At 41.8% G+C, this 72,089-nt stretch overlaps 1 protein-coding gene across 1 annotated transcript; it reads right to left on the reverse strand.

Annotated features, from left to right (window-relative positions):
* Positions 1 to 1,861: 1,861 nt before the first annotated feature.
* gpr146 (G protein-coupled receptor 146) lies at positions 1,862 to 15,505 on the reverse strand. Its single transcript, XM_083896370.1, has 2 exons — positions 15,274 to 15,505; positions 1,862 to 3,012 (listed from the first exon to the last, which is right to left on the reverse strand). The coding sequence occupies exon 2, from the start codon at positions 2,969 to 2,971 to the stop codon at positions 1,970 to 1,972; it is 1,002 nt and encodes a 333-aa protein (XP_083752496.1). The 5' UTR covers positions 2,972 to 3,012; positions 15,274 to 15,505; the 3' UTR covers positions 1,862 to 1,969.
* Between the last annotated feature and the right edge of the window lie 56,584 nt (positions 15,506 to 72,089).

Here is a 72,089-nt window from a genome sequence, read left to right on the forward strand (position 1 = left end):
CATGGGAGGCGAGAGATGAAAACACAGAAGCGCATGTTGACTAAGGCTGGCTTTACACGGCAACACTCCCAGGTGAAACCGACAACATTTATCAGATGTGCCTTTCGTCTAGACGGCGACGGCGTTTTTGCGGCTTAAAAACGCAAAAAAATTAAGCCACCCTCCAGAGTGGAAATCTTAAAAACGCTCCGATGAGCTCTGAGCTGCTCACGCTGGCTATCCTCCTGTACGCGTTGACGTCAGATCCATGTGCAGTACAGACAAAGACGCTCGTCTAAACGCAAAATAAAAAGGGGGAACGCAACGCCACTTTTGCGGTTTGTGTTCAGATCGTTGTCGTGTAAAGCCAGCCTAACATGTGATGTGATTTCAGCGGAGATCACAAGAGGTATACTCGTTATGTCTGAACCCTGAATATGAGCTTCATTATGTGTAAGTTTCTTATAGCGCTTGGAATACAGCTTTCTATTGACATGAAATGAGAACAAGTCTTCACACCAGCACCGACTTACAGTACAGCAACATGTTAGTACTGGTATCGGTAGAGAAAATAGCTTTAAGAAGTTAAACTGCAACATCTGAAGGAGACCGTTAACTTTGTACTTCACCTTTGAAATGTCAAGAACACATATTTACTTTCACTGCATGTCTAAAAAGGGGTAAAATCCGGCTCCGTCTTCTTCATTCAAGTGATCAAGGCCTCTAGCTTCAGGGGCGTAAGCGGTGCCGTTAGCTGTCAGCAAGTGCAATGTTGACACACAAAGGAAGTTCATTAGCGGTGCTAAGTTGCCGATTAACACACAGTTTTTCCTTGAGAACACAAAATAACTTGGCGTCGCTTGATAATTAAAGTTAATAGCTTACTGGTTCTGGCTGTGTGATTGTGGGTGAAAAGCATTATGCTGAAAGGAAATGATACAGAGATTCCAAAATACAAGGCCCAGTCCAGAAAAAGTCACACACTCTACTTTTTGTTAGCACTGTGTTAAGTCTTCCTCTGCATATCCCAAAAACTCTCAGTGGGGTTAAGGTCTGGACTATGAGGTGACCAATGTGTGTAGTTTACAATACAAATGTCTTTATGGTGCAACATTACCACATTTAAATATAACAATAATAATGAAAAAAATGCAGCGGGCCACATGAAATCAATTGAACCACGGACAGCGAGTTTGAGACCTCTGTGCTAAGATACAGCGATTAACACAATTTAGATGATCCAAATATTGAGTGCTGCCCTCAAGTGTAAAAAGGTAAGCATTGCAACAGACGTGTATGATAACGGCTATGGTAACAGCTGGATAAATGCACACTACCAAAAATAGAGCAGATGAAGAAGACGTGAGCTGCTAAAATAGAGGATCATTTTGACCAGAGGGAACGGGGTTCATATGTCAAAAATGATGACTCATTCCGTCATTTTTAGATTAGTCAGCTGACCACACAACACTGCTGAACCCAGATCTGAGATCATAAAAATGCTAATATTGTAGGAACTAATCAGAATATGACAGTATGTGACTTTTTCTTTGGCTGGGTCGTGTAAATCTGATAGCATATTGAGACTTTACAGTAAAAATTCAGGCAGTTGAGCATGAGCACGACACAGTGTAACACACAACAACACCCGAGCAAAGGCGTAATGATTGGGGGGGGGGGGGGTATCCGTGTTGTGTTGTTTGCCTGATTGTGTCAAATATACTGCTCTGAAACTAGAAGCCCACAGATAAAGAACTTCACTCTGTGACAAAAATAAGAACAAAAAAAAACAGCACTTAGTGGTTTTTGTTTGTCTCACTGCAGAACAGGATAAATGTGATCAAGTCCTGGAAGGTGACAGGAAATTCCACAGTCAGCTACGTCGCTCTGAACAGAGTCAAGAGCAGCAATGGAGCCCAGGGGGGTGGATAAGTGTCGGCTAGGCCTCGAGGGGATTGGGAGGTTGCTGATCTTCCAGGATTTGGTGATCTCACGTTACTACTTGCTGCACTGTAGAGGGTTCGTGAGGGCAAGACTGGCCTCCGCAGTGCAGCCGCCGGAGCAGCCGCTGGAGCTTGTTGGAGAAGTTCTTGTTCATCTGCCTGTACATGAGAGGCATCGCAAAACTGCTGGAGAACGCCAGCAGCTTAGACACACATCCCAAAAAATAATAAGTATTTAAGTAATGTGGGTTGCTTTGGTGCCCTGGTGCACCGGCTACAGTATGCACCAAAAGAGTCATATAATATGGAGTCCAGAGGACAAACTGTACACAGACTGAGGCTAACAGCAGCCTGTGGATAGAAGGGTCCAAACGAGCAGAGTCCTGATCCAGAGGCGTGGACTCCTTCCTGATGCGCAAAATCAGCACAAAGGCGTAAAGGACGGCCACAGCCGGAACCACGTAGCCGATGAACATCATGATGGCGTCCGCCGCCTCCTTGTTCTGCATTTTCGAACACTCGACCATCTTGGTGGAGATGTGGTTGCACACGTAAAAGAGCAGCGAGGAGAAGCTGGTGAGCACCGCGCCACCCCAGATGAAACCGCACACGTGTTTGGTGTTGTACACGCTGGACATGTACGTGCGAGGCAGCGCCCGTTCGATGTAGTAGTCCAGGCTGAGCAGCGTGGTGGAATACATGATGACCAGAGAGGAGATGTTGAAGAGGATGAGCAGGGTGATGTAGACCTCGTTGTTGTACTCCCACGCATACCAGTAGGTGAAGGTGGAGCTCAGCAGCTCCACGGGAGCCACCACGTTGAGCACGATGCCCGCGATGGCCATGTTTACGAAGTACACGTCCGGCATGGTCATGGACACCTTGTTGGAGAGGTTGACCACGACCAGCAGCACATTGTAGCACAGCCCCAGTGGGAAGCACACCAGGAGGTAGATCAGGGAGGAGACTGAGAGGATGAGGCTGAAGTCCTGGCAGAGGCGGATGTCCACACTGGTCTCCGTCTCATTGTAAACCATGCAGATCCACATCGCTGGCCTCTGACACAGGTCTAGTACGCTCAACAGGTCAGCTGCAGGAGGGGAAGTGAGGAGTGGAGAGTTAGAATCTTATCAGCTGACACCAACACTTAAATTCAATAGTTCCCAAACAAGGCATGACACTAAGGTCACATTGGACACATTCAAAATTGTATAACCCATTTTCAGGGATATGGTTTTGGACATAATTTCTCTCTCAGCTGTGAGCAGTACAACTCTAACAGTAAAGAAAAGATTTTATTAAATTTTTCTGGCTCAAGGAAGAATCGACACTGGGAAACTGGGCACAGTGGATGGCATTGATTTTGCTTATAAATATTCTGCATCCTCAAGAATTCTACTGTATAAATAATTAATAATTGTCTAAATTAATGCAAATGCTGGGAGAAGTCAAAATTTAAAATTTTCATTTTTAACAAGCTCAAATTGACATCAGATTGATAATCCTGAGAAAAGGGTTAGGGATTAGGCCTAAAGTGAGTTTCACACATCCACATTACATTGTAGTTTAATCGCAATTTGCCTTGGACACCAACTAAGAAGAGAAGCGTCGCAATATCGACAGAAAATGCAAAAACTCATGAAAATGCAAAAACAAAAACTCAAACTTATCTATGCGTGTGCCTGCAGAACTCAACGCTGGCCTGAGTGAGGCCTCAACACAAAAACACGTCAGCCACGGCACAGTCCTATTATGTCCAGGGTAACACTGTTAATTTCACTTGACTGCACCTGCCTGGCTGAACGCCTCACAATGTCGACATCACAGTGTTCCAATTGCCAGCTTGGGTCTCAAAAACCCACCGTTTCTCCTTCTTTGAGAGCCCCAGCGAGAGGTGCCCTTGTTCTGATGGAGGAATACAAGACAAATTTTCCCCCCGTTCCAGTCACATACAAGGACTTTGCTGCCTGTGCAGATCCGCTCTTATACTCTGCACATGGTCGAGCAGCATGATTAAGAAAAAGCTGAGTAAAAAGCATTTGCACCTCCCATTCAGGTTACTGCCATGTTGAAGAAGGGGTGGGTGAGGGGAGTGTTGGACACATGATGATGGACAGATTTATGAAGAGTGAAATGTGACACAGGCTCTGGTGAAGGGTCAGCGACGATTGAGAGACGGGGGTTGAAGTTCAGGGCAAGGTCAAAGAAAAAATGACCACGCACATGTCAGGAGCCTTTGTGTCCCGAGACTGCTGGGGCTGCAGGTTTCAAATGAGTTATGTAATACTCCCAATGCATAATTAACTGCACTCATTTTAAAGCTGCGGTGTGTAACTTCAGGTGATTTGTTGTTATTATTCTACCTCAGTTTAGTCTTCTTGAACATATATGTTTATTATTTGTCTTTTTTTTGGCATTTGAACATACATCTGTTGAAATAATGACGTAACAATATGACAATGACAAAAGCATAATGTGACAGAGAGGAATTCCCGCTACATCTCTTGCATTTCTTATCCAAACAGCATCAAAGTCAGCATTGCACACACTGGCTGCCTCAGTAAGTCACCTGTCAAGTTTGAAGCCTGTCAAGTGCACCTTCAAACAGTAATGTGATTAACAGACAGACAGACAGACAGCAGTTCCTTGCATTTATAGTTAAAATCTGCGTCCCTCATCTGAAAACAGGCCCCGTCAAGCAACAAGGTGCGTTCCATTTGTAGTGGGAATATCCAAGGTCATGGGGCGTTCATGTGCAAGGAAGTGGATTTCAAACCCTTCAAACTCTTCACCTATAGTAACCAAACCCTACATGGGTTTCCCGGATGGCTGCCACCACACACACACACACAACAACAACAAAAAAAGTCTGTCTGTATAATGGAAAAGCACCAAAAGGGAGCGTTTCCAACCTGTTTGCAGCCGTCTCGCTTCACTGTCTGTCATCACTCAGTCACCAGCGGACATCAGATCTAAATGTGGAACTAACAAACAGTTGGAATGCAATGTGTATTTACTTAAGTGTAAAAGTTATGCACAAAAATAAATCACTGAAATTGCTTTGGTCAGGAAGTTCATGAAGGCTATGGGAGCAGTGCAAGTTCCCCGGAGTTTATTCATTTTTGTGAGAACTTTCAACGTATTTTCCCACGTTTATGGCTGCAATTCACATGAAAACAAAGATGAATGAGTGACTGAATGAGTTTCTGGACATGCCTCCAATGAAGAAAAATAAATGACCGAGATAGAACGAAGTGTAAGACGTCAGTTTTGTTTTCGGGACGATGAGTAATGATGCCAGTAAAGGGGAAACATTCCTCCCTGCGTTTACTTACATAACTCCACTACAGAGGGGCTGTTTTGGCCTTGAGCCGCAGACACAGACGCACACACACACACACGCACACACAGTCCCTCCTCTATACTACTCCAATTGGCTGCAGTGACTATAGTGGAGGCTGGAGAGCAGAGCTGTACTGGAACAGGATCAGGAGGAAGAAAAGTGTAGAGTTACTGAGTCGTTCCCAGAACAGAAGCACTGGTCAGCCCTGACATAAACACGGCTCTCTAACAACAGCAGCTTTAGTGACTCATTGACAAAAACAGACCAGGACAAAATGGCACATAATTAAGCCGCGATGATTCGATGATTACGTGTTATTCTCTGATATTTTCTCTTTCGTAGATTGGAAGTTTTCTCACCCCATCACTCCTGCGACAACCTTTGATCACTTTAAAAGAGAGGCTGGCGATTATTAAAGAGAGCGCTCATCGCTTTGTGGTTGGCTTTCCCCCCATTCATCAGCACCTGCTGTAAGCAGACATCGCTGCCACCCTTTCATTATCACGTTGGCTCAGTCTGCAGCTTCCGACAGTTTGGTGTTTTTGCTCTGCTGGTGTCTAATGACTATCAAGGATTTTATTCAAATGAAGTCTGAACAAAAAAGATATGAAACAATCAGATAGCATCTGTATCATGTGGTGCAGACACTTGATGTTCTAATTTCTAAATCTAGAATCTGAAGAAATGCTTCCTGTTTCCTGAGCCTCTGTGGACAAGATAAACCTTGTATCTGATTCAAGGCCTTGACTCTAGACATAAAACACCACAGCTTCCTTTCAAAGATGTTGCGAGTTCACCCTGCACAATCTTTTACCAGGAGTCAAGTCACGGAGTGGTATGAGATTCTGCTGGTATGATAAACCAAAAGTTAAAATATCAGGGCGTGACGGTATTGTTGTGATCACAGCTTTCAAATGTCAACACAGTCGCCTGACAGCTCACACCAATCCGGATGAAACTCGACTCTAAAGGTCATATTATCTGATCTACATGTTCTCTCATGTTTGCACTGCAGTAAAATTAGAAAAAACAATGCGCTAATCAAATATTAACCATGGTGAAAACGACCATCACAGTTGGAGTTGTTTAACAGGAGTATAGTGTGTGCATGATCTTATGTTCTCTAATATAGCATTTAAGTAGTATGAAAGCTCTACACCATTTAAATACTCGACACCAATAGCATTTTAAAAGAAGAGGGACATTTTTAACAACTTTTGTATTGCTAGTTTGTTCTTATGTAATTCCAAACTTCTTTAATCTTGACTTTTTATTGTAGTCATCCACATGATCCACCTGTTACATTCTACGCAAGTGTTGCTGGCTGGGTCTGGCCCTTTAAGAGAGGGCGTGGCTTTCTGGGTAGTTTGTGTGTGATTGAGAAATGAGAAAGTGTACAAGTCAAAACTACGTAAGCCCCAAAGGGTCACACGTATACCTTTTATTTAGTTTTCCCGTGATTACGAGATAATTAATTCAAGATCTCGAGAAAACAAAACGACTGTCTCGTCTATTCAATCATTGCAGGAAACATCATTCAATGTCGCAATGTAGCAGGAGAAACCACATCACGTATCTATTCAAGATAAGGCCTGACACAGGCAGAAATAGCAAACTGCAAAGTTCTGACTGTATCAGATATATACAACACTTTCTTGAAGGACACAAAACTATTTCAGTCCAGTGACTGTGTCAGATGGAGTCTGTGCTCCAGTCATCGAGGAAGTACTGAACAAAAATGTTTCATTTACTGATTCTAGTGATTGAGTTAAACTGAAAACAACTACAAAAGTAACAGATTACAGTAACAGCATTACTTTTTTGGGTAACAAAGTTAAGTAACGCATTACACAAAAAATATCTGTAACTACACTACTTTACTAGACTATAGTACCGTGCTTTTCTGCGTTACCCATGCCGTGTTTGCCTGTGTGTAAAGTTCTGATCCGTTTAAGTGATGTTTGTGCATGCGTGATGCTTGTGTGTGCACTGTTGTCATGGAGATCGATTTGAGTGATGTGTGGATATGGAGACGCAGGAGAACAGGCTTTTAGCCAGCAGGGGGCGTCTGGACTGAAGATAATAAAATAATAAGAAATTAGACGCCCTACTTTTAGGCATGACGCCCTAAAGACGCCCGATTTTTTTCCTCCCGTTTCCCCCGGTAACCACCGAAGCGATGTTGTGATGACGCATGCAAAACCTGCAGCCAGCATGCACCTGTCTATACCCACTTAGAGTCTGTCTAAAATCTGTTTGGAACACCAATAAAAAGATTCCAACAAGATGCGAGTACACTGTGAAACAGCATCTATGAACTGCTGGAAAGTCTCTTTGTGCAAAACTAGGCTGCAAACAGCGCAGATTATTAACTCCCTGTGACAGAACTCTCTTCTCTCTCTCTTTGAGCAGTTAACTAAAGAGATCAGCTCATCTGATGCATCCTTTATTCCCTTAATTACATCGCTAAAACGTCTTCTACACAAAGATTGAAACCACGGAGTGAAAACAATGAAAAATGCGCTTTTGAGAATCTGTCAACACGTTTTACTAAGATCTACTCTGATCCCCTGTATTTCATTGCGACTGTACTCGATCCTCGTCATAAAGATCATTATGTATGTGTCATATATGGATGTGGGTCTGTGTTGGATCATATGGTTATATGTTATACAATAAACTATGTGAGCAGGCTAAGTGATATTTGTCCATATATCTACAGGGTAAATTAAAAAACGGGAAAGTAAAGTAATAAGTAGTGAAATTACTTTTCAAACCCATTAACTAGTTAAGTCACTAGTCACTTTATGTGTGCGTCAGAAAGTCCAAAGTACAAAACATTGATTTAGTGATATGTCGTTCCTCGTGCAACATAATAATCATTACACCAGGCCAAATATTGATATTTTACTTCACAATTTAATATATAGGCGCTCTAAAGTAAACAGTTGCTAGTTGCTGCCAGTTTCACTCGTCACTACTTCATGTCTCCACATGGCAGCACTGTTCAAATCAATGAGGGAGTGGAAGAAGAGGTCAAAGAAGGAATTTACAGTGGGATAATTGTGGAGAAAGCTACGTTAAGAGTTGCTCCATCCACCTTCAATACATAGACTTTATGCACTTTGTTCTCTGTGCTGTGAAATAAATAGAGAAATCCTGCACGTTTAACTTTTCACGTTAATGTTTTGTTTTCTTCAGTTAGACAGATATTGTGATGTATAACTAAATTATTGTAGTGCCGTGTAATGATCGTCACAGAATTGTTGGTATCGTGACGTTATTGGTATCTTGGACCATGTACCTCATGAAATGATATGATAATTCAGGCGGTGTGTGTGGTACAATGTTTGCTCTGCTGTATAAAAATAAAAGGCCTCTGTTGGCACAAGAGCTGGCCCAGTCTCATTGACGACGGCCAGTTACCGGCTACGAGCTATGGGTAAGTCGAGGTGCATCAGCACGGTACCAGATTCCCAAATATAGTTCATAACCAGAACTGGTAAAGTAACACAAACATCTCAGTTGCGTGACAAAAGCCGAGAGAATAAACATGCCTCAAAGATGATTAGATTGAACAGCCAAAACGAAACCACAAAACACCTGCAGCTGTTTTTTCTCCTTTCATTTCCCCCCCTTTACTTTTGACAGAAATCCGTCATAGCACTTTAATCTGAGGTTTAACAGTGGGACAGCAAACATGTGATCAGCTGGAACCTGATTTCACTCATAAAACTTAGAGAAACAAGTCCTAGCACACTAGTCACCACACTTTAATATTTCAAATCAGGTTTTTCATGTTAATCTTCTAAACAACCAGTGCTCTCTTTGCACCGCCTGCCTCAGATCACTCTGGGCGATACGCTCTGTTGTTGTGAAAACTGCTGCACTGCACCGCTGCACATTTTCCCAGCAGCCTGTGATAATGAAATCTCTAGTTTTCCACTCAGCAGAGAGGAAAAACAGGAACCGAGGTGAAAGCAAATGTCTACTTCTCCTCACTTAGAGGCACCACCACTTTAACTCAAATAAAGACATGTTTTTTTTTTTTTTCATTCAGATGGAGTTGATTGTTAACCAGATCACAATGAAAAGTTCGATTTACATGAGCCAACTTTCACATCCACATCACCCACATTTGTTTGCTTTGCAGAACCAGAGATTACTCAGTTCTGCAAACGGCTGAAAAGACCACAAGTTTCTCCCACAAATATATTACAAAACTTACAATTACTTAAAAAAGATCGTAATGTAAAATGAGAATTTGTTATGGGCCTTTATAAATATGTATTTAAGTTTTTAACCATTGTTGACATTTGTTCTGCATTTAACCCTAGATTCCTAGAATGTATGTAAGTAGACCTCCATTCATAAAGATGAAAGTCATACAATCCACCTCCTCCATGTTATGGCGCTTTTCCACCATACAGTTCCAGCACGACTTGGCATGGCACGGCTCGACTGTACTCGGTTTGGTATCATTTTCCATTACTATAATACCTCCTCAACAATGTGGATATGGTTGTATGAAACTGCAGTGATGTCGTTTTGTATGCCACAAACACACAGTGACTTGTTAACAGTTGTTTTTCAGTGTAACTGAATCTTTAGAATCACTTAAAGGGACACTGTGTAGTATTTATGGGTTTATATAACCCATAATCCACCTTTTTATACATATTATGTGCTCCTGCATTGTCTAGTCGCTGTATAATATTATTTGTTTCATTTTCGTAGTGTTTCAAAAAGTCATGTAAAATAACATGGTCGCGGGCCGCTACTGCATTGCCACGACGCCATGTTTCTACCGGAGCCTGTATAGACAAACGCGAGAGAACAAATCAAGCGTCTCTTTACTTGTAGCGGAAGTCCCGCCTCCTCTCTCTCCGCTTCGTCTGCTACGGCCGCGGTAGCTCGCCCTCTCCCTCGCCTCACGAACCTCATCTGCTGACACGGAGAAAGACGACGAGGACGACTTTTGACCGGATGAGGATACCGTAGCGCTCAGGGAAGGGAGGGGGTGAGCAGAGGAGCAGTTCTTTGTTTGCAACTCCTCTAGATGGCACTATAAACTACTTACTTCACCTTTAATTAAAAAGATTTGTTCACAGGATTGTTCAGTACTTCCTGCATGACCAGAGAACATCTGACACATTCACTGAACTGAAATACTCCTCTGTTAAATATTGAGATTTAATATTAATATTGGAGATTAACACGTTTTCAAGATTTTAAGTATTTTTAACTGATCTACAGTTTGGCGTTGTTCGCTTTGATTCATGTGTCTGACGTCAAGCTCATGACTCCTCCAGTGACGACACTCTCTGACCAATCAGTGGCCAGCAGTCTGTCGACGTCACATTTTAGTATTGGGTCAGCTCGCTTGGTCCTAAAAAAATCGTTGAACCGTGCTGAGCTGTGTAGTGAAAAGGCACAATACCAAAATTGTTGGTAGTTGCTTCACAAGTTTGAGGCTATATAAACTTGTGTTTTTTTTTTAAAGCATTTTTCAGAAGAAAAGCATCCTCAACAGATGTCAAGTATTTAGCGTGATCTACCCTTACACTTGAACAATAACGCAGCTCTGTTAATACCGGAGTGGAACCTTAATTAAAGCGGACTTAGACCGGAAGTTCCAATTAACACTGTTTTTTAGTGTGTATCTGCGTCATTACCTTGTTTAAGAAGCCCTGAAGGTTCTAAACAAACAGTTCAGCCACTGCTGAGAACGCTGTGTTTTATTGTAATCTTGGGCTCAGCGAGATCTCTGAAAAACCCGGTCCGGTTACATAAACAGCGGTTCTCCTGAACAGCAGATCCTCCTGCTCCGGGCACTAGTCCGGGCACATCCGGTTGTGTACATTGAACCGCAGAAGAAGAATAACGTCCGTTGTGGAGGTGTTTCACGAGCGACAGTGTCTTCTGACTCTGGAACATTGTTAAAACAATGTTTTGATAATGAGTAGCAGTGCATCCACCGTTCCAGAGGGGGGAGCTGCACCTCTGAGAGCAGGTGTGCTGATTACGTCACTTCCAGGTATTGGCCAATCACAAGACAGTTGGGAAGACTCTACACCGGCTGGCCAATCACAACACAGGCTGTCTTCTCGGGGCGAGATTTCAGTCTGAAACACCGCGGCTGAGACGAGCGTCAGTGAAGAGACATTTTGATCGGCTTGCTTGCATAAAATAGCAGGTTTTGGACCATAAATCCAAGTTAATATATGTAAGTAGACCTCCATAACTAACATATATGTTTTTGTATTTAATATTTATAATATTTAATGTATCAATATTTTGTCCGACTTTCATTTCAACTTTGCGTTTCTACAATGGGAGGAAAATGCATCACCCATGTTTATTTACAGTCCCTGAAAGTCAAGAAATTTCCTGTATTTATTTTATCTTTTATGCAACATTTTAAACACATGGGGGAAAACAGGGAAACAAGGGAAGTAAAATTAAAGGTGCAGTCCTTGAAACTACACGGCCTATGTAAATAAGAGCACTCTGAGCTCTCTCACAACCATGTGAGCAAAAAGGATTTGCCGAGTTCCTCTTGCCCGTGACTTTGACTGCAGCCCGAGACTGCGGGTTAAACCCCGTCTGAACTTTTTGCACCATTTCATGTCAGATGTAGTTAAGTTGTATATTCCCAGAGGGGGAGGCCCTGCTCCAGCATGCTTCAGCAGCCCCACCAAACACGATCTCGTAACAGTGACGCCCACATGCTTTGACGTCTCAGTGTTTTGAGGCCAGATCTCGCAGCCTGATGGGAGTAGTGTGACATACTAGGCCCACACCCCTCATATATCCTTACTGGAATTTACAGGCCCTTCTCAGAAAGCACTGGAGTGATGTCACATGACTCGCTGCTGATGTCTGCAGTCCCGCACAGTGCAGCGGAAAAAAAAAAGAAAACACAATCACACGAGTCACATGTGCGAGTGTTAAGTGGAATTAAGAGGCGAGGTGGGCACTTGACAAAGTGACGTTTGTTCTGCAGAACATTCTGTCGATTCAAAGTCGACATTTTTGACTAAGTGTCTTAAACACAAATGTACAATTAGAAGACTAGAGGCCAAGTGAAGCGCTCAGCTGTCTGTTCCTGGAAAGCAACACATTAGAGCTGTGTTTTCATCATGACACAACAACGTAGGGCATCAAGCTTTCTTTGAGAATTGACTGTGGGAGTTGAAGGAAGTGACTTTTTCTGTCGCCCAAACAGCTGACTGTTGTGGGTGGAGCTACCCTGACCGTACCATTTTACTACCAAGGTGGCCCAAGGGAAGGGTACCTAAGAATGAACTGTTCCACTTGGTGGAAACACGGCTTAAATGTTCAGTACCTTAGAAATAGTGACTGTAACTAACACTTTTCCCTTTGTAGTTACCTTTTCCACACAAATTGGAAAATGATGGCGTTTGCTTCAAAATTTGAAAGGCCTTTCTATGAAGTTCCTATAAAAGGCTTATTTTAAGATAAAAAAACTCAAACAATGTGTAGTTTGAAGCAGTTACACACTTATATAAAACATACTCATGAGGACTACAAAAACATTTCTGTCAGTAAACCCTCAAACATTACACACTGGAGGTTTAATTTAGAGCAATCACAGGGGTTCTAGCTTCAGGTGTATGCTAATCCAAAAACAATTTTCTAATTAAAATACTTAAGTTCTCGGAGGTTATTAAAATACTTGCCACTGCCTCGATTTTTGTGGAGATTAGTGTCATGTTTTTTTTTTTTACCAAATCACAAAACGATCCCTAGAGGTCTGAGAAAAAGTATTTGTTTCAAGTTCACAACAGCTATTTTACTTCAAAACCGTGACTCCTTCCCAAACACGTGTTTTGGGCCAAAATGTGCAGAAGAAGTTTCTTGGTGTTAAATGAGCAAAAATATACAAAAGGTGTCATGTTTTGTCCTCACGTGAAGTTCTCGCGTCGTAAAAGTCACGGTTGGACTCCGCGGCCTCACGTGTTGAAGTGTCACAGGCATCAGTGCAGTCAGAGTTCAACGGTCAGCACAAAGAAGGCTTACTGTCACCAGGCACACACACACCCTTTGGTCACGTGGACGGAGCTGACAGCAAGTGCAAAACCCCCAGTCCAGTAGCTTTTTAAACGTGGTGAGCTGTGACACTGATCCCAGTGATTTACCGTACATGGGAGTTACTCAGCTTTCGGGTTAACATGGCAACGCGATCGGGTGGAAATGTGACAGACCAGTCGCATACGTACAATATCACCACCGCTACTGGATTAACATACTGCTGCATATGCTTGACCTTGAAAGTGCTGAAGTGTCCACTTGTGAATTATGTGAAGAAGATATTTTGCCAAAGACAGGTGACACTGCCAGAGTATTAAAACGTATTAGTTGGAAAATAAATGATTTTTTTCACTTGGGCCTTTGGCAACAGATTCTTCTAATGACCCTGTTTGCATGAAAACAATGCATAAATAATGTTTTTTTTTTGTTTTACCTTCCATCTCCCTCTCCAAAGAGTCTGCATGTCTTCCACTGTCCTGAATGGTAGTGCAGTGTATAGTATATATAGGACAAGTAGCAATATTATACATATTAAACAACTCTTGCATTAATCACGATACAAGGTGATGATACAACATAGTGTGATATGTTGGGATACTACAAGCAATTGCGATTTACGCCCCCCCGAAATAGGCTAATTTAACAAAAACTACAAGAAAATATTGTAATGTTGCATGCTTAAAAAATATAGAGATTTCTAGTATAATGGGAGGAAGTGGAAAGACGCGGATCAGGTGATAGATTTTATATATCGATATATATAGTAGGACTGAGTAGTAATTTAGTAAAAATGTGGTCAGTCAATGGCAAAAGGCTGCAGTCTGATTCTTCCACTTGTGATGTTTCTATTATTTGTGCAAAACGCACACGTTGGAAACAACAACATCCTAAAGTTCTCGTCCTTGCCACAGGACATTTAGTAGTTTACTGTATGTTTGGACTGCTGTGTCATGTCGTCATGCTCAATAACATTTTAAATCTCGAATCGACAGCAGTTTTTTTTATTTACCTTACATTTGTGAAACATTTCTCTTTTCAAGAAAACGCGTGGTTACCGGTGTCATTTTCCTGCACATAAAACAAAAACAAATACTTTCTTCCACTCAAATTTGGACGCAAACATTTATCGCAATACTTACACTACCTGATATCACAAGTATATGACTATATGTCAAGTCAGGATAGATAGATAGATAGATAGATAGATAGATAGATAGATAGATAGATAGATAGATAGATAGATAGATTGGGGGAAACCGCAGACAGCTTGAAGGTCTGACTCTTTTTTATGCAAATATTTGATGTAAACCCTCTTTAGTTTTATGGACATGTGTTGCTGTTGAGTTGTCAAAGTGTATAGACAGATAGATATACATAATAATAATGATAATATTACTGGCCTTATTTTGCTGTATATCCGTTGTAAACAAACTCTCTGTGGATTATTCAAGTAAAAAAGCATTATACTTGTATTTTTGAATCACAACAACATACATTATTGAGGCTTTTTTTTTTACTTCACAGGTCTCTGGTTGAGGTGATAGAGGAAACTGATCCCGTGAGAAACGTCTTCAGGTGTCTTTCCCCAAAGCGTCCTTAAAATACAGCGGCGATCAGAATAACAAAGAAACACTTGTCTGTGTCTATGATCGTTATTGTTGTTATTACTGTTATTGCAGACAGTGCAGGTCTCTCCATCACACTTGCCTGAGCAGATAAAAAGCGTGGAAAGCTGTCATGGCTTTATTATTCTTATTATTATTCTGGCACTATTGTTGGCACAAGTCTGGCACAGCCTCCGTCTGCGCGTAAAATCCACCTCTGCTTTGCGACCGTGAAGATGACGACTGAGAGCACATCTTTACGCTTTGCGGAGAGAAATTATACAACTACTATTACAACTGCTACAACTACTACTACTACTACTACTAAAGAGAGTAAAAAAAAACTCACCAGAAACGTTTGGCTTTGGCTCGGTGACAGACCTACGGAGGCATCGGGTTCGGGTGCAGCATTTCCACTGGCATTTCTCGGTCGTTTCATTTGACAAACTCAGGGGAAACAGACGGTGAGGGAACTAGATCACTCTGCTGCTGCTTCTGCTGCGTCCTCATGCGCTCGTGTGTGGAGCCTCGACGCACAGAATTGATCCGTTTCAGCGCTCGCTTCGCTCCACATCTATCAACTTCACGGACTGAGGCTCGATCTGAAAAAAAGGGGGCCGTCCGTCCGCAGACTTTACTACTGCTGAAGTGCTGCTGAGCCCCACACTGTGTACACACGTGACCCTCCCCCACTGTCTCCTCTCCTCTCAGCTCTCAGAGTCCTTTGACTGCTGCGCTCTGCGCTCTCTACTACGTACCGGACGCCAGGCCCCGAATGGCCGCTTCTCGGCTCTGATTGGACGAAGGGCGGAGAGGTGGGGACAGAGGGCAGACCCCCTACCCCCCCCCCCCTCTGTCTCCGCCCCCAACACACTCACATAAACACACAAACACACACACACATTGTTGTTCATCGTCCAAGTGAGGACACTAATATACCATGAATTATCCAAACCTTAACCATCACGACCATAAACAAGTCTAAACTTAATGCTAATCTGAACCCTAAAACCAAGTCTAAATCCTCACATATGTACATATGTGAACAAGTAAAAAAACCTAATTATTTTTGTGTGCACACTTGTGTTTCTAGTATTGCTTTTGTATTTCTATAGATGTTTTTGTTTGTTTTGCATACGTTCTATGCGAATGCAGTACTATTTCCAACCCTGCTGCTGTAACACGACTTTTATCCAGTGTGGGATCAATCAATTCACCTAGACCTGCAGACCTGATTCTAAGGGGCTGTACACATGAAAACAAGATCGGGAGAATCTGCAAAATATTATTATTAATTTTAGTGATGTAAATACGTTAGTCCGACTGATATCGAGCTAGTCAGTCAGACCCTGGATAATGCGATTAATAGGGCCAATTCCAATTCCTATCTTAACCCTCAATCTTAACCCTCAAGCTCAACCCTTATCTTAACTGGCCCTCAAAACCAAGTGTTGAGGGTTATTTTGTCACTTAGAAATGGGACACCCCTTAAATGCAGATACGTCTTCAGACTGTAGGGGGCAGATAACGCGAAAGCTGCGTCCAGTCTGTCAACTCCAAAAAAGAAGAAGAAGAACACATTTACGTCACGATTATTTATTTATTATTTTATTTCAGTCAAGTTATTAGGTTGTCAGTTAGTTATAAGATGATACTCATACAAATACCACAACCACGGACATATTCAGCTGACAATTACCACACACCACGGCTTATTGAAAAGTAAACCATAGCAAACGATCGCTTGGCCACACCGGCCGGCAATTGACAAAAATAAATGTTACGCAACAATGACGTCAGTAATCCATAATATGGGCCTAAACTAAGATAATACAATGGTTTTCATCATTTTTATATCTCTATTAACAAAGAAAATACTTAATTTGTAGTGTACTCGTTTTGCTGCTTTTGGCGCCATCTTTGTTATGTGAAAACACACAATGCATTCTGGGTAGCCCTTGTTCCCAAGGGTGGTCTCGGAAAATCTCAATATTATATCAATATATTTTTCTGAGAATCGGGACAGCACTTGCACTAGAGGGAGCGCACATTTTTGAGATTGAGGGTTAAGATTGAGAGTTAAGCAAGGAATTGGAATTCACCGATAGTCCGATTACTGGACTGGAGTTGGACTTGGCGTTGCATGCACCCAGATTTCCTCCTCGGTCTTCGGCTCGAAAGTACAACACCATTTGCTGCTGGTTTTCTGTGACGTAAACGTCAACAGGAAGCTGATTCCATAGGTGCTAGCTAATAGAGAGATACAGCACCAGAGGCCGAGTCAGACATGCATGGCCTAAAAATCAGATACTCGGACTCTGCATGTTGTCCTTTATGATACTTAATGATAAGTTATATTTTCTTCTCTTTAGTGAGCTGGACAGCCAGCACACATACTTCATGCACATGCTCAATGTCTCCTTCTCTGTTTTTGGTGTATTTCTGTGCCGGGTACAAAGCTGCTCCACACATGCTATATTTCTATTTTTTTAAATCCAACTTTTATAATGAAAGACACAATAACTACTGCCATGTTTCCCCCCCCTTTACAGCGTCATAGAAACAGCAATAAAATCATGTTATAAAGTGCAGTATCTTGTGCCTGATTTAGTATGAATGATTTGCTCTCCACCGTATGCATTTATTACACTTTATTACTCATACTGGGGCCCCTGGGTTGTATTTCATCGTCTCACCGGTACCTGAAACAACAACAACCCCAGCAAAGCAAAATGTCTGCTGATCATAACAGAAACGAGAGACCTTTCCTGAAATCACAGAGGGCAGTGCTGAAAAAAGAATGAGGGAGGCAAAATATTTACTCAGTGACTAAGTTTGCACCTGTTGGCTAACTTTAGAATGAACACATTGGCTTGTGACAGGGAAACCATGATGCAGAGCTGAGAGCTTTTAAAGACATAATAGGTTATATTTCTGCTATGAAATACATTAAAGCTCACAGAGAGTGGTCCTGTTGCACATGTGAGTTATGGAGGTATACTTACATACATTAACTTGTTTTTATGGTCAAAAACCTCCTAGTTGCTGTAAACGAGGCGATATAAATCCTTCTTTTCTAATGCTGTTCCTCAACCGCGATATTTCAGACATAAATCTCACCCCCAGAAGACAGAGTGTGTTGTTATTGGCCAGCCAGTAGAGTCTTCCCAACTGTCTTGTGATTGGCCAATACCCTAAAGTGACATATTCAGCACACCCGCTCTCAGAAGCGCAGCTCCCCCCTCTGGAATGGTGGATGCACTGCTACTCATTACCAAAACATTGTTTTAACAATGTTTAAAAAGACCCAGAGTCAGAAGACACTGTCGCTCGTGAAACACCTCCACAACAGACGTTATTCTTCTTCTGTGGTTCAATGTACGCAACCGGATGTGCCGGACTAGTGCCCGGAGCAGGACGATCTGCTGTTCAGGAGAACCGGTGTTTACGTAACCGGACCGGGTTTTTTCAGAGATCTCGCTGAGCCCGAGATTACAATAAAACACAGCGTTCTCAGCAGTGGCTGAACTGTTTGTTTTGAACCTTCAGGGCTTCTTAAACAAGGTAAGGACGCAGATACACACTAAAAAACAGTGTTAATTTGAACTTCCGGTCTAGGTCCGCTTTAAAAACATTGGATTAATTTTACTTACATTAAAGGGATACTTCACCGATTTGAATGTGGCTTTGTATTGCTAGAATAGCAGTAGTATTTTTTAGAAAATCTTCCCTCCCTCAGTTTTTCTCTGACTTCCCTGAAAAATCTGTTTTCCCTTATCCAAATGTGCCCTACTGTGAGTCAAATGATGCGTTTTGCTCAGTGAAAAACTGAGGGAGGGAAGCACATTTTCTAAAGAAATACTACTGCTATTCTAGCAATACAAAGCCACATTCAAATCGGTGAAGTATCCCTTTAAGGAAAAGACACTTATTAGCCACATTCATTCAGTAGAAAGGACGGATCAAAATTTAGATTCGGAAAATTGCATGTCTTCAAGCGTCACTTGATATTGTTACTAACTAGATTTCGACTCTCCCTCTAGACTCTAGACAAGACAGGGAATCAGACCTTGCCTCCGTAGGTGGCGTGGTATCTCTCGAAAAGCTAGTGCCTATTGAATCAGTTTCCTGTCGAGATGGGCGGTGAGATGGATCGTGCTCTGGTTCTGTATGTTTTGTACCTTGTTGTACATGTTATATCCTGATACGAATTAGATCAAGTATGACTCCTGTGGTTGCTGTGTTGTCCGAAGAATTGTACATGTGTGAGTGCTGGTAGATTTCCTCCGACAAAAGTTTCCATGGTTACCGTCCTCTTCATTGTCACTTTTATCCAAAACATACTGGACTAGAAAGTGTTGTGCTACAGGAAGACTGCACAGTCAGCAAGTATGGTCCATGTGGAATCAAATTGTGTGTGCTGATAGGAGCTCGGCGGCCTGAAGTCGAAATGAGCAGATAAAAAAAATATACCATACATCACGTGGACCCAAGCAAACCTCGGAAAGTGTGACCTGTCCTTTGGATGTTCCTTCAGACGAAAAACTACTGAAGTAACATGCAACTTCAGCAATGGCTACAAAGCAACCTAAAGAATTATAAAATAGTCGGACAAAGCAGAGTTGGACAAACGAGAGTTGGACATAAATACAATGAACAGTGTCAAAATTGTCCTCGGTCATTTTGTGTGTGAAGTGCATTAAACTGTCCATGCTTATCAGATAGGACGATATATGGACCAGCATTTAATGGAGTGGAGATAAGATTCAACAATCAATCCTGCCGACCACAATTTTAAGACTTTACTACTATCCCGTTAATTCTCCCCAGGACAAGAAACATCTGGAGAACTGGAACAGAGTGCAGAAGCTGATGCACATGTCTCTGCTGTGCTGGAGGGCAAATCTGTGTGCGTAGAGTTCGACTCTGACACAGTTGGCACAGATGTTCCTCTTCACTGTGGTCCCACCTGCAAAAGTTCAACTGTTTCTGACACATGTTAGGAGCAGCGATTCACAAAAGCAACACCAGTGTTTTGAATCACTCCTAATTTGCTTGATTTGAGATAAGGAAGACAGAGAGTTCCCAGGTGTGGTAGCAGATTGCAGTCATGCATGCCAAACACGCAGCTATCTGTTCTTGTTGTCACTTGCTGTTTTTGTGCAAAGTCCAAGTTTCTAGAACAGACATCGTTTGGATGACACAAAACAAAACACTAGTATCCAGGGACATCAGCGGGTTCAAATGGAAGACAGATACATAATAATGAGGTTTTTGCATCCACCCATTATCTTTGTTGCTGATCTTTTGCTTTGTGGGAGCTGCAGTCAATTCCACAAAGAGCTGACACTGTTAGAATCCGGAGAGGTTGCTACCCTCTTTTTACGAAGTGTTGTCATTAATACTATGCATTAGAATGACAGAATGCCTTTGTGATGCTCTAATACGTTGGCTGGTGTTTTAGGAAAAAGATGAAGGATTATGATGAACAGTAACATTTTTATTATTCTGTACTATCATATCATAAACCTCACATGGATGTTACCAACAACCATGGAGATCAGTTGAACAGGTGTACCCAATAAAAAGGCTGAGATGATTTAATTCTTACACTGTAGGACATACAGGACAATATAATGCAGACCTTTTACTAGGTGGTGATGAGCAGCAGCAGTGCAGTTAGCCGGTAAATGTCATGTACATTTATTTCAGGCATGGTACTTTGTCACTGGAAACCTATAAAAGCCTATTTGATCCTAGCTAAGCTTTATCCGGATATAAGCATGACACATGCAGTGCGGTAACATCAGGTCTTAATCTGCGCTTCACTGTGTACACATCCGTCTCTTAATTTCCTGCCCTGCACCTGGGGTGAAGGCAGGATACGGCAACAAAGTCCTGCAAGTGAGACCTTGAAGATCCAGCCTCGGAGGCAAATATTTCATTAAATGCATGAGAGTCGTCTCTGTGCAGCTTCAGCTCTGAGACTCCGCGCAAGATAATGCAAAAAAAGTTCCTTGGCCTGCAATTAAAGTGAAAAAAGATGAGCATTGGAATGCACACTGTCACAACAAAAGCCATGGTTTATTGGGTGCACTCATGCAGGGGTGTTTCAAGGGATTACAAAAAGGGACCTGGGGCCCCCCTGCATTAAACTAAACCAAACACTTTGAACCCTGGCATAACAAATTTATTTAATGCAACATAATTTCACTTCACTTTGAAAACTCCCTGAAGCGTAAATGAGCTTCATGATTCATACAATGTAGCTGTGCAATTAAAAAAAAGCTTGTGGTAGCATGCTCATGGTATGAGGCTTCACAAAGGGGCGTTTCCACTCCATAGTGTCATCTCCTGTAAACAGATGATGATTGATTTGAAGGGAGTTTGCACCAAATTTACGTAGCTATGGATTCAAGCAGTTAGCTGTTTAGTTGCCTGTCGTAACCATAGTCTCCATATAAAGATGGACTTAGTCTCTCATGAGCTATTGTCGAGTTGAGGTGACGGTTTGTGAAGGTTTTCGGTTCAAGTCCCGTATCCGCTAGTCTACATTTCAATGGGTCAAAAAGGGTGTACCCACTCATGGGCCACTACATTTTTCTATTTTTGTTGATGATGATCTCCATCAGGTGTGTTCAACGGGCAAGAACAACCCTGCGGTCGGTGCACATACTGTACATGTACTGTATGAATGTGGGAGTGAATGGCAAACCTGTCTTGTAAAGCATACTTGAGGGGTCATCAAGACAAGAAAAGTATTTACCTCTTCCTGAAGCCAACCAGGAACTTAGAATATTCCAAATAGCCACAAGGGGGCCACTCATTGGTTGCAAAAAAACAAGGCAATCGGAGATAACAGACTTCACCCCATTCACGCAACAAGCCTCTGGCGGCCTCTGTTGATCATATTGGCAAGTGTGGAAGCACAAACAAACAAACAGACAGACAGACACTCACAGTGTGAGCCACTAAAAACAATACTCCAAAGAAGTGACTAAATGGAAGTTTATGGAAAATCAGTCAAATTGTGAATGTTGAGGATTTACCAGAGGAGCTGTTTTCTATGGTTGAGGTCATGACTGGTCACCACTTGGTTTCAAAAAGCAATATAACGTGATGCCCAGAGTGATAAGTGACCCTAAGGGATGTTGGTATTGAAATGATTTCTTGTCCGCAGTCATCAAATCATCTAAAAAGCCATTAGCGGAGCCTCAAGTCTGTGGTCATGTTTTTCCAAAAAACATCAAAAATCATCAAAATGCAAACATTATAATTAGAATCATGTTAATTTTTGGACCAAATTTGCTTTGTCGTGTCTGTCAACACAACGTGGCAGATTAGTGCGATGGAAACATTATCATTATTTACTTGCATGTGCTTTAGCCTTCACTTATGTATAAGCCAATCAGAAGCAAGCGATGGTCCGTGAAAAGTAAGGAGAACTTGGAAATTGGTGAAAGCATGTTTTATAGTGCACATGAGGATTGAAATAACACTAATAAGTTGAGAAAACCTTGATTGTTCCAGTGTGACAGGTTTATACTGCACACAATAAGAGGTTTAGAGTGTAGACTATTTTCAGTGCTCCATGGTACGTGCTGTAGGTTTGTTTGATGACACGGCACTGCAGATTCAGTGTGAGACAAAAATTGGTGGAAAATCACCACAGAGGAAATTAAATCTCTCCTCAAGTCCCCGTGAAATGAAACACCTCTTATTTCTTGGGTTTTATCTCTTCTTCTCAGTGGCACACACAGACGTGATCCTGCAAGACAGATTAAAAATGCCTCCGTGATTGCTTGTTGACAGTTTTCCTTTTAAGATAAGAGGTTTTAACCCTTCCAGAGTATGTGCTCTAATGCTTGCTTGCATGCTTGACTCTGCTCCTTTCATATCTGCAGGTTTAAATCAGTCAGAAAAGCACAGGGAGTTACAGTCTTTGGCCCCAGGACTTATTCTGATAGTTTGTACCAAAGGCTGATATTGAACTAGGGAAAAAGGTGTTTAAATTTGCGAATGTCTCTTCCTGGAACCTTCAGATGTAACTTATCTTATTATGCAAAATCAACTTTTTAATAATTTAAATCTTTATATTTGGGACTCTGGATGCCCTATCAGTTGGCAAAGATGACTCACTCATGTTTTTGTGGTCCTCCTCAGTATAAGTACAGGAGATGAAACACACGATGTTGACTTCCACACTCATTGGGAAATTTCTAGAATTGTTGTCTCGCGGAGCTCTGCTTTGTTTCCGTAAAACATGCGAGAGTGCTGGCGAGGGCAACAGTATCCGAAAACCAGAAGCCCGCGAAGTCGGCAAAAAGTTATCTTCTTGGCTCCACAGTGCAGCACAGAGTTCTACACAAACTTCCAGCCTCAGAGGATTTATCTGTCCATTGAATACATGTTATATATGACAGCAATGTGCCTGCTAGAGCAAATGATCACTTACACATCCAAATGCTGTTAGCTCCCGGTAGCCTCTGTGGCTGTAATTTCATGTGCCTTAAGTTTCGTTTTACTTTTTTGTTTGTTTGTTTGTTTGTTTGTTTGTTAAGGTGGACCTAAAAAGATGCTACTAAACAGAGCATTCAGGGCTGTTTTGGCAGGGTGATTGAACTGCTGTGGTGCTTCATCCTTATGGTATTTTGACCAAAGCATGTCAAAGACAGTTCATTAGGACACCAGGAAACTAGGTGAGTGGAGAAATAGGGTATAATATGTCTCCTTCAAAAGGTTCCGGACTCATTGGACATCTTCAGATGGTCTGCCAATTGCACTTTATATTGATTTTATTGAAAATGTACTGGTTATGTGGCTATTCAAATAGTTTAAACCTTGTCCTGTCAATAACCTGTATTGACAAGAAAATTTACTGCTGCCCGTCTTGGGTTAGGGACACTTTTAATCTCAATGTTTGTTTCCCTGGTTTAAAAAAAAAAATAAAAAAAAATAACATAACTTCTATTTAATCCTTGGTTGCATGTTTAAATGGGGAACAAATATTTATTGAGGCTGGTAATGTCAGTAGCCAGGATGTGGTCAGTTGCTGCAGCAGCAGAGAAAGTGAGCGTTTGTGTTGGAGCTGGAGTGGACCACGGGTCTAAAGGACTAAATCACAGTTTATCCCCAATCAGGCTCTGAAATCTGCTCCTATTCCTGGAAGCCACTGCAAAGCTCCACTCTGCACATTTACCGCACCCCCCCACCCAAGGTGCATGACGACATATGGGTTGTTTACAAATGAAAGTCAGTGCATGGCCTTAGTCGGCCCCCCGGATGCATATCAGCTGTCTGCACAGTCACTTCGGCACCAGATGGTCATAGACACGTAATGTCTAACTCTAATGTCTGTGGACGCACTCAAACCGACCGTGACAGTATTTACCTCACAGGAAGTTTGGACCTTTAACACCTCAGTGATTTAAAAAAAAAGAAATGGGTTAGGGTTAATCTTTAGTGGAGAATAAGATAAAACAAGGCTGCTAAATAGTGCGGTGAAGTGAATGCTGTGCACACGCCTTCATGCTCAGAGGTCTGGGAGTGCACATTAAGCTCATTAAGTGTGTGGTGGAGATTATAGTGTGTTGACCAGACTCCAGTGTCCAGCCAGTGGCTGAGCCATCTTCTCATTTTCAGCAAGAGGAAGTGTAGGGAGGAGGAGGAGGATGTTTCACTGATGGCAAAGTCACGATTTGTGCTAACACGAGCATCCAAAAAAGTTTATATAACACACACAAGAGAACAAACGCTTGTTTTTGTTTTGCCGTCACGTCTGACTCTGCACCACACTGGGGTCTGTCATCCTGTCAGACGCCTTTCCTGGAGAAAAAAAAAGGCTTCCCTGTGGCAAGATGTGTTTCTGTCACCAGGCTCGACTGTGGAGACAACGCGAGCATGTGTTAGTGCGTGCGAGTATCTCAACTCATGGAGACTGCGACAAAAGGAGAAAAGAATCTCTGCTGTTAGAGCCACGACAATCTGGAAGGGCGAATCACATACTCAGATTCTTCATATCCAATGTTAGGGTGCATTCATTATTGGTCACATATGTAAACTGGGAAAAAAACAATCTTGTTATTTCTACATCATGGAGGATTGTCAGGTTAATGTTCATCTGCTGTGCTGCACTGGTGATTAGTAGCACTCCATCTCACATCTGGACGGTGAGATGGATCATGCTGTACATCTCGTCTCTTTGTCAGACCAAGTGAGGTCTTCTCTGTAGTTTTAGCTTTTGCCGACGACATTGTGTTGTTTGTTCTTTACCGACAACGGTGCTGCTGTTTATATGTCATCTCATTCTACTTCTGGGTCAAAGAACAGGGAGGAAATTTTGGGGTGTGCGGAGAACTCCAATTCTGATTCCAGTCCGACTAAGCGTATACATGCAGGAGTAACCGGATGATGAATCACATTATCTAGGTATGTTAGTCCGACTAAGGGTGCTTTCGCACCTACATAATTTGGTGCGCACCAAACGTGTTTGGTCCCTTGGTTTGGTTTGTTTGTGTTGGTGTGAATGTAATCTCGGTACTTTGGTGCGCACCAAATCAACCGGTCTGAGACCACCCCTTCAGGCTTTATTTTCCCTACTTTGATATGGTCCTCTGGTGTGAAAAAGCATCCAAACCAAATGGGTGAAACGGTATAGTTTAATGCATTATGGATATGAGATGAGATACGGGTTCACCCACCCAAATTTCCACCGGTCGCGTCAGCTGTGCGGAATGTCAGCGTTGCGGTTTTGCGCCGTCCTCTGCCTAGCGTCAATGCCCACTGGGCGCGTTATGGCAGCGCAGTGCTGAGCCCTGCCTTGTGCGCTGCATTGCGAGCCAGTTGTATTCAGCTCCCGCATCGCTTATGTTTTGTGGCGGTGACATGCCCAGTGGAAATTGGGGGTTAGTCTGGTTCCGGTGCCGATGGTCTTTGTGGTCTATTTTAGTTCGTTTAGAACAATGCAGGGCCCACGGTTGGTGTAGTGGTTAGCACTCTTGCCTTTGCAGCAAGAAGACCCGGGTTCCTGGGTTCGAGTCCCGTTTGGAACAACTTCGGAACAAGGGCCTTTCTGCAAGGAGTTTGCATGTTGTCCCCGTGTGCGTGGGTTTTCTCCGGGTTCTCCGGCTATCTCCCACAGTCCAAAGACATGCGATATGGGGATTAGGTGAATTGGTCACATTAACCGTAGGTGTGTGAGTGAATGGTTGTTTGCCCTGCGATGGACTGGCGAACTGTCCAGGGTGTACCCCGCCTATCGCCCTATGTCAGCTGAGATAGGCACAGCACCCCCCGCGACCCTCTGGTGGAGGATAAAGCGGTAGATAATGGATGGATGGATAGAACAATGCATATGTGAAAGCCATACCCATGTCTGTATTTACATTGTAACATTTTTCTGACTGGTCTGAAAGTCTGAAAGCGCCCTTAGACTAGCTCGATTTTAGTCCCACTAAAATCTGACTTTCAACATGCATGTAAATGCGCTGAGTGTCTGAGGAAAATCGATGAAACAAAAGCACCCTGCCTTAAATAACCTTATAAACCAACACATGACAACAGCAGCCTTCATCCAAACTTCAAGTCACAGAGAGATTTATGAGGCACTCCAACTCTGAGAGGCGCCCAGTCTGAGTAAAGAGAAGGCTTCTTGTTGTTTCCTCCTTCAGTGTGTTGGATCACTGGAGATGCAGTGCCACAACAATCACATTCCTGTCCACACAAGGATTCTACCCACTGGGCCTTACTTTGCATAATGTGAAAACACACAGGGTTAAAGCCTGGTGAGGATGCAGGCAACAGGCCGTAACACTCCTCCTCTTCCACAGGTAAGCTCCGCTATCTTACCTGTGGAAGAGGAGTGTTACGGCCTGTTGCCTCAGGCCATTAAGCTGAGTTCACGGGGACTATTCTGACTCGCTGACAGGAGGATCCTGAGCTGCAAGTGTGAAAATAGTCAAATTAAGTGAAAAACTGTTTTCCTCCTCTAGGCTACAACACGTTGTTTTTGCTGTCCTCATTCACAGGAAGACGTACAATGCGTTCATTTGGTTATATATCTCCTGTAACCAAGGTTATTATGGTTCAGTTTAGTTAAAAACTAGAGTTTAAAAAAACTAACTGAAACCAAATTAAAATTGTAACGAAAAATGTCTTAGTTTAACCATCCATCCATCCATTATCTACCGCTTCATCCTCCACCAGAGGGTCGCTCCTGACATTGGGCGATAGGCGGGGTACACCCTGGACAGTTCACCAATCCATCACAGGGCCACATATAGAGACAAACAACCATTCACTCACACACTCACACCTTACGGTCAATTTAGATTGACCAATTCACCTAATCCCCATACTGCATGTTTTTGGACTGTGGGAGGAAGCCGGAGAACACCCACGCACACACGGGGAGAACATGCAAACTCCTTGCAGAAAGGCCCTTGTTCCAAAGTTGTTCCAAACGGGACTCGAACCCAGGAACCCGGGTCTTCTTGCTGCAAAGGCAAGAGTGCTAACCACTACACCAACGTGAGCCTTGCTTAGTTTATATCTTTGTAAAAAACGTTTTCCTACACAATCATTTTGGTTTCATATGAAGTGTATTTATTTTTTAGAATATAAGGACTTGTGTATTATTACTGCAGCAATTTATCAAGGGTGCACCTGTGGCACAGATCTGTGCTGTGAACACTAAAAGCCACATTATACTTCTCCGACTACTTAATGTGTTATCCCACTGCTTCCGCCTCTGTGGACTCTGAGGACCAATCGCAGCCATTGCTGTCTCTCGTTGTCCCTTGACGGAGTGACAGACTCCTTAAACAATATTTTGTGCAGCTGGTGACAACGGAGGGGCTCTCCGGCAACGTAGAGGGGTCTCCGTAACCGACGTAGAGCACTTTATGCAGGAGTAATAATTGGGCTTAAGGGTTAAAATGGCATATTTTGTTGGGTTTTTATGACACAATACTTATGATGAACTTTTTTAATCGTTCCCCATATATAAAAAAAAAAACTAAACTAGCACTAAAACAAATACAAACTAAACTAAAACTAATAAAAACTTGCAAACCCGCTCTTCCAACTAATTAAACTAATGAAACTAACTCATTTTAAAAACAAGTGGTCAAAACTTAAAGCGGAACTAGACCGGAAGTTCCAATTAACGCTGTTTTTTAGTGTGTATCTGCGTCATTACCTTGTTTATGAAGCCCTGAAGGTTCTAAACAAACAGTTCAGCCATTGCTGAGAACGCTGTGTTTTATTGTAATCTCGGGCTCAGCGAGATCTCTGAAAAAACCCGGTCTGGTTACGTAAACAGCAGTTCTCCTGAACATCAGATCCTCCTGCTCCGGGCACTAGTCCAGGCACATACGGTTGCGTAGATTGAACCGCAGAAGAAGAATAACGTCCGTTGTGGAGGTGTTTCACGAGCGACAGTGTCTTCTGACTCTGGGTCTGACTCCAGGTCAAAGTCATAAAAGGGACTGCGGCGGGGAGTCGTGAAGAAGCTATTTTTAAACACTGTTAAAACAATGTTTTGATAATGAGGAGCAGTGCATCCACCATTCCAGATGGGGGAGCTGTGCTTCTGAGAGCGGGTGTGCTGAATATGTCACTTCCAGGTATTGGCCAATCACAAGACAGTCTGTCTTCTGGGTGTGAGGGTTGAGTCTGAAATATCACGGCTGGGGAACAGCGTCAGAAAAGAGGATTTCTATCGGCTCATTTACAGCAACTACGAGGTTAAAACAAGTTAATATATGTAAGTAGACCCCCATAACTAACATATATGTGCAACAGGACCACTCTGTGAGCTTTAATTAAAACATTTTTGAGGACTTGTCACTCCAATTAATGAATTACCAATAATCTCCTGTGTTCCTCTCTAAACAGACCTCCAAACACTGACGATGCAAGAGTAGCTACCCTAAAAAAAACTCTATGTAAGTATCTCAAGGAATATACACATACTCACACTCACACACAAACACTCAAAGTTTTATTAATGCATAAATCAGAAGACCCTGACACTGCAGATATAAAGTCGTGGTGCAGCACATGCTGTCGCTGCACTGAGGCCTGCATAGCTGCGTAACATTCTTGGAGTGAATGAGGAGGACAGGCCGTGTTTTGGTTGTGGTTGTGTTTAAAAACAGAGGGGGGTGTCAGGTCGGCTGGATAACTGAAAACACACACACTCCCTCCCTTTCTCCCTTCCTCCCCTCCATCTGCTCTTAGTTCGTCCCTGGTGAAAAAAAAAAAATAACGTGTGCTGACCTCCGGGTCAAACTTTGTAATATATACTTTTCAATAACATCCACCTCAGCTCAGAGCTTAAACAGTAGTTTTATGGCACGTTCCGTGGATTTTCCTCGTCTCTCGTGGGAAATTTTACTCGTAGCCTTTTGTCACAGAATCCCAGACTGTGAATGTGGTTCAGCTCACGTTGGAGCTTTGACTGCAAACACAGTGACCTTCATTGGGAATATGAGGATGACGATTAAAAGGGAATTTTTCATCTCGAGAAGAGTCGTGTTCAGGACGATTCACTGCTTCATGTTAACTAAACATCTCTGTTGTGGTTGTTTTTGTGAAAGACTCATTTATCCATACAGTTTTTTTAGTGACACCGAGCAAACGTTCACCGGCAATATGAGCTTTGTCTGAAATGTATTCTTAAAGGGACACTGTGTAGTATTTATGGGTTTATATGACCCAAAATCCACTTTTGTATACATATTATGTGCTCCTGCATTGTCTAGTCGCTGTATAATATTTTTTGTTTCATTTTCGTAGTGTTTCAAAAAGTCATGTAAAATAACATGGTCGCGGGCCGCTACTGCATTGCCACGACGCCATGTTTCTACGGGAGCCTGTATAGACAAACGCGAGAGAACAAATCGAGCACCGAGACGAGGCTGAGAGCGGATCTTTTTACGCATTTAGAATGGAGGAGCACACATATTTTACAGCGGATAAAGGAACACCAGTACCTGACCGTACGCCCGCACCACGGAGAAAGACGGCGAGGACGACATTTGACCGGCTGAGGATACCGTATCGCTCAGGGAAGGGAGGGGGTGAGCAGAGGAGCAGTTCGTTGTTGTAAATTTCAGCCTCTCCTCTAGATGTCACTATAAACTACTTACTTCACCTTTAAATATAATATTTATTGTTGATTTAGGACTTTTACTACTGAAAGCCATATTAAGTCACATATATGTAAATATGCGATGGCCATATACATATATATATATATATATAAATCTATTCATATAATATATGAATATATATATTTATACACATATTATGTGTATATGTGTGTATATATACTGTGTATGTATGGGGGGCCACATGTGGCCACCTTATGAATTCCTTACATGATAGAAATCAATATCTATTTTACAGTTTAACCATAAACTTCACCCGCTGTGGACATCTGAGTAATTACCATAATGGTGCGATTTTAATTTGATGTAGTTTTCATCAAAAAATTACGTTGAATGAGAGGCTAACGTCGTGACTGTGAGAAAAGATAACATTGTGAAGTTTGACTGTATGTCCAGGTTTATTTTCTATCGGTGGAAATGTGACACGAAAAATAATAACTGACACTGAGGAACCCAGAGAGAGAGTCATGTGGAGCCGTTTGGCCTAATCAGCTTTGTCTGAACTCATTTCCAATCCAATCCAAACGTTATTTATAAAGCACTTTAAAAACAGCGACAGCTGAAACAAAGTGCTACAGTACATCAGAGAAGTCAAATATAGAATCATGCTACCCAAAAGACGTAAAAAAACAACAATAAAACATTGTAGAAAATCTAAAAATGATCATACAATAAAGATATGTATAATCAACGTCTCATACTGGGTTGAAAAGCGTGATTTAAATGTAACAGACATTTATTTATATTTTAATGTAACAAACACAACAATGAACCGCAAATGTAGTACAGTAAAAGTACAACAAAATAATAAAGACTTTAAAAAAACATGAATTATAACCCAGAAAATGTATTATATATGAGAATTTTTTTTTTTTTTTTAAAACTTGTTTAGTTTGGTTTATGACTATAATAAGAATAATATAATTACATAATGAGTAAAACAATGTTATTCATTCATTGCTTTAATTAGAGCTGCAGAGTCTGGGCAGACCATGCAAATCCTCTTGTGCATAATCTAGTTAAGAATTTATGGACTAGTTTAAACACTTATTCTGTTTGTTTTTTTTGTCCTCGTGACATGTCTCGTTGTGAGCAGGACAGAGAAGCATGCAGCCGGGGATTGTGATGTGATGTGGGCCCCTCATGACTCCCGCCTCACACTCCTCACACTCCTCTGCTCCGCAGCCGCTGTAAGACAAGATTATTCCGCTCTTTGGTTCTGGCAGATTTGGCAGCGCCACTGTATGGGCACTGTCTGGCCCTGATGAGCAGATCTAAGCGGGATTAGCGGGCTGTTGTGGTGGAGCGGCGAGAACAGTGGGAGGCTGTGCACACACAGCTGTGTGTCAGTGTGTTTCATAATTCTCATGGCCTCTGGCCTTTTTCCAGCTTTGGCTCCAACCGTGAACCAACCTTTCCCTCCCACTGACCTCACAGTTCGGGGAGCTCCTGGACTGAAGACAGCAGGCACTGGGACATTGCTGGAAGGACATGAAAGGTTTTTGTTTTGTGAAACACGAGTCTCGTGAGGGACTGTGCGGTGCACAAACACACGCGGCCGTGATTGTTTAGGATTTAAACCTTTCTATAAACAGATACACTGATTCATTCTTTGGGGATGGATGTTGGTGCTTGTTACCAATCATAGACTGTATTGAACAAGAAGTGGTAGTGAGGTACCATTACGCCACCAGGGGGCAACTCTGCTGGATGCCAAAAAGTATATAAGTTTATTTTTTCAATGGCACACAGTTTTCTTCAGTATGGATTTTGTAAATCATGTTCTCATTTAGAGGGAAATGCAAACTGACTGCCTGTATCATCCAGTAAGAGTCTATCGTTGGTTATGGCATAATATAATTTTGTATTTATATTCATTTATATTTCCCTTTTTCAGTTGCATATAACTACAAATTATGCTTTATTATATATTCTTATAGGCTATTAAATATACTAGTTTGGTTCTACGGCACATATTAAAGATGCCATATGTAAGAATGTGGCCAAACAACAGTTACTACATTCAAATTCAAAATACTGAAGTCTTTTAGGTTTTGTTTTCTGACATAACTGGCAACCCGTGGCTGCTCGGCAGCTGAGACTCTACTGACTGCAATGCTTGGTAGATGTTTTGAAACATGATTTCAAAACATAAACATGATTTACAGTCTGCAAAATATATTTTTTAATGCGAATATTTTGTCTGTACTGTTGTTGTTGGTGAGTTCAGTTTGTTATATGAACATTATTCCTGAGGCTCTGTGACATATAAGGAAGATTTTATGGCCAGTTGCTTTAGCTTAAATACATAATGTCTCGGATAGTAAACTGATATATGTGTATGTGTATATAAATAATACGGGTGATTATTATAATGTGAATTTATGATTTATTTACACCCTTACACATGCTTTTGGTTCCGCCTGCCTGGTGGGAGAGATTGTGGCGATGTAGAGTGTGAGCTGAGAGAATAAAAATAGAACGTTGGAACTGTCCTGCCATGTCAGTATTAATTCTGTCAGTGTATGAACTGTAACCCACTACTCATCAGGACTCAGTGTTACAGGAGCGTAATTGCAGGTGACGTCTGTGTAATTTCCAGTTTCCAATTCCAGTTTCAGCAAATCTCAACACTTCACAATGGGAGTATATTTTACAACCTGAAGACGATGTACACTTTTGGCGCTTTTCCATTATACAGTTCCAGTGACCAATCAGTGGCTGTCAGTCTGATAACATCACATTTTAGTGTTAGCATTATGTTAGAAAGACTAAAAAAAAGTACCAGGTATTATCATTAATGGAAAAGCGAGTCGTGCTTGAACGGAATAATGCAAAAGCTCCATTTTAGATCAAATCTATGGCAGATCTTCCTCAAGTGTAGGTATCAGACTCCTGGTGGACCATACAAGTACTGCAGGTGGATCGTGTGAGGTCAACAAATATAAAGCTTTTAAAGTTCATTTTTGAAATTAAGCCTCTTAAAACCCTAACGATATTTATGATAAGTTAAAAGTGATTAAACTCTGCTATTTGTAAGTTGTAAAACCTTCAAGAAACGACATCTAAATCATGTGCAATGTCTGATATTCATAATATTTACTCTTTAAAGGCAGTAAATTATTCGTATGAAATAAATTATTTCAGGCTTTTGTTGGGCCAAAACTGATTTTCAGACATTCAAATGGGCCGTAACATTTATATGTTTGAGAATAGCTGCTCTGTCGTATCCGCAGAGGGAAAGTGATGCATGGTGACGATGAAATAATCCTTTCACACACACACACAGAAATCCTTCTTTGGTGCGTCTTGACGTGCTGGTGCTTCTGTTGGCACAGGCAATCGCACAGACAACACTCTGCTCAGGTGAAGCTGCCAAGTTTTGTCCCGACTCTGGTCGTATTTCATGTCCCCCCCCTTTCCCGCTTTGTAGCAGCCAACGGTTTCTATTTACAGACAAACAATCCCCGCGGACTAACAGTTACTGGAAAATGTCGAATGATGAATGTCTCATGGAAAGGAGCGCCTGAACGTAGCGGTATAAGAGGAATAAAACGACTTCCGCGGAGACGTTTAAATGCCATTTGTGAGAGGATTTGCAATTGTTGGAAAGTATAATCATCAAAAATGTCACGTCATCATCACAGTGTTAAAGCTGAACTAGACCGGAAGTTCCAATTAACGCTGTTTTTTTAGTGTGTATCTGTGTCATTACCTTGTTTATGAAGCCCTGAAGTTTCGAAACAAACAGTTCAGCCACTGCTGAGAACGCTGAGTTTTATTGTAATCTCGGGCTCAGCGAGATCTCTGAAAATCCCGGAACAGCAGATCGTCCTGCTCGGGGCACTAGTCCGGGCACATCTGGTTGTGTAGATTGAACCGCAGAAGAAGAATAACGTCCGTTGTGGAGGTGTTTCACGAGCGACAGTGTCTTCTGACTCTGGGTCTGAGTCCGGGTCAAAGTCATAAAAGGGACTGCGGCGGGGAGTCGTGAAGAAGCTATTTATTTATTCTTTATTATCAAAACACTGTTAAAACAATGTTTTGATAATGAGGAGCAGTGCATCCACCGTTCCAGAGGGGGGAGCTGCGCTTCTGAGAGCGGGTGTGCTGAATGTCATGTCCGGGGTATTGGCCAATCACAACACAGTCTGTCTTCTCAGGCGAGATTTATGTCTGAAATAGCACGGCTGACAAGTGCTTCAAAAAGGACAGATTTCTATCGGCTCGTTTACAGCAACTCGGAGGTTTTTGACAATAAAAACAAGTTAATGTATGTAAGTAGACCTCCATAACTAACATGTGTAACAGGACCACTCTATGTGAGCTTTAAAACAATTTGGAAGATGAAACCATGAATGTGAACGGGAAATCATTCGGTGGAGATTCAACTTTCTTACAACAAATAATGTGTTCATCAATTCAGGTTACAACATCTGTAGCTCTAAACAAAGCTGTGCATCATGTCGATTATCCTCTTTTATTTTGAAACTTGAATGCTGTGTACATATTTGCAATGCACATTTGTTTACATATGACAAGTTTACATAGAAAGTCAATGCAAAGACGCGATACCCGCGTTGGCTGGGCTGGGCCGAGCTGCGCGATATCGCAGACATTGCGATAAAAAGCTGGAGTTTAAAATGTTCAACTTTCAACAAACTCCAAATGGCCAATCAGCGTTGAGATTCTCTGGATGACGTCACGTACTTGCCAGAAGCCAGATTCCACTCGAGGAAACTGTGTCAATGCTGTACAGGTTTGTCTCTTGTGGAAATGTCTGCAGGACCTGTCGTCTTGTGTGGTTTCACAACACACCATACGGTGCCAGACACAACTTTCACACAAGTTTCACTTTTAAGTTAAGTGTTCAGTTCAAAGTTTTGATACCTGAGGGCCAATTTAGGAAGCCAACATTGGACTGAGAGCCTCCAAGGAAAAAATACAAGAAAGAAATCCCATTTGTAATAATTTTAATGACCAGATTGCAGTTCTACAGTTTACACTTATTGGTCTGTATCCAGAAGGGGTAGGGGAAAAAATCGATTCACATAGGTATCGCGGTTCTAATCATCCATGATTCATAAACTTAAAGGTGAAGTAAGTAGTTTATAGTGCCATCTAGAGGAGAGGCTGAAATTTACAACAAAGAACTGCTTCTCTGCTCACCCCCTCCCTTCCCTGAGCGCTACGGTATCCTCAGCTGGTCAAATGTCGTCCTTGTCGTCTTTCTCCGTGTCAGCAGATGAGGTTCGTGAGGCGAAGGAGAGGGCGAGCTACCGTGGCCGTAGCAGACGAAGCAGAGAGAGTGGAGGCGGGACTTCCGCTACAAGTAAAGAGACGCTTGATTTGTTCTCTCGCGTTTGTCTATACAGGCTCCCGTAGAAACATGGCGTCGTGGCAATGCAGTATCGGCCCGCGACCATGTTATTTTACATGACTCTTTGAAACACTACAAAAATGAAACAAAGAATATTATACAGCGACTAGACAATGCAGGAGCACATAATATGTATAAAAAAGTGGATTTTGGGTTATATAAACCCATAAATACTACACAGTATCCCTATTTTTTAAAAACCACACAAAATAAAAGTTTGTGTTATTTGTGTACAGTTTTTTTTTATAACTTCTGGTAGAAAAAAGCAGCTAGCCTAAGCTTTTATTCATGCAAGTTATTTTTGTAAGATGTTATTTGTTTTGAATGAATACATTTTTACTTTTGTCTTAAGTTTGCCTTTGTGATCACATTATCACATTATCCTATACAAATTGTATTGCTTTTATGCCATAATTTGCCTTAACACACTATGCATTGTATCAATTTTTGCATCGAGAATCTGATACATCGAATCAGTTGAATCGAGAATCGATTTTGAATCGATTCTTAACCCTAAGAATCGGAATCGAATCCAATCGTGAGCCACCCAAAGATTCACATCCCTAGTATCCAGTAATGTCCAATAAACATTTAACAAGCTTAGTAGCTCCTGGATTAAAACTATCAACTGTAATTCATTGTGGGCCGCCAGAAATGTTCTGCGGGCCGCCATTGGCCCGTGGGCCGCACTTTGAGAACCAATGCACTAGAGGAAGCTCACGTACCACTGATGGTACATGCACCACAGTTTGGGAACCATGGGTCTAGGACATTTTGACGAAAACCAAGCAGAAACATTTGCTCTTTTGAGCCAAGGTTTATTTTATTTGTTATAATCCATTGGTTTGACGCCACCATCGTACGTGTCAGCAAACCACAGCTATGCGTGAGCTCACATTTGTGAACCAAGATTACACTACTTATTTACATGTCTGCAGATGTGAAAAATCAGCGTAATGGTGTTTTAATCACTTGTGGTGCTTGGGAGAGAAATTAGGAAATGATGATGATGATGATGATAATAACTATTTCCTTGTCATGAATCTGGTTAGGTTTAGCTTATTTCATTATAGCATCAACATCCTCTCCAAAACAAATGAGGAAATCCTTGAAAACGTGTAGATATTTGATCTGAAACTATGGTTTGCTCTCATAATAGTACATGCTTTGTTCTGATCTGATAACACTACATGAAGGGGAGGCAATACACTCCGATATTTACAAATACAGCAACATTTGCAGAAAAGTAAAATACCAAGTTTTTCTGACTTTTGCGTAGATCTTGGAAAGGAAACAGAGAAAAGAAGCACAGGCTTTTGGCCAGCAGGGCCTCCGGGCGTCCTGAGGACTGTACTGAAAAGAATAAGAAATTAGACGCCCTACTTTCAGGCAGGACGCCCTAAAGACGCCATATTTTTTCCTCCCGTTTCCACCGACAGAACTGTCTTCTCTCCCCCTTTGAGCAGTTAACTAAAGAGATCAGTTCATCTGATGCATCTGTTATTCCCTTAATTACTGCGATAAAACATCTTCTACACAAATATTGTAGACCACGGAGTGAAAACAATGAAAAGTGCGCTGTTGAGAATCTGTCAACACGTTTTACTAAGATCTACTCTGATCCCCTGTATTTCATTGCGACTGATCCTCGTTATAAAGATCATGTATGTGTCATATGGATGTGGGGATAAAACTGCGCACAGAGAAATTATCCAGTCTGCGTATAAACACTATGTGGGCAGGTTAAGTGATGTTTGTCCATATATCTAAACGGTAAATTAAGAAACTGGAAAGTAAAATAATAAGTAGTGAAGTTACTTTTCAAACTAGTAAAGTAATCTCATTACAATTTTCAGCAGTAACTAGTAACTAAATACTTTTTTTGAGTAACTACCCCAACACTGGGTGTGTATATGTACATGTGACGACATGTTAACGAGAGGTCAAAGGTAAGCTGCGTTGATTAATTAGCGTTTCAAAGAGAAGGTTTGAGAATAAATAAGTTTCAAACTTATTCTCACTCCTTTTTAAACAAAATGAATGTGAATGATTTGTATGTCTGCTTGTGTATTCGACATTTGTTCCTCTTTATGTTCAAAATAAATAAACTAAACTAAAGTTCAGTATCACCACACGTAGTGCTTCACTTCGAATTTAAAAGTGCAAATAAATAGGACACCTGTGATTTCACTGCCCTTAAAAAAGGTTTAAAAAAACACAAGAGTGATGCTGGATTGGTACTGACCTCCAAAAGTCTGTAGCTTGAACATCAAAACAAAAACATCTCTGCTGTAGGTCTCTTTTTGCACAGGAACTTCAGTCATCCTCGTGTGATTCAAACTCTTTATTGACCAAATTTTTTGTTTGTAATTTTGGTATTTTTGGTGTGGGCCACTTTGTTTTCTTAGCCCTTTCTCTGAAAACACTTTCCCTCAAAGGCTGAAACAAATAAATGGAAAAGTGGAGCGGTCAGGAGAAATCACCATCCCTCCAGACCTTTCATTTGTCTAGAAGGCCTCAGTGTGCACACAACATCGCCAACAACTGTTTGGATTCTGCGTCTCTTCCCTCTCACTCTGTGTGTGTGTGTTTGATGTCGTGGTTTTGGCCGTTCTCTAAAGCATTAATTTCAAAGTGGTTACTCTGAGTCTGGTTTTGACTCACTGGCTGTCTGCCTACACCCTGTGGTTTACCAGCCACTACAATAACTGTATGTGTATATATATGTGTGTGTGTGTGTGTGTGCGTGCGTGTGTACAGTATTTCTTTTTGTGCACAAATACTGTACATTCCACTAGAAACTCTATATGATATTCTGTACATTATTGTCTCTGCAAAAACATATGAAGTATCAAGAAGAGCTGCAGTCCCTGGATTCTCCACAGTGAGAGCAGCAACCAATGTCAATTATGCTGCTGATTTCCTGTTCCTGTCTGAGAATGTATACAAATTGATGGAGTTGAAAAAAGAGCTCAGTTTGAATGAAGGTCTATGGAAAAATTTGCTTTTACAGTCAGGTCCATAAATAGTGGAAGATCAACACAATTCTCTTCATTTTGGCTCTATACACCACTACAATGTATTTGAAATGAAACGATCAAGATGTGCTTTAACTGCACACTTTCAGCTTTACATCCCAATCAGGTGAACGGTGTAGGAATTACAATCCTTTCTCTATGTGCCTCCCACTTTTTAGGGGACCAAAAGTAATGGGACAATTGACTGAAAAGCTATTTCTTGGACAATTGTGGGCTATTCCCTCGTTATGTCATCTTCAATTAAGCAGCTCAAAGTTCTGGAGTTGATCCCAGGAGTGACATTTGCATTTGGAATCTGTTGCTGTCAACTCAATATGAGATCCAAGGAGCTGTCACTGTCAGTGAAGAAGCCATCATTAGGCTGAAAAATGAAAACAAACCCATCAGAGAAATAGCAAAAACATTAGGTGTGGCCAAATCAACTGTTTGGAACATTCTTAAAAAGAAAGAATGCACCGGTGAGCTCAGCAACACCAAAAGACCTGAAAGACCACAGAAAACCACTGTGGTGGACGACAGAAGAATTATTTCCCTGGTGAAGAAAAAGCCCTTCACAACAGTTGGCCAGATCAAAAACACTCTCCAGGAGGTAGGTGTATGTGTTTCAAAGTCAACAATCAAAAGAAGAATTCACCAGAGTGAATACAGAGGGTTCATCACAAGATGTAAACCATTGGTGAGCCTCAAAAACAGGAAGACAAGATTAGAATTTGCCAAACAACACCTAAAAAAGCCGTTATAATTCTGGAAGAACATCCTCTGGACAGATGAGACCAAGATGAACTTGTACCACAGTGATGGGAAGAGAAGAGTGTGGAGAAGGAAAGGAACTGCTCATGATCCATAACATACCACCTCATCAGTGAAGCATGGTGGTGGTAGTGTCATGGCGTAAGCATGTATGGCTGCTAATGGAACTGGTTCCCTTGTGTTTATTGATGATGTAACTGCTGACAAAAGCAGCAGGATTATTTCTGAAATGCTTCGACCAATATTATCTGCTCATATCAAGCGAAATGCGTCAGAACTCAATAGTGCAGATGGTCAATGACCCAAAGCATACTGCAAAAGCAACTAAAAAGTTTTTTTTAAAAGACAAATCAGTGGAATGTTATGCAATGGCCAAGTCAATCACCTGACCTGAATCTGATTGAGCATGCATTTCACTTGCTTAAGACCAAACTGAAGGGAAAATGCCCCAAGAACAAGAAGGAACTGAAGACTGTTTCAGTAGAGGCCTGGCCGGTTGTTTAGTTTGTCCCATTACTTTTGGTCCCCTAAAAAGTGGGAGGCACATATAGAAAGTGTTCCAAGTGTACCAAAAAAATCCATTATAGTGGTGTAAAGAGTCAAAAAGAAGAGAATTGTGTCGATGTCCCAATATTTATGGACCTGACTGTACTGCTCACTCAGAATGTCAGTAAACATTTTACTCATTTTGTGGCACATATGAAAGGACACCAGGGTGATTGACAGCTCATATTGTCCAAGTTGCAGGTGACACCTGTGAACTTGCAAAACCTCAACTTGGTACTGGCCAAATGGCGTTTCTGGAGGTTTTAAAATCCGATCAACCTCTGCATGATTTTGGGACTGTGGCCTGAAACCGGAATAACTGGAGGAGAACCCACGTGCACAAAGTCCAGACACTGATATGGTAATGGTCGACCTTATGAAACTGATGAGGGACAATGAATTTGAGGACTTGAAGACTTGTTGGCTGTGAGGAAGATGGAGAAAAGCAGGGTGAGACAATTGTGGCAGAAAGAGACAACATTTTACAACTAACAACAACTAATCTTGTTGCTGTGCTAAGACCAGCTAATGGACATCTGATCGTGGCATTGACGTAAAAAATGATAGCTAGGAAGTGATAGTCATTTTGGGAGAAAGGTTGCTATTACATCACTGGCAACAACTGCTGACACTGAAACCGTGTGAAAAAAGACTGAAGAGACTAAAAGAGCCATATGAAGAGTGTGCATTGATCTCAGAGCTGGTGTTGTGTCATAATAGGCAGACTTGCATGAAAAACATGATGACTGAGAGCAATTGTCTTTGATGTTTTGGTTATGGAAAAACACTGAATACTACGTCAGGACCAACACATGGGTTACAGGAGATTTTAGGTTTATTAGGTTGATTTATTAGGTTTTCCATTGTTTTACTTATATGTAATTTTGTGAAATAGTTGGTTTATCTATACAACGATATTGAGTATGAAAAGTAAAAATAGTCAGAAACATTATAGTTTGAATAGGCTGATGATAGCTTATCATCTTTAGAATGTGGGTCTTCATAAACAACGTCTTGGAAACACTATACTTTAAAGAGAAGCTTATAGGACATAAATATAAATGTGGATGGTGTAGTTTTTCTATTCTTTTCTAGTCAATACATTTGAATCATAATGACAAGATTAAACCAAAAAAAAGAAGCTTTATTTCAGTTTTAATCACCTCAAGATAGAGAATCCTGTCTACTGCAGCTTTAATGGAGAATGAGGAGCATACAAAGAACATGCTCATTACTTTTTTAAATGAATCCCATCATTGTTAATCACACTTAGTGTCATATTCTTGGCCAGACTTGCTTACGTAAGAGCAGAGTTCATCCTGTTAACAGATAACAGTAACTCCTCTTGACTTCCTGGAACAGATAAACCTTTTGCAAGAAGAAGCCTCTTAAATCGTTGCATCTGCAACAGGAAGGACCCGAGACAACGTATGGAAACTCTGTCATTACCGTTTTTTTGCACAGCAGGAACAGTATATATATATATATTCATTACTAAAACAGGACTTTTTCAGATGTTGGAGAAATCTGTTTTGCAATTTTGCAACTCCTTCATCTGCTGTGCATCATCCGATACCTCACATCTGCATTTTGTGTTTTTAATCTCAGATGTTTGACTGCACTGCTTTATGGACTGACTTCAGATGATGTGTTGGTGAAAAACACCACAGTTTGATTTACAAATGAATGCAAATAATTAAATTTTTTCTTTTTTTGGGGAAAAAAAAAGACTTCTATTTGACTTCACTGTTCAAAAACAATAGCGCCTTTTCATTCACCGTGTGTAATGCCCTGAGGGGGCTGAGTCTGCTCAAGCCTCTGAAGCCATTTTTAGAACAATTGAGCCAGAGACATGACAGGAAGTGTGCAGGGAGTGACTGGAAGAGAGAAAGGAAGTGAAGAAATGTTTTGAATTCTTTGAACTGAAACAACAACAACAAAAGAAAGGCAGTGTGGCCTTTGGCGTTTTTGAACTCTTGATCTGGTCTGTCCCTGCTGCAGAACTGTTAGAGCTGAAGATGTTGTGAATCAGGCCATGGCCCTGTGTACACAGGGGAATGGAAGACAGCAGGGAAGGAAATGCTACTGATCTTTATGGGCAGTAAACAGGACATATATCTTCTTACCAATAGATGGACATGACCTTTGAGGTGATTTAGTTACACTTAGGAATCTGTGCGAGCGTCTGGGGAGGCCTGACGTCAAAGGATCTTTTGGAGTTCCAGTGAAGCAGAGATGAGAATACACAGGAGCTGTAAAGCCTTTCCTCAGTGTAAACTATGTGGTCTTGATCTATTGTTTTTTTCCCCTCCAGGAAACAAAACATTTCTGCTTCACCTCAGTCTAAATACTCCCGGCACCAAATCGTCGCGACTTCCACCTTCATTCAGACTCTGACGTCTCACGTTCAGCACGCGGCTGTTTTACCCGGCGTCCGTGTCATCGTGTTGTTACATGATGGATCTCCTCGGAATCTCCTGGTCTTTGACCGTTTGTGTCTGTTCAAACATTTAACGTTCTCGTCTGTGATCAAAGAAGAAGGGGCTTAAAGGCAAGGGACATTTGGTGGCACCTTCACAGTGGATGCGTGTACCTGCAGCTCTTAATGAAGCAGATCACCACCAACCCCCCAACACACACATACACTTTCACATCCATGAGCCTGGTGAAATGGCTCTGGGGCCCCTTCATCAGATAACACCTGATAGGCCTTTTGCCTGAAATACTCTGAGAGATAGAGCCATCCATGTGTAGTAAACACATACACAAAACAAATGTAGGGTAAGAAAAGGAAACTATTTTTAAAAAAAATATGTTTGATGTGTTTAATATGTTTTTCTCTTGCTGAGAACTTGATGAGGTCAATACTGTAATCCTGGGCTTGTCTAAGATTACATGCTTCTTTTTTTTATTCTTCTCATCACTTGAACATCGTGATCTCTTCACATCACTCCACCCATCTCAATCACAACGCTGCAAAACAACACGTGCCACTTAAAATAGTTACTGTTCCCTCCCATAGAAGGACATTTAAAATATATCCCTTTAATTGCTCTTCCAAAAAATAAATACACAAAAATAAATCTCATCTTACAATACTGTTCTCATGTCTGTTTTATGTGCCATCAACATCAGAACTATATTAAAAACAATAAATCCTCAAGTGGACCTCTAAAAGTTAATTTATTGCCCGTTCTGTTTGAAAACCAAAATCATACAGCAACATTTAATGTTTACATGTTTAATTTCACCTCCTAAAAGTCTGGGTCTGTGATTTGTTCCTGAAAACACTTCATGTCCTGAAAGCTATCAATAAATTAAAATTGTGCATAGTGTAACTTTCAGTATACTGTAATAAACACAATCAATCTGTGATCACTCATTCAGATTACATGATGATCAGCTGTTACTACCAAATAAGCCAGAGATATTTTTTTTTACTGCTGAATTGATTTCAAAAGTTTAGCCAGAAACAGAAACACAAGATAAGGAGGGAACTGTCATGGGTTTTAACTTGTAGTTGCTGATTGTGCTTAACTTTCATGACTCCAACAGAGCTAACAGTAACTAGCTTTTAAATGGTGGTCCGATTCACTGTGATTCCTGTGTTTTGTAGCAATGGAGACGCGGCGAGATGTAAAGGTAAAATGGCGACACGTTCTGTTTTCTATTTGAAGCAAAGTTTGCAGATTATTTGTTTTAAAACATGTTAGCACCACTGAATATTTTTATTTATCTCTTCATGTCCTGAAATCCATCAATAAGTTAAAGTCCAGTGAAAAAAATCCAGTGTCCGTAGCTCTACTGTATTAAACACTATACCAATCATTAAATTCAGATCACATGGAATGATTGGCTGGTATATTTTTCTGTAACTATAACCAACAACCTGCAGAGGTTTATACTGTTGAAGCAGACAATTTAAGTTATCAAACAATTGTCTTTTCTCTAGCTATGTTCCCCGGGTCCTATGTTCCCCCGATTTGTATGTGACCGGGGAACATAGGACCCTTTCTCTAAACCTAACCCTAACCCTACCCATTTTCAAAAAAGGGTCCTATGTTCCCCTGTCACATACAAAGTGGGGAACATAGGACCTTTTTGGAAAAACGGGGAACATAGGACCCGGGGAACATAGGTACGACCCTGCTTTTTGCTAAGTGGCTGCAGTCTGTAGAGAGAATCTTGTGTCAAAGTTACTTTTTGAAACTTCACTTAACAAAACAGTTTCTGCACCTGCTGACGGCAGATTTGTTTCTTAATACAGGAGACTCCTTCTCTTTTACCCCATGTGGATTTCTGAAAGGAAACTTCTGTCTTCCGCATGTTTCGAGCTACAACGCATGAGGTCCATATGTATTGTAATCAGGAATGCCCCTCTTGTTGTGGTTATGGCTCAAGTTGTAGCTTCACCACCAGATCATGCAAAAAAGCCACAGTTTCTGAGAGATTTATCTTTCAACACCCTTGTGGTGAACCAAATGGCAGCCAGTGGAGGATCTAACATCAACCAGCCATTTGTAGAAAATAAAGCCGCAGAATAGTACCACATGTTTTATAGTCACGTGAGGTATAGACTGGCCTGGATATGTTTATACAGCAACAGCAAAGTCATGATTTCTGCAACAAAGAGATGTCACCTCTTTGACTTCATCAACCTCCACCAGCGATTACAGGCATAAAACCTGTCTGAAAACACACTCATGCTTTCTTCATTACATGATACTGTGCCCACAGAAGCCAACAGTGACAGGTGAAACAGTTAAATGACAAATATCTGTTATAAACTCTGGTTATACGATGTTTGTTACAAGATCCATTCATCCGTCCAAGCTTGTGCCACATCCCAGTTTATATTTGGATTTCCATTACAAACAAACATTCACACTCACAATTTATCTCTCTAGATAATCTAATCCTAATCTCATTCTGCATGTTAATATACAAAATCTGTTGGTGAGAACAATATTTTGGGGCCTCCTGGTTTCCTAGTATAATCATGTTTGTACGAACATAAATGGTTCAGTTAGAGAGCAAAGGAGTCAGAAAACACTGACAGAAAAGCATTGTAAATGTTGTACCTTTCTACATTTGTATGTAATTAGCTATTCGAGATTATCCAAGGTCTTGCTAGTTGTGGAAAAAAAAGGGTCATAGATCTCATCTCTCAACTGCGACTCAGCATTTTTGTGTTTCAAATTCCTTGTTGGAGCACAATCAGTAGATGGCAAACGGAAGACACAAAATACTGACCCTCATGGCCGCCAAGACTATACCAGATTCAATGAGACCACAGAGATCAATTACGGTCTGTCTGACCTCACTTAAGCCCACAGAGAGCTCTGCATCGACGGAGAGCCTGCCAGGGAGCCTCTGCGTCGTCTCCGACTGCACACAATATTTTTTTAGTGTCCGTCCCTCTGTCAAGGGACAACGGAGACGGCAAGAGCTGAGATTGGTCCTCAGGAAAGGCAGAGGGAAGCTGCTCTGTGCCGGTTCACAGTGTGCACCCAGAGTCCCCAGATGCGGAGCTGATCACCGCCGCCGACGTCATATCTTAATACACAAACCACATGTTTAAACTCCAAATGGCCAATTTCTCGCCTCAAATTATCTTAAAACCGCAGACACAGAAAAGTGAGAAACGGCCACTGTTGCAACAACAACAGTCTTTCTCTCTCTTTCTCTCTCGGACGCCATTGCTCACTGTAGCCAGAAGCACAACAACCTTGCACAGCGACCCCTACTGATCCCGCGGGAAATTGCAGCGCGTATCCGTCCACGACGCAGAAGTATGACGGCTCGAGGGGTCTCCGTGGTTACGCAGTCGGATAACGCATTACGCAGTCGGAGAAGTATAATGTGGCCTTAACACTTAGTCAGGTTACCTCTCCTACCGCTGGGGGTAGTAGAAGGAATCACTCCTATGGGTCGTATTTGGGGGTTAACTCAAACGACGAGATGTTTGAGTTGGAGGACAGGATGGTTAAAAAAGATGCTTATTAGGTTAAGCAGACACAGGTGTGAGCGTGAGGGTTAACGGTTGTTCATCTCTGTACGTTGGCCTGAGGGACTGGTAAAGTGGTAGAAAATGAATGAATGAATGAAGCTGGCAGTAAAGAAAACTGTGACCATGGATGCTTGCTTTAAAGAGAGGTCAAACGAGGAGATCCTACAAGAATACAAGGAGATACAAATAGGGTTGTAACAACTGATTAAACTCCCTGCTTTGGAATGATAGTGACACCCTCATTTTGTATGTATGGATAAAAGAAATGTGTAGCAACTATGCAAATACAGAATGTTGAAAGTGTGGAGAGGCAGTGACATATTGATCTGCTTGTTTTTGGGCTAAAGGAGAAACCCTGAGAAAACCCATGCATGCAGGACTTAATCCAAGAACACTGTTGTTGTGAAGCACCATTACTAACCACCACACCCCACGTGCTGCCCTACAGCCACGGCGTGTCACATTAAATCATTTTCTCAGCAGGATTTCTTTGCCTCTGCTATCAAAGGTAATTATCGTCTGCCTTTACATTGAAATCTTGCTCGCAAAGAATAAAAATCAGCCATATGAAAATATGTTATTGTTAGTGAGATGTGAGATGGAGGCTAATTTCATTCTTGATTTTCCTTAACCACTTTCCAAACAATACCCAGTTTCCCCAGGCCTGCATAACAACTCACAGAGGGGAACTTTTATATAACCAGCTTCAAAGAGCACCATGTCTCTCATCGGGATTATGCAGCGCCCAGAGAATATGAAACTCTGCGCACATGAAGTCCATTGATCTCACTCTAATGCAAATTACATGGTGGACTGGCCACATGAAATCTGTCTGTGCAGTGAGATGCTAAAAAGCTGCATTAGTACACAATGAAGACACCAATTATGGCATCTGCTGTGTGCATGCTGTCTGTCCATGTTTGTGCCACCTGTTCCAGCCGGAGTGTGAAATTTAACAGAGATTTCAAAAATCTTTGTTCATTTTTGTGTCAGTCTTAGCTTTTTCCAAAAGAGACAAAGAGAGAGGAATACGGGGAGTTAAAATGAAAGATGCGAGACATGATGATGTGAAGCGATATAACAGCCAAAGTGTTCATTTGAGAATGTGTGGGTGTCTGCTTAAATGGTTAATCATTAGTTTGGCTAAGTACATATAACGATGTTTTGATTCACATGGGGATAAAAAGGAAGGAAAAACAATATAAGCCTCTCTGGCACAGTTAGATGTGCTATTAAATCATCATCCTGGCCACAGGGAAATCTTTGGTTACGACGCCTCCAGCCACAGTGATGAAAGCCTGGACAAAGTATGACGCCCTAACTGGAGAAGGAGAAGGGGCACTTTTTCAAACCTGCCACATTTTTTCTATTGTGTGGTAACAAACAGTTTGTTGTTGTGAAAGAGAACTTCAGTGAAAATGCTGAAAAAATAAAAACAACAGCAGATGGATTAAAACAATGGTTTGTTTTTGATTCAGAAGAGGAGATTTTAATTGACCCACTTGAACATCTTCCCCTACAAACAAGCTCAAATGACCATTAACAACAAAAGTTTGTTAAGTCATTCAGTCGAAAATTAGATCCATTTAAAGGTGAAGTAAGTAGTTTATAGTGCCATCTAGAGGAGAGGCTGAAATTTACAACAAAGAACTGCTCCTCTGCTCACCCCCTCCCTTCCCTGAGTGATACAGTATCCTCAGCTGATCAAATGTCGTCCTTGTCGTCTTTCTCCGTGTCAGCAGATGACGTTCGTGAGGCGAGGGAGAGGGCGAGCTACCGCGGCCGTAGCAGACGAAGCGGAGAGAGAGGAGGCGGGACTTCCGCTACAAGTAAAGCGACGCTTGATTTGTTCTCTCGGGTTTGTCTATACAGGCTCCCGTAGAAACATGGCGTCGTGGCAATGCAGTAGCAGTAGTAGTAGTTATTTTACATGACTATTCAAAACACTACGAAAATGAAACAAAGAATATTATACAGCGACTAGACAATGCAGGAGCACATAATATGTATACAAAGGTGGATTTTGGGTCATAAACCCATAAATACTACACAGTGTCCCACAGAGTAGGCCAATTTGCCACAGCACTGACCTTCGCCGGGTCCATCGTTACTTGATTAGCTGTGATGATGTAGCCCAGGAACGAGACAGTGGCTGCATGAAAATCACATTTCTCAGCCTTGATGTGCAGTTGATTCTCCAACAGCTTCTGAAGGACCTTGCGAACGTGAATTTCATGAGTCTCGAAATCTGGCGAGAAAATTAGGATATCATCGAGGTACACAAATACAAAGAAATTCAATAACTCTCTCAAAACATTATTTACAAAAGTCTGAAATACAGCCAGAGCATTGCACAGTCCAAAAGGCATGACTCTGTACTCGTAATGTCCACTGGGAGTATTGAAACCTGTTTTCCACTTATCTCCTTCCCTGATCTGGATGAGATGGTAAGCGTTTCGAAGATCTAGTTTAGTGAATACTGTGGCTGTTTGGAGCAGTTCAAAAGCAGATGAGATTAGTGGGAGAGGGTAACAGTTCTTAACCGCTATGTTGTTTAGGGGGCTATAGTCAATGCATGGTCTTAAGGAACCATCCTTCTTATCCACAAAGAAGAAACCTGCACCCGCTGGAGAGGAGGATGGACGAATTATTCCCGTCTTGAGCGAGGAGGTGATGTATTCCTCCATGGCTGCTCTCTCCGGCCCAGAGATGGAGTAGAGACGTCCCTTGGAAATGGGCGTGCCAGGTAACAAGTCAATGGCACAGTCGAAAGGCCGATGAGGGGGAAGTGAGTGGGAAGTTTTGTTAAACACTTCTTTTAAGTCGTGATAACATGCGGGTACTTTTGATAAGTCGGGGTAGTCAGAGTTGTTGTCAGTGCTTCGCTCGGTCCTTAGAACCTCCGAAATGTTATTCTTAGTTAACCCATTCATTTTACATGAGTGTTCACAGCCCTGGTGTTGCCGGGCTAAATTCCTGTCCATGACGCTCTCGTCTGCCCCGGAGTCAATTAAAACCCCCTGAGATATGGTCTGATCATGGATAGATAGTTTTACCTGAGTCAGTGGTCGAGGAGGAAAGGCAGAGGCAAACCTGCTCACCAGCGCCCTCCTCCTGGCTGGTTGGCTTGATCTTTTCCCGGACAGTTGACGAGTTGGTGGCCCGGCTGTCCACAGTAGAAGCAGCAGCCCTGCTGTAGACGACGTTGTCGCTCTTCTGGTGAGATCTTGGTCCTGCCCAGTTGCATAGGCTCCTCGGACCTTTGCAGTGACGTTGTCTTCCCTGCCAATGCGGGGAACGAAGAGGTCCTTGAAGGTTGGAGAATTGCAGTTGTCCACACGAATCGACATGGCTATGATGGCTTCTAGGTCCTAGGGAAGCTCCAAAGGTGCTAAATTATCCTTTATGGATTCTGAGAGTCCATTCATAAAGGCATCTATTAGCGCTTATGTGTTCCACCTGCTATCTGCGGCTACGGTGCAGAACTCGATGGCATAATCGACAACTTGACGATGGCGCTGCTTGATCTGCATGAGAGCTCGAGAGGCCTCTCTGGCAGGTGAGGAGTGATCAAATATCTTGCTCATGGTATCTTGAAACAATTTGAGTGACTGGCAGATGTAAGAGTCTCTGGACCATTCTGCAGTAGCCCAAGCAGCAGCTCTGCCAGTTAAATGAGACACCATAAATGCCACTTTTGCTTGGTCCAACACAAAAGCTGCGGGGTTGTGCTTGCAGGTCGCACTGAACTAAGAAACCTACAGTCCCCTGAAAACTTCTCAGGGGAGGCCAAACGCAGAGACATCGGAGCCGTCTGGCTAATGGTCGGTGCAGCATCAAGATTCTCCGCAGTTGGTGTTTCTGAAGGTGTCGTCCCCAGGTGAGAGAGGACATTGTGTAGTTGCTCCGCCAGGTGGTTGATTTTGAGACGAGACAGAAGCTTGAAACTCCTCCTGACGCTCTGTGAGGTCTTTCACCCCATGGCCGATTGTGCTCAGCTGGGCCTCATGCTAAAGAATCCTGGTGCCATGTGCAGAGAGGGCGGTTTAGAGTCTCTGTGAGTCGGCTGAGTCCATATTTTGGTCAGTTCGTTCTGTAACGACCTCAGAAACAGTTCTGATGGACTCAAAATGCACCACTCTGGATGATGATGCAATCATAAAGTATTTATTGTCCAAAAAACAAACAAAAGGTGCTCTCAATAAGGATTCAAAAACAACATCAAACAAAAGACGCTCTCAATGAGGATCAAAATAATGACGTGAACTTCAAACTAAACATGAGAATATCTGATGAGTTTATCACACTTGACATACCACTCTTAGACATGGAACAAGACGAACTGACAAGGACAAAGGGAGACCAGGACCATTTATACATGAGGGGAGTGAAAACAGGTGAAACCAATCAGGGGCGGGGCAAACAATTCCAAAGGCGGGAAAAACACCACAAAGGGAGGAAGTCAGGTTCTGAAATGAGAGGGAAAAGGTAAGTACAAAATAAAACAGGAAGTGCTTAAACAAAACACTGAACATGAACATGACTAACATTAACACACTTGACGAGACACAACAAAGTGCTTTTGTAGTCTTGTATGACATTTACATGTGGACTAGCAAATCTGGGAATTGAACCCTGACCTTCCAGTTGGAAGATGGCCCACAAATGCCCCATATATTCAGATTAAACAATTTCCTTCGAGCAACTTTTCCATTGAAGGGACCTACATGCAGCCAATAGGAGCAGCCCTCTCACTTGGTTCTACCCTGGGATTGGTCAAAGATCAAAAATAACACGTTGCCATCCCAAGATAAAAAAAAAAAATGGTGAACAATCAGCAAATCTTGTTAAAAAACGTATGGTATGTAACCTGACAAAAACTCAAAATTACCATTGAATAACGTGCAGACAGTGGATCGCATACTTCATAAGTACCACAGATGTTTGCACTCTTTCATATTCAAAGGAATTATGGGTGCATTTACAGGCTCTGATGGGAGGATGCTTTAAACTTGGGTGTAGCTTATTTTTCAATGACATGTTCATTGTAAAAATATGGTCCCAGCCCCAGACTGAGGACACAGCTGCGGATCAGAACGTGCTAAAAAAACTGGATGTGACTCAGAAAAGACATGTGTACGATAGAAACCTAAAGCTGCTGTCAGTGATGTCATCGTTTGGCTAACTTCCTGTCCATCGCTGTCATTATCAACAACCCTCCCTTTTTTTTTTCATTCAATCATCTCTTGAATGCTTTTGTTGAGCCAGGATGTTTATTTACAGACAAACAGGTCAACCTCGCAAGCAGAAAGTCCTGGATCCTGATTGGATAAAGTGTTTTGGAGTGCTCCAAATTCATCTGTGAAGGTTCTCAGTCATCCAGGTCATAGTCATCTTCTGCAGTTAGCTGTAGGCGACTAGACTTGCTTGAATTACGTTGAAGACGCCCAAGAGGTTTTTGAAGTGTGGTTTGGAAGGTACTGACTGCTGCTGGTTTACTGCTACCTTGTTTTGTAGATTCAGGAGAATCTACAAACGTTTTCTGTTCAGCTTTTTATCCACACAGAACCAAAGTTCTTGGAGTGAAACAATCTCCAAACGACACCATCACATATTCATTTTTGCACAAGCAATAGGCAACTTTGGTTAAACTGTCAAAGTCCCACCTCACTCATGCTCTTGCCTTCGCTGTCACCATCTTTGTCTTCTTTTTCTTCTTGTGTTTGGAGTTTGTACACAGCTTGCAAGCTTTGTGGACAAGCTCCTTGTCTTCTTCTCTGTTTTTGCTGCATTTCTGTGACACTGTTACAGCACCACACACAGACCTGGCATAATATACTACATTTTTAGGGGTTTCATGTGGATGAAAACATTTCTTGAAACAATGCTGTGTATGGAAAAGTAAAAAAAAAGAAAAAGAAAAAAGTTGATGGGGGAAGTTCTGTTGCCGTGTGAAAAGGACTTAGATTAAACCAAACAAAGGAATTTAAACCCCAAAGTCATGAGATGAGTGTGAATTTACTAACGGAGACAACAGGGGATTAACAACTCCTGTGCTGTAAAATTGCTTTTGATTTTCTCTATGAAATTTGGTGCAGGAAGTGAGCGGTTGCACAAAAGGTGGCAATCTGAAGATAGGGAATATTTAATCTGGTCTATAGTTTACTAAGTGACCTAATTGTTACTAAATCTGTAATTTTCCAGCCATGTCATTAGTGAGAGCGAGGCTGGTTCATGGAAACATTGATGTGCTCAACAAAGTGAAAGTCAGTGTTCCATCATGTGTCAATACTTCATACAACCACAATTCAAACAATAACCCAAACTGTCTCTTTAGCCTCACAACTGCAAGCAGTTTAAATTTCATTTAGTTTTTCATCCTCTTATGTTGTGGTGTTGTAACACACGAGATGACCAAAGCAGAGCGACTGATGTGTGCAGTGGTGAAAGATGACGACAAAGCACACGGTCTGTGCTGTTTTCAGAGTGGTGCTGTCAGCATGGGGCTGTGTGCCTCCTCCTTCTCTCTCTGTTCTGCTGCACACTGGGCCTTTCAGCTGCCCTTCTCTGGGCCTCCTTCCTCTCCAAAGCCCTCCTACTCACTATTGTTCCCCCGTTTGCTGCTTTGTTTGAGGCCTCTTATCAGCTGTGCAGGCTCCAACTTTCCTATTTATAATCGACTCAAACATGCCCTGCTTACTTAAAGCTGCAGTGTGTCATTTTTTTGAGAACAGAAGTAGTGTAACATTATTTGTCGCACGTGTGGACTCGAGTCACATGACTTGGACTCCAGTCATTATTTTAATGACTTCAGACTCGACTTGATAAAATTCGACATGACTTGCGACTCGACTTGAATACTATTCACTCAAAGACTTGACTCGGACTTTGCCTCTTTGACTTGTGATAACTTGACATGTCTCCAGTCAAGAACTATTTTGATTTATTTCCTGAAAATAGTCTCTGTTAGGAGCCACATTTCAATTGAGTGAAACAGTTTGGTATGTATTGTTTTGCGTTTCAATTAGCAATAGTACCAAAAAAACAGGCCTAAACTGGTCCATTTTTCAGGTATCCTTCCGGGTTTGAGCTGGACCTACGACAGTCAGCTGATTGGGCGACAGAAAAGCACTCTCTTGTGGCTGGTGTTTCTTCAAAACAGCAACAAACCGAGCTGCTGGATGTCCTCCATTGTTGTCTGTTGTGTCATGTTCTTTGTCCTTGCACCAGTATGACGTCACACTACATATCTTGCTGACAAGCTCACCGGTGCATTTTTTCTTTTTAAGAATGTTCCAAACAGTTAATTTGGCCACACCTAATGTTTTTGCTATTTCTCTGATGGGTTAGTTTTGATTTTTCAGCCTAATGATGGCTTGCTTCACTGACAGTGACAGCTCCGTGGATCTCATATTGAGAGTTAACAGCAACAGATTCCAAATGCTGGATTTCACTCCTGGAATCAACTCCAGAACTTTTAGCTGCTTAATTGAAGATGACATAACGAATAGTCCACACCTGTCCCGTAAAAAGTGGGAGGCACATATAGAAAGTACTGTAATTCCTACACCGTTCACCTGATTTGGATATAAATACTATCAAATTAAAGCTGAAAGTGTGCAGTTATAGCAGGAGATGTAGGCCTCATTCACATGGAACCAGACCAATATTTTTCATCTTTGTTTTTAAAAAATGTTTCCGTAAACATGGCATCATTGTAAGAAATGTATTGATAAACATGAAACCTCGCCTCACAAAATGACTGCAATGTTTATGACAGGCCTGTATGCTGCGCTGTAATGTTGCCACACACATACAGACGCCAATAATGGAGCAGAGGTTGAGGAACATGTGCAACAACTGCATACATATTCCAAACACAAAAAAACAGGAAAATGATGAATATGGCGACAGGGAATGCAGGAGCAAGAGAGAGGAGGAGCTATGATGTCATCATTTGTTTGTATACGGGAAAATGCAGAGGTAGCATTTTGCAATTTCATGGGACCTATTTTTTCAAAAATAGAGCTTAGGGCTCCCATAACACCGGTTTCCATGTGGATAAAAAGCTGATGCATGAAAAAAAACCTTTGACAGATTCTCCTTTACTCTCCTTAACACGTTCTTGTGAGTATGAGCCCTTAAGTGGTAAGTAGTGTAGTCTTTATTTTTAGAATAAAAACACTTGTGGGCACTTATTTCATATAACACCATATTTGCAGTCATCGCACTTTACTAGCTCAATGCTGCGGTTGCATTTTGTCTGTTTTTATCGTAAAATAAATCACTTCCTGTGTGAGGACTGCGACACAAGTGCATACAGAGCCATGTTCTAAATTGCGGTTTGAACCTAACATTTGTCCATATTTAAAAGTTATGCACTCCTTTTAAAACTAAAACACACTGAATGTAAGTCATGTCCGTGTACCGCCATCACTTATTACTACCTTCTCTCGCCTCCCTCAACACTCCCCCACTCTTTCCCTGTTTATTGGCCTTTTAAAACATTGTGGGAGGTTTGTGTGGAGGTAGAGCCGAGGTGGCCGCCCTTGTCTCGGAGGCTTGCATTATGGGAAGTCTATACTTTATAACTGCACAGGATTTTTCTAGAGACTCCAGCAGACGGCTGAGGGTTAGACGGGTCCGCCTGCCCGTTCACACACAGAGCTGGATACAAGACAGTGCCGGAGTGTAATCCGTTGTTCCTGTGCTCCTCGTGCACATTATTTATGTATACAAGGTGGTGCGAGTGCAGTGAGGTCATGCAGAGGTGGGATTCGTAGTTTATAGCCATCACATGGGGGACCTCAGGGAGGATCGGTGAACCACAAGGGCGTCATTACACAGTTTTTCTTACATCAGTCATATTTCCTTCACAGCCCAAAAACACATGACTGTGCAGTGCAAACAAAGAGTGTGCCTCTCTTCTGTCCGGCAACACAAACACAGACTGTGACACAACGCCGTCCTCTCACCACAAAGTTCTCCAAACTGTCGGGATTGTCTCTCTGTGACATCTTGTCAAATCACTCTGCAGCAGCTGCGTAGAGGAACCAGGACTTCAGGTTTATGAGACTTGTATAAGAGATTCAAAAAACATGGGGCCTTTTCCTGTGCTTTCAGTCTGATAAGAAGACCAGGGAGTGAGGCACGGGCTTCCCTGAACATTCCTCTGCAGCTTCACGCATGACAGGTTTTATCTGTCCTCTATATGAGAACGCATGATGATGTTTGGATGAGCGGCAGAAGCCGTGTACCTATGGGTCACATGGAAAAAACGGTGTAATCAGCTTAAATTTACTGTTCACAATGGGCCACCCAGTCAGTTTAAATAACACAGAGTCAATCACTGCCTGCACGGGAACATACCCAGAGTTCTCTTTCTCACCTTGGAGTGGTTTTTGTCTGCTCTGTGGTAGTGTTTATTTTGCTGCTTGTCGTAAAACTGAGAAAACCCACCACTCAGTCCACTTGCTTTATCTCACACCAAATAATGAAGTGTTGATAAATCACTGTGGATCTTTCAGTCGCTGCCTTAAGGGGGTAATGCTCTCCACTGGGACATGCAAGTAAAGAAAGGGTATCATTATATTTAAAAGCTTCTTGGGGGGATTCCACAATTCCCACACCTGGATTCATCAAATTCATAGCAGGTAAAAAAAAAACTGACAGGAAAACTAAGATTTATGTTGTATTATTTGAGATAAAGTCAACACAGGCGCCTCCAAAGACCTACAGCAGTTTTCAGATCTGATTTACATTAAATAATCATTTCACAGCAGTGTAATGATATCACATTCTGATTATCATGAAAGGAATACAATGGAGAACTATGTCAAATTAACTTTGTTTCAGGCAAGCTTTTTATTCAAATCCAGAGAATGAATTGTCTCTACCTCTATCATTTAAAATATGCTGTGAGTGAATAGCTTTTGTGTTAAATATCTCTCACATCTGACATCACTGATCTTGATTGTTTAGTGTTAAGTCTCTCAGTCTCAGGAATGTGACAGTCATTCTAGAAGAGACAGAACTTCACAAACAAGTGGTCCTATATGCTTAAGAGGTTTGTGCCGAATGCGTTCATGACAGTAGGTGAAGTAAGACGAAGAAAAAAGATGACCTCACTGACAGCAGCTATAAGAATGGAATCGGAATCTTACATCTTTATTGTCATTGTACGAGCACATACAACAAATGTGCAAGGCGGTGTCCAGGACATTTCTGGAGTGAGACCGTTCATGTTTGTGTTGATAACTGATTTCAGGGAGAGACAGAATAAACAAGTTACTGCATCTGGATGGTACTTCTTCAGGTTAGGGCGGGGCAGTGAAAGAAGCATAAATCATACACAACACATAGCAACCTGTAAAAGCCAATAGGTATATTGGAAAACTTTATAATACTAGGTTTTACATGAGCTGTATTGATATATTATTCTGTAAAATGTGTGTAGTATCACTAGAAACCATAGGGGGCTGTGTAGCCAACATTTCAAGGGAGACAACCTTTGGACAAACGGAAGAAATTTAAGCAAAGGCAGAACTTTTTAAAGGTGCATTATGTAATGAATCTAAAGAAAATGGTCATAAAATCCTCCTAATATGTCACAGAGACTCAGGAATAATGTTCATATAACAAACTGAACTCACCAACAACAACAGTTCATGCAAAATATTCAAATAAAAAAATATATATTTTACGGACTGCAAATCATGTTTATGTTTTGAAATCATATTTTGGCATGTGGCGCCACCTACCGCCGTCTACCAATCATTGCAGTCAGTAGAGTCTCAGCTGCCGAGCGACCACGGGTTGCCAGTTATGTCTGAGCTACAATGGCAGAGAAAACGAAAACCTAAAAGACCTTGGTATTTTGAATTCGAGTGTCGTAACCGTTTTTGGCCACATTCTTACATATAGCGCCTTTAAAGTTATATACTACACTTTGTGGATGATGTCCGCAAAGTGATGGTCATTTGAAACAAACATATGCCTATTAGTACGTAAAGGCAGCAGAATTTGGGCCTTCGTTCGTGCTTGTCAATCAACATGCAACATTTAAAACTATGCTAAAAACTTCACTGTATTTTCAAGTGACGCCAACATGCACTGTAATTGTTGGCAGACACAAAAAGCTCGGAGATTATTCATACGCTGGAACCATATCTGACCAACTCCTCAAAACTGAAAGTCACACATTTGTGTTTATCACAACGAGGTCTTTTGATGTTGTTACATTTCTTTTGGCTGACGGATGAAATAGTCATGAAAAGTGTTTCCATCCCATTAGTATGTGATGTCATTATGCTGCATGGCCCTGCTTTTTTCTTCTTCCAGAATTAGCCCTACCATAAATAATACTTCATTATGTCTAATGGCTTGTTTACTGGTCTTGGCTCGATGCAGAGTTTGATGTATGACCGTTTAAACTCAAGCTGCACATACAACACTGCAGCTCAGCCAGTGCAGCACATGGGCAGAGATTCATGTTATAGACCACATGTGTCAAATTCAAGGCCCGGTGGCCAGATGTGGCCCGCCAGGTCATTTTATGTGGCACGCGAGTGAGTAATTGGTCTTAAAAATCTGTGTCAAAATAGGTCTATGTTGCTTTAAGGCATGCGTTGACCATAAACAAAATTTCCCACAATGCACGGCGATTGCGTTACCCGCAAAGTGACCGCATCCTGCCAGTAGATTGCAGTGTATCACTGTATATGTATCGTGACGAATGAAATTGAGATTGAGACTGTGATCGCAGCAGAATGTGTTCACAAAAGCCACAACCAAAAACCGATGCTAAAGCTATAGCTTTATTGTGGCTGAAGAAATGGACCGTGATTCAAAGTCTTTTTCTGAGGGTGTGTTTTTGAAGCAGTGCATGCTGAAGGTGTGTGAGCAGGTCTGACCTGACCAGATACAGACTTAAAACTGTTAGTTTTGTCAAGAAACACCATCGTGGACCGGGTTACATCTATAATGCATCATATTTGTAACTTTAATAAGTAATAAATACAGAAAGTTATTTAGCCACATGTTACAGAGTAGCTACATATAGTTAAATATTATTTTACATTATATTTGGTTACATTTAGTTACATTTATTCTGTATGACAGTTACATCTGGCCCTTTGAGGGAAACCATTATGCTGATGTGGCCCTCAGTGAAAATGAGTTTGACACCCCTGGTATAGACGGTTTCGTAACATTTATGAAACCGTCTTTTTTTCTGGTTTATTTTTGCTTCACAAAATATTTAATAACGTGTGAAGCAAAAATAAACCTGAAAAAAAATCTGGTTTATCTTTTTGAAAGTTTTCTTTCATCGGCTGTAACTAAGTGATAAGTCATTTCATTTTTGGAGATTTTAGTTTGAATCACTTGTGTTTGTGTAAGTGTATTAAAGCTGTAGTCTGTTAAATGTCTGTTAAATTCAAACCAGTGTTAGGGAGTTCATACAATGATGATTAAACCTCTCAGCTCCACAAGACTCTTTCTGTGTTCTGCATTCCTCAGAACAGCGATGTTTAGATCACGTTTAGGCTGTTCATGCTGCACACATTAAGCAATTTTTTCCAGACATTTCACGGTTTCTAAAGTGAATTTTAACACTCAAGAAACCTGGTCATCCTACTGCACTGTCTGTCCGTCCGTCTGTCCTGACGGATCCTTCCTCTGTGGCTCTTTCTGAGTTTTTCCTCCCTCGATGTAAGGATCTAAAGACTGTCACTTGTTGTACAGACTGTAAATCTCTTTGAGGCAAATTGTGTGTGTGATGTCGGGCTACGCGTATATAAATACAATTGAGTTGACTTGTGTTTGAGCAATCGCCACTGACTAACACTCAACTCACAAAGTTAAGCCTGATTGTATTGCTTAACAAAGTCTGCGGCACACAAGTAATCTTACCTCATTTCTGTTTTCACGACGCTCAAACAGCAGCAGAATAAAACCTCCTCTACAACAACCAAAAAAATAAAATAAATAAAAGTTATGCACTGCAGCTTTAAGTAGTTGAATCTGGATCTACACATGGAGATACTATATACTTAGATAGATGCAGACACAGCAGGTTTTTTTTCTGACAGTTCATTTCCAGATACAATGAACCCATCACTCCTCACTTCAAAGAGAGCAGTGCATTCTGGGGGATACTGCTGGATTTAGCTGTTGCGTAACAACCAAAGGGGTGTTTCTAGGATTTGATCTCTCGCTCTCTCTCGCTCTGTGTGTGTGTGTGTGTGTGTGTGTGTGTGTGTGTGTGTGTGTGTGTGTGTGTGTGTGTGTGTGTGTGTGTGTGTGTGTGTGTTGGTTAAATGCACTCCCTCTAATAAAGTACAGTCTGTCTGCTCATGTCCTCATTATCTGTGTTGCACTGGGGTGAATGACGCTGGGTAACCCTCACTCCACATGACACATGACACTGTCGTTGCACTGGAGCAAAGTCTTTACGTTCAATAAAAGAATCCCTGCTGTTACGTAGGATTGGGAATTGCCATAGTTACGTAACAAATTGTCAATTTAGAAAATCATTTTTCACGACTCTACTGTCGACTCTACTCTTTCCAGAGGACTCGAGGTGGAACACAGCTCTGCTACCACAAGGAGAAACCACTCATGTTTTTCGTGGCATCTGGATTGAGTTGCACCCTGCTCGGGCCATGTCCTCAGCAGATGGTCCTCCCCAAGCGAGCAAGCAAGCAGCACAAGGCTGATTGGAAGCAGAGGGGCGGGGCCTGCACTTACTCTACAGTACATGCAACCTATTACTTTTGTCCTTGTCAGAGGGCCAGATTTAATAACACATACTTTACCTCAGGGAGAAAATCACTTCCACTCTGTGCTGTGGTTTGAACATGCTGTAAAAGCGGGTGAGAACTAATGAGCAGCGTGTCCTCTGGTATCTGTCAACTTCACGTAGAGTAAAGCTTTAATTCAACCCAAAATTGTCATGTTCTCCTTGTTGTTTGTTGGTTGTCTGTCAGCGGGATTACGCAACAAACACAGTGCAGAGAAACCCTGAAAGTTATTGGTGTATTTTTGTATTAGTAAAAGAGGAACCAAAGACTTTTTGAGCAGATCCAGAATTATTCTGCAACATTTGCCACTTTCTAGGGAACCCGTCGCCAAAAGTAAATGGCAAAATATTCAATAATATTCCATCTTGATATACACTTAAATGTTGCCATTCACACTGGCGAACTGTCCCGGGTGCACAGTGCCTATCGCCCAGTGTCAGCTGAGATAGGCACAGCACCCCCCGCGACCCTCTGGTGGAGGATAAAGCGGTAGATAATGGATGGATGGATGGATGTTGCCATTCACACCCATTCACATGGCGCTGGCACAGCTGCTGCTCGAGCAATTTTGGGGCTCTGTGTTTTGCCCGGGCATCACGCACCAACCTTTCTGGTCTGGTTTCTGCAAGCCACACATGTTTTTTTAACCAAAATTAAATCACTTATTTGCATGTCGACGTGGTAGTGCTGTTTGACTGTGGTCAGGTTTAGGCTCTGAAGCCTCATAGCTTCACAACATCCCTGCCATAAAACACATTGTTATGTCCACATGACACTCTGAAAATATGAATCTGAAAGGGAAATATCCCAACCTTTTCAAATGTAGTGTGCTTTCACCGCTTGGTTTGATACTTGGGTCAAACTGGACTTTCTTTGAACCTGACAAATCTCCTCGATCATTTGGTGAAGGTCAGGATGCACCCAGTCACGGTGAGCTCTTATCTGTTTTGTCTCCATTCCTGCCCTGAGTAGTAAACCTGTTGTTGTTGTGGTAATCCATTGTTTTTGAGGTAGACAATGCAGCAATGTCAATGTGCTCAGTTCACCAAAGAAGCACAACCAGACAAGAGTGTTGGTTAAAAAATGCCTCCAACCCTGCTCTGTGGAGGCCCTGGATTTTATTTTATTTTATCCTTTATTTAGCCAGGAAGGTCCCATTGATTCCCATCGATGTCATGCGGCACCACCACTTAATATCAAGTTATAATGAGGTTGTTTTTTCTATTTATGGATACATTTTGCATCAGAAAATGTAAATTGTGAACTATTCATCATTTCATATGAAAAAAAAAACTTTAATTTTTTTTAAATTGCATGAAATATAATTGTAAATATTGTTTCTGTCTTTTTCTCAAAAATATGGACTTTCTTTTCACCAACTGAACAAGCTAGACACTCAGTGGCCCCCATTGAGTTTTACCAATATTCTTTTTATTGTTTTCACAACATAGTAAAGAAAACAAAGTTATTTGCATTGAACAAACATGTTAAATCAAATTAAAATCCACATCTTAGTTGGGAATCTGGTTAGTGAGTGACATTTATATTTCAGTACATTTTATAGCTGATTGCTCTTCGTGGTCAGGTTTTTAATTGGTTTTACTGTAGGCATCGGTGCTCAGAACAGTGGCAATTAGTCTGTTTGTGTGTTCGCTCATTGAATTCGGGCACAGGTGGTGTTGTGCCTCGCTGTAAAACATCTTTATCAATCTCGCCGGTGGAGAACAAACAAGTACAAGGCGATGTGAGAGTGAAACGTCACGTCGCCGCAGCTGGCACGCTACCGCACAATGTCCCGCTCCTTTTCATCCGGAGTGAACGCGACGTGCTCAAACTGCCCCGGCTTTATATCGGGGAGGCGGGAACATTGAGCTTTTGTTCAGCTGGAATTACAGGATGGCAGGTTCTTTTGAAAAAGCTCACCACATGATGTCCACATGATCCAAACACGCACGCTGCAGCAGAGCTAAAAACCCACAATGGCCACAAAGTTTACTGAGTGGGAGCTGATGAAAGGAGAGCATGAGTGCTGGCAGCTGCCATGGTGGTCCCCGAGACTGGACCGCCACATCCATCAGGCTCTGAGACTCAGTCTGAAGACACACTGAAGTGAAGGGAGTGTGGGATGGCAACTGCAGCCTGACCTGGTGCAGAGATATGCTGCTGCTGATGGTGACCGTACTGTTTACTCTGTGGAACAGTGTCACAGTCGATTTTGTTTTCTGTGCATCTTTGTTCTTACGACACACACACACACACACACACACACACACACACACACACATACAACACTGGAGCCGAGCTCCACCACTGTGGACGAGACATAACATACACAGAACTAAACCAGGCGATTGCGTGTGCATGTATTTTAAATTGCAGCTACATTCAAGTGGCTGTGTGGTCATAATATATATATATATATATATTATATGTTTAGCCGAGGATGTGTATTTATACAGAGATGTCATAGCTGAAGGAATGTGCTGGAAAACAACTGGACTAATTTAAGGGATAAATATAACGGCCCTCAACTTCCCTTTTGCCTCCTGTGGAATCATATGTACATATATAGTCTAAAAAGCTTCAAAATGAATGAGAAAACTTCTTTACAATGAGTTTTAATTGATTTATCTGTTTTCATTACAAATGACAAAAATAGGGAACAAATTGGGTTGGACCATGCTTTGAAGGGACATTATGAACATTGTCAAATTAAGTCATAATGAGCACAGTATGACTCACAGTATGGACATTGAGGGAACTTGTTAAATCTAAAATAACCATTTTAATTATGATTTGATTAAATTTTTCATGGCCTACAAACTGTGCTTATATTCTGGTGTGGTGATTTGGTTTGTTGCTCCACCCCAACTGCCAACTGCTCAATAACAGCATGAATCACTGTGACACCTGCTCAGTCAGCTCTGCACACAACAGGCTGCAGCAATGAGTGCAGCAGAGTCGTAAATGTTACCAAACTAAAAAACTTTGAGACGAAGGTCCGCATTGGAGAAGTGTTTACATTTATAAAAAATATATAAATTAGAATTGCGCTTGGAGTCACTGTTTGGAACAGTAATTACATCACATTTACATATTTGCAGTGACCACGGAATCCTAATGTTTTAGTCCAGTTGTGTGGATGACTGACATGTGTTTGCTTCAACAAAGAAAAGAATGTCCAGATGCCCTTCCATAATAAAAAAGAACATTTATCGGCTCCTTGAGGGCTCAGAAAATGCAAAGTGCGATAGAAAAATATACTGTAAATATTTATGTAAACAAAAGGGATACAAAAAAAAAATTAAAAACTGTCTGCTGCAAACGAAACACGGACTAAAGACATGGAATTCTGGAACTCGCTCGCAATATCCATCCAGCTATTATCTACTGCTTTAAATTAGCAGCATCTGTGCTATAATACAGGATATAGTCTATCATGACACACAAATATTAAATTAAATACTAGAAATAATTGAACACGGGTATTACTACATTACATAAATACTCTTTAAAAAATGCATTTAATTGGTAGAACGTGTTCACGTCCAGTGTCCTGCAGCCGTACAGTCAGCTCTCACCAGGTTGTCAGTGGGGATGAAGTGTTTGTGTCGTGTTCCCTCACAGAGAGTTCATCAGCTCTCAGAGTTTAAAGTCAAGATCACAGGTAAGACTGGAGCAAAACACGGCACAGCTGAGCCACCAGATCTGAGACAGAATGGTGGGATAACATTTTAACAGCTGCTCCTGCCCCTGAAAAAACACCATTTTATAGTGCCCCCACACACACACACGCACACACACACACACACAGCACACGTCCTTTCAAGACCTCTACTTCCATTCATTTGGACAGTCTATCCCTAACGATAACTTTAACCTAACCACAATTCAAATGTGTCTTTAACAGAACCAGTTTCTCCGAAATAAGGTTCTGCCTCATTAGAACCAGGTTTCAGTCTCCCTGTGGACAGCTGGTCCTGACAAAGGTCAGTGTTTATGCCAGAAAAGGGTCCTAAAGAGGTAACATTGTTGATTTACTGAGTCTGCTGGAGGACGGGGGGTGAGGGTGTCCGACCCGAACAGAGGCCTCATCAGGGTAAAGACGCGGGCCTTAGGGGCATGGGAGAGAGAGAGGCAGACATTATGAGCTGATCCTCGCTCTCTCATACTGTACCCACGGGTCCTGTGACCACAGAGGCTTTCTTTAGTTTGGTGTTTTTCACTCTGGTTCCCTTCAGGGAGCATTCCTTCAGTCCATTCCCACAGCCTCCATGTGAGAGTCCAGCTCGAACAAAGACAGCAAGTACTCCCACCTCATCAACAATGACTGCAGAACATTTAACTGACATTAATTCAGACTAAAAGAAAAAAAAAATGTGATCTGTGTTCCCTCCTTTTGTATTTCTCCTGAGACAATTCAGTTTTTCTCACCAAAGTCCTACTTAGATTTGATTGAATTAACTCAGTTAATTTGAGCCTTAAAGGGACACTATGTAGTATTTATGGGTTTATATGACCCAAAATCCACTTTTGTATACATATTATGTGCTCCTGCATTGTCTAGTCGCTGTATAATATTCTTTGTTTCATTTTCGTAGTGTTTCAAAAAGTCATGTAAAATAACATGGTCGCGGGCCGCTACTGCATTGCCACGACGCCATGTTTCTACCGGAGCCTGTATAGACAAACGCGAGAGAACAAATCAAGCGTCTCTTTACTTGTAGCAGAAGTCCCGCCTCCACTCTCTCCGCCTCGTCTGCTACGGCCGCGGTAGCTCGCCCTCTCCCTCGCCTCACGATCTGCTGACACGGAGAAAGACGACGAGGACCAGCTGAGAATACCGTAGCGCTCAGGGAAGGGAGGGGGTGAGCAGAGGAGCAGTTCTTTGTTGTAAATTTCAGCCTCTCCTCTAGATGGCACTATAAACTACTTACTTCACCTTTAACTGAAAGATTCAGATGAATCAGCAGCTTATTCTGCTTTCTGTTGCAGCTTGAGCTTATGTGCAGACCCTGGTATTCGCGTGCCAGGGTCCTGTAGTATCTGACTTTACAGTAATAGGACGCATTCCTACCAATAAAAATTAGTCCTTTATCAGTCCCACAGGGGGAAACTCCTTCAGTGCATTTAAACCATCCTCAAATAGAAACCTTCGTATAATTAGAAGCAGTAGGCAATGCAGCGCAGCACAGGGGTAGCAGCGGGGGTTGCGTGTTTCTGACCTGCTGGGGATTTGAACTGGCAACACGGTTACAAGCCAAGTTCTCTTTCTACTTGGTCACTGGCTGGTCGAAAGAGAGCGATGATACAGCTCCCTCAGACACGTCTGGTTCGAGCGGCTCACAGTTAAAAGGCCCATCAGCAGAGGAGTTGGTGTGTCAGCTGGTTCGAGGCTCAGGTGACTATCTTTGGTGACTACTTCGTCTGTTGTCGAAATGTTTTCTCCTTGGTGAACGGGGATTACAGGACCGGAAGTTCCAATTAACGCTGTTTTTTAGTGTGTATCTGCCTCATTACCTTGTTTACGAAGCCCTGAAGTTTCGAAAGAAACAGTTCAGCCACTGCTGAGAACGCTGTGTTTTATTGTAATCTCGGGCTCAGTGAGATCCTGCTCCGAACCCGGTCCGGTTACGTAATCAGCGGTTCTACGGAACAGCAGATCCTCTTGCTCAGGGCACTAGTCCGGGCACATCCGGTTGCGTACATTGAACCGCAGAAGAAGAATAACGTCCGTTGTGGAGGTGTTTCACGAGCGACAGTGTCTTCTGACTCTGGGTCTGACTCCGGGTCAAAGTCATAAAAGGGACTGCAGCGGGGAGTCGTGAAGAAGCTATTTTTAAACACTGTTAAAACAATGTTTGGATAATGAGGAGCAGTGCATCCACCGTTCCAGAGGGGGGAGCTGCGCTTCTGAGAGCGGGTGTGTTGATATGTCACTTCCGGGTACTGGCCAATCACAACACCATCTGTCTTCTCGGGCAAGATTTATGTCTGAAATAGCGCTTCAAAAAGGACAGATTTCTATCGGCTTGTTTACAGCAACTAGGAGGTTTTTGACCATAAAAATAAGTTAATGTATGTAAGTAGACCTACCCATAACTAACATATATGTGCAACAGGACCACTCTATGTGACCTTTAATACTCTATCTCCCGGTGGTGTGGAACTTCAGTTTGCACATGTGTTGTCCACACGCACCCAGCACACTCAGCCTGCGAGTTCGCTGATAAAATCTGCCCTGATCCTGAACACAAATAAAAAAAGTCATTAATTACTGCTGCTATCAGCTCTCTAACTGGCTTGTAATGTTTTGTATTCTGTATTTATTTATCTGTTTGTGTTGTGATGCTTGATGTGTTTTATGTACAATATGACTGCTGGCTGTAAACCAGGTTGCTCTCGTAAACCATCCAATTAACACAGTGAAGTCTAGGGGCCACGGGATGGTTCATGTGAACTGTGTTTGGCACAAAGCGCACATGCTATGCCAGTGGATCTGAAAGAGGATAAACAAGAGGATTCATGAGGACATGCCCGGCACCAACGGTGACTTTTCTCACAGAGCCCTCCGTGAGAAAAAAAAAAAAAAACAGTTCTGGTTTAATGTGAACACCAAACATGAACTTCCCCTCTCGCCACGTGAAACTATGGCGCTGGCGATCCCTTGCAGCGTTTTTCTCTTGTCTCTTTGTTTTTGTAGAGTCATCCTCTCTGTGATGACTCAGCCTGTTGTCCATGCACCAGCAAGAGGGTGAATTCACAAACAAGATGCACGGTTGTCTTGGAGAACTGAAGCAGCTCAGAAAAAAAGTTGCTATTTCACTTTCCTGCAAACTATGGGAAAGTTTTGTACAATACTTTGTAAGTTCCAAATCAATATTTTTGGATTCAGTCCAGACACAACAAGTACACAACGTATATTGTTTTATAATGAGGACATCCTGAAGAGTCCATAGAACGGAAGTTCCAAATGAAGCTGTTTTTGGGTGTGCATCTACGCCATTACCTCGTTTATGAAGCCCTAAAGTTTTGACACAAACAGTTCAGCCACTGCCGAGAACGCTGGGTTTTATTGTATTCTTGGGCTCTGCAAGTGGTCTGAAAAAGCCTGGAATCGTTACGTAAGGATCCCTGCTCCTGAAAAGCAGATCCTCCTGCGAGTCCGGGCACATCCGGTTGCATACATTGAACCATACGTGAGGTGTTTGACTTGTGACAGTGTCTTCTGACTCCGGGTCAAAGGAGTAAAAAATGACTGCGGCGGGAAGTCGTGACGAAGCCATTTTTAAACATTGTTAAAACAATGTTTTGATAATGAGTAGCAGTGCATCCGTCGTTCCAGAGAGGGAGCTTCCAGGTACCTGGCCAATCACAAGACAGTTGAGAAAGCTATCGTTGGCTGGCCAATCACAACACAGGACAACTTTAAAAAAAGTTTTTTTTTTTGGATTTAGGTATTTACTCGCTCTCACGCAGGAGAGTGAGAGAAAGTCAGTGTTTTTAGCTCACAGGGACACCGGAGTGACTGGTCTACTGCTGCCTCACTGGTAAGTTAGTAAGGTAAAAGGATTTGATAAAGAAGTAACAGAATAATACATTTGAAGTTGCTCCTAAAGGTAACAGTGGATGGGAAACTCTGGAAAATGTGTGATTTATTTCAATGGAGTTTGGTGCAGGAGAGTGAGAGGTAAACAAACTGGTAAAGGCTGTCCAATGGTAATTAAGGGGCCAAACATATACTGAAGCTATTGTAGACTTAGGCAGGTATAGATTTTATAATTTTTTTTTGTTAAAGGGACACTGTGTAGTATTTATGGGTTTATATAACCCAAAATCCACTTTTTTATACATATGATGTGCTCCTGCATTGTCTAGTCGCTGTATAATAGTTTTTGTTTCATTTTCAAAAAGTAATGTAAAATAACATGGTCACGGGCCGCTGTTGCATTGCCACTGTTAGCAGCGAGACGCCATGTTTTTACCGGAGCCTGTAAGGACCAACCCGCGAGAACAAATCAAGCGTTGCTTTTCTTGTAGCGGAAGTCCCGCCTCCACTGACGGAGCAGGAAGTCTGAGGTATAAACAGAGTGGAAGTGGAGTGGCCATGGTAGCTCGCTCTCTCCCTCGCCGGCTTCTGACAGCTCTACCGCGGCCACGAAGAGCTGTCCTTCGTCCTCGTCCTCGCCCTCTCCTCCCTCTCGTACCGAACGTATCTGGGCTCTGCAAATGTAAATACGTTCTCTGCTAACCCCATCTCCAAACGGCTATGTGAAATAACTATCATTACCAGTTATTGCAGTGACAGTTTGTGTGTACTTGCACCTAGCTCGCTAGTTCGCTATTAGCCATTAACGCTAACACAGTATGAAAAAAAGAAATCAATTAATTTTGCTATCTTACATGTCTAAGACCAATGCTGATACGATATACAAAAGACACACTTATACATCTGAACATCTGACACGGAGAAAGACGACGAGGACGACATTTGACCTGCTGAGGATACCGTATCGCTCAGGGTGAGCAGAGGAGCAGTTTGTTGTTGTAAATTTCAGCCACTGTCACTATAAACTACTTACTTCACCTTTAAGTGGCTAAAATCTGTTATTCTTTTGAGTTTTGAAACACAGTCACATACAGCCATATAAATATATATATATATATATATATATATATATATTTTTTTTTTTTTAACTTGAACAAAGAACCAGGAACTTTTTGTGTCTAAACACATTCAATACAAGGTAATAAGGTCCTCACCCTCATTTCCTCGCTTCACCCATAAGTACACAAGCGGTTGAAACATACTGACATGCACATCTGTAAATATTAAATAGAATGTTGGTTCATAAACATGAGCTCACGTATGCAACTGATTACCTAATAAGTGGTTTCAAAAGAAATGATTAAAAAAAGAAAGAAGTGGAATCAGATGCTGTTCTTGTTGTAACTTCTTAGGTTATCTTGCATCTACTGTTTCCTGTACATAATCTACTTTATTCAAATGCCGTGTCTCTCCATGAGCTCTGGCAAGATCGATGTTTGTAGATTAAGCAGCAGGGGAGATGCCTGCTTAATTAGTTTGTTCATGAAACTAACTTAAAAGAAAGAAAGAAAGGGGACAAAGAGAAAGGAGTACTGTGTGTGTTTACTCAAGTGTCCAATTAATGTATGGAATGAAAGGGGGCATGGGATCCATCATGTGACCTGACTGGACATTTTCCAATAGACTTGAATCACACATAAACACAAGAAAAGACTAGTTATACCAACACACACACACACACACACACACTATGATATATACAGTATATGCAGCCAGCACATGGAAGGAACAAGAGAGTGTGGATCATTACCAGGATGTTCCTACAGAATGTGTGTCTCAGCAAAGTTTGGCGAGTGTGAAAAAGTCTGCTGACCTCAAAATGAACCAGGGAGACTTTATTTTTCTATTAATCAGCTGCAACTGGTCACATTCTCGGCTCTTTCACCACTGGTGGCCATGGAAGCGGTCATCTTTGTGGGTTAGTGGTAATCAAACACGTCAAACACAAGTTACAGCAGTGATCACTTTGGCTTTGTGACTGACCACTTGACCCCGGGACACCCCACTTGTGGAGAGCAGGAGGAAAGGAACTGAAGATTACTCTGACCGCAGTCAGTCAGTGGATAAATCAGGGTCCTAAACATTGAAGGATATTAGCTTTTGTGGTGCGACAAAGGAGGAATAATAAAAAAGATAAATGGGGGCTGGTCTCTTCTTGAAAAGAGCAAAATGTCACTCTGGTCATTTGCACATTTTATTTGATCAAATAAATCTTTCTCCAACTTCCCTATTTATATGGACGTGAAGATTGGCAGACTGGCATTTTCTTATTTGCTGGTGTTTTCTTATTTGATGGCGTTTGCTTATTTGCTGGTGTTTTGGGGTTTGCAGTGAGTTTGCCCCTGTCGGTCCCACCGTAAGTTTGCACTGCTACAAGGGGTTACTTGAAAGGCTTCAAACTTAGCAGGTGACTTAGTAAGGCTCCAGTGTGTGCACTGCCAACTTGGCAGTTAATTGGCAGAGATACCAGTGGAAATGCAACAGATAAATCTCTAAACCAGGTACTGTTTATTTGTCTGTTAATAACATATTGACAGGCTTCCTCTACCGCTTTATCCTCCACATGAGGTTCGCAGGGGATGTTTGACAGGCTTAAGATATTTAAATATTGAACAGGTACAGCACTAGTTTACATGCAAGGATGGTATTCCTGCTGGGCTCTTGGCCTGTCACACCTTCATTGCTGTCCATGGAGGACTATGCATGAGTAGTCTGGTAGGTGCAAGGTCATCAGTCGGGGACCACAGCTCATTGATGTTTCGAAGAAGACTCTAGTGCGAAGAGCAACTTTAGCTCAAGTCTGCCAGTGGATCCTGACAGTGTGGGGCAGTGTGAAAACATCCACGATCACCAGCGGGTTTGGAAAAGCTGCTGCGTGATGAAGAGAACGGCACATGCACAAATGACAGTGAGAGCGACAACGAAAGAGAGACTGTGTCTGACAAAGTCATTCTGAGGCTGTTCAAGTCCGACACTGAAGAAGACCACTTCAGTGGTTTTAGTGAAGAAGATGAAGATGAAGATAGATGAAGATTCTAGGAAGAAAGTACTTACATTATGTGAAAACATTTTTTTTGGTACATTGCTTAACAAACGTCATTTAATTTTGCTTAGTTGAGGTGCAATAAATAAGTTCAAAAGTTCCAAAACATATATTGTGATATTGTTATCAATCCTCTCTATAAGCATAGTAATTATAATATCTACAATAATTCATCACATTTTATTGGATTCTAGTCTCACTTTCCCACAGTTAAACGTTAAAATAGCTTAGATTATTTGAAAATTACTTGAAAGTAATGCAATAGTTACTTTCCAAAGTAACTATTTAGTTAAAACTTGCAACTTAGTAACTACTTTAGTTACTTTCTGGGAGAAGTTACTAGTACTGTAACTAGTTACTTTTTTAGAGTAACTTGTCCAACACTGGCATCAAGAGCATCCAGATGAGGTGGCTTGGGCATCTGGTGAGAATGCCTCCTGGACGCCTCCCTAGTGAGGTGTTCCAGGCACATCCCACTGGGAGGTGGCCTCAGCGAAGACACAGGGCTTGCTGAAGAGAGCATGGGTGAATTCCAATTCCTTGCTTAACCCTCAATCTCAACAACAAGGACAAGCGATTGTATATCGTTTGCTATCGTTTACTTTTCAATAAGCCGTGGTGTGTGGTAACTGTCAGCTGAATATGTCCGTGGTTGTGGTATTTGTATGAGTATAATCTTATAACTAACTGACAACCTAATAACTTGACTGACAAACAGATCGTAATAAATAATCGTGACGTAAATGTGTTCTTCTTCTTTTTTGGAGTTGACAGACTGAACGCAGCTTTCGTGTTATTCTGCCCCCTACAGTCTGAAGACGTATCTGCATTTAAGGGGTGTCCCATTTCTAAGTGACAAAATAACCCTCAACACTTGGTTTTGAGGGCCAGTTAAGATTAAGGGTTGACCTTGAGGGTTAAGATTGAGGGTTAAGATAGGACTTGGAATTGGCCCCATGTTTCTCGTGTGGCCTGGGAACCCTAACCCGGCCTCGGGATTCCCCCAGAAGAACTGGAAGAGGTCTTTTAGGAAACGTAATGTTGAGACACCAATAAAGCCGAGTAGCTCCCAGGATAGAGCTTCACAACCCCTCTGCCTTCCCTACCCTCTGCCACCAAGTCTGCATACTTTACTCTCTTCCTTTCATGGGCAGCCTCAAAACCCCTCTTCCCATGGCACTGTTAGCTCTATTAGAAGGGCAGATCTTCTATCTGGAACACATTTAATTTACTATCTGTTTTTACATCATGTTTATGGAGGGTGGACAGATGATAACACACACTGAAAAGTCATGATCAACTGTTAACATGAACGCTGATGGGAAAAATTATCAACATAAACTGCTGTTGACTGGAATTAACTTATTTTCTGAATGGGCCGTATCAAACCAGAGTATTGGGATTAGCATGTTTACACAAAACATTTTTATTCTCAGTGTCAGTTATTTGTTTCCATGTAAACAAAGCTACTGGTGCACTAACAACGTTTTTCTAATCAGCAACAGTCTTCACATATTATGACCTTTAGACCTTCATGACCCAGCGCAGGAAACAGTTCTTGCGTTTCACTTTTAGCACAGGAGGTTTACGTGATGATGGTGTTGTGGTAGTAAAAGTACAACCGTGTGTCATATGCGACTAATGTGACTATTGTGATGAAAAATACACACAGCGCCAAAGGAAAATTATTCTGTTTGAACTGTTTTAAATCACGGCCACATTGCTGGCACAATCCCCTCAGTACTATTTCCCCTCTTAGTTTGCCATTTTGCCTTTGCAGTGTCAAAGGAAACTGTGCATGCAAGTGCGGGAAT

This window comes from Microchirus variegatus, assembly GCF_963457635.1.
Source record: "Microchirus variegatus genome assembly, chromosome: 10".
Classification (NCBI taxonomy): domain Eukaryota; kingdom Metazoa; phylum Chordata; class Actinopteri; order Pleuronectiformes; family Soleidae; genus Microchirus; species Microchirus variegatus.

Excerpts from the sequence above, each read along its gene's own strand:
- gpr146 (XM_083896370.1), bottom strand. The coding sequence starts at position 2,971 with ATGTGGATCTGCATGGTTTACAATGAGACGGAGACCAGTGTGGACATC.